Source organism: Tympanuchus pallidicinctus, unplaced genomic scaffold (assembly GCF_026119805.1).
Source record: "Tympanuchus pallidicinctus isolate F22 unplaced genomic scaffold, pur_lepc_1.0 scaffold3, whole genome shotgun sequence".
Classification (NCBI taxonomy): Eukaryota; Metazoa; Chordata; class Aves; order Galliformes; family Phasianidae; genus Tympanuchus; species Tympanuchus pallidicinctus.
Window position 1 is genome coordinate 23,540,688 of NW_026294747.1, and position 70,613 is coordinate 23,611,300.

Genomic DNA, 70,613 nt, shown 5'->3' on the forward strand with positions numbered 1-70,613 from the left:
GAACTGGTTCTCTTTCATATTTAGAAACTATCCCTGCTCACGCTGTAGAATTACACCCTGTCAACAAACCCTCCTTTCCTTCTTGCCCTCGTATTTTGGGAAAGGGGGAGGATTTTCTACCTTTCCCTAAAGCCCAAGTTAATCTGTTTAAAATGCACAACAAACGTGCCCAGGAACTGCCTCTTCCCTGCCATGCCTTCTGCTGTCTGGTCCATCACCACCCCCCTGCTGCTCAGCCGTACCATTTCCATGCTCCTTTCCCTCATCTCCGTGTTCACCTGCTGAGATGAATTGGAGACAGGATCTGCTCAGAGAATGGGCCTGCAGATAGAGGGAAGAGCTGGCACAACACATGTGCCCAATATCATTTTCTCCATCAATTTATACATGCATGTTGACAGCCGGCAAAAATTTATTTTCTTCCTTTTCTGGTGCATTCCTGTTGCACTGAGGCACACAAGGCTGTAAACCCCTTGACACCTGGCCATCAGGAAAATGAGTAAGCTTGCACACCACCCGTGAAGCCAGATGCTGCCTTTTGAATGCTAACAGAGGGAAACTTCCTCTGTTGGCCAACCCTGGGGCAGTGAGGTGAGGTCCAGACAGAAGCCCCAGCAGTGAAAAAATACCTATTTGTTTTCGCAGATATTTTTCACCTCTAGGCCCTTCTTTGCCCACAGATGGAAGGAGCAGACCTGAGAGAACTGAACAAAGTAATCCCCTGCTTTCTTTCTGCTAGAATCCCCCCCAACATACTGGCAGAATGCCTTCCACTTGTGAGGGACGCGTTTCCCACTAGTGGCGCTCCTTGTGCCAGCTCCTGGGGCGCTGGCTGAGCACAGGATGGCAGGAGACCTTCTGGGCTCCTGCAGAAACAGAAACCACAGTGTCTTTTGGGGCGGCTAACCCAGCTGGGGATGAGGGAGTGCTGCCCTGGACTGCCCTCGCCCAGCATTTCACATGGACCTGCAACCTCATGAAAGGCTCTTCTTTCCCGCACCTCCGGGCCCTCTGTAAATTGCCTCATCCCACTGCTGGGAAGAGGGGGCTTTCCCAGCTTTCATTTATTCCCCCGCTGTTGCATTGGGTTTATGCTAATTGTGGGTGATTAACTGACTGTGGGCTGGAAACTCTTCTTACAGCTCCCTGCAAGCAGGCTGCGAGGAAGGAGCCAGGGAGCAGTGGTGGTGAACAACACATATAAATCTGTAGGTTCCGCCTTGCAGCCAGGACTACAGCAGCAGAAGGCAGCTGGATGGGACAGCATGGGGCAAGGGCTCAAGCAGGATCTGTATTTAGGGCAAAAGGAGCTGCCTATCTTGTACAGCTGACATGAGTTGTTGAGATGAGGACTGCCCACCTGGGTGTACTTTGGGTCCTTGACTCAGGAGCAGTAACTGGGAAAAGAGGACAGTGGGGAGTACAGGGTGCTTGTTCTTCCCTGGAGGTCACTGTCCCACCAGCCTCCTTCCAAGAAATGCCTTTTCTACCGTAGAGCTCGGAGTGACTTTCCCTCTTGGGATGGCTGTGTTGGTGGAGGTGTTCAAGAAACATTTAGATGTTGTACTGAGGGACATGGTTCAGTGGGAGATATTGATGATAGGTGGATGGAGGATGATATTAGAGGTCTTTTCCAACCTTGGTGATTCTAATGAAACACGGAATGATTAAACTCAGCTTGCAGTTGCCTTTGCAGTCTGCTGCTTCTGCTCTGCAATAGAGAAGCCCAACTGCTTGCTTTTTGTTGAGTGTTGGCTCTTGTCACTGAGCTCTTGTGCTCTGCAGGGCTGGAGAAAGGCAGATGCTATGGGTACTGGGGTTGTTCCTTTCCATAAAGAGGGGAATGGAGGATAAGCTGTGATTATTTGTGAATATGCCTGGTCTCTTTCAGCAACCAGATGTACCTGTAGGTCAGAGATGACTGAACTCTCTTCTGTCACCATCCCACAGCCAGCTTCCTAAGCCTGGTAGGCAACATCACCCATAAACATTTGTTTCCTCTCCAGAGCCACCTGACACATGTGCCTTCAGCAAGGCTGTGGCCAACTGACATGCTCACTGCCATAGGCTCTGCAGGAATATCTCTTCTTGATCCCTTCTTGCCATGCTATGTTCCTCCTGCAGTGGGCAAGGCAGGGCTGCGGTCACATGGAGGGCAGGTAGAGCAGGTCCCTGCAACATGACAGGGCTTGCTCAAAGCCTGACTTCCTATTCCTTGTGCCTGTCCCCTTCCCCCCGCCACACTTTCCCATAAACTCTACCTTTGTTTGACTCTCAGTACTCCCTTCTTTTGTGCCTTTTTTTTTTTTTTTTTTTTTTTTTTTTTAACAGGTGGTTTCTGATATGCATTGCAGGGTGTCTGGAGCCATGTGGTACAACCCAAATATAACAGTACCAGGCAGCCAGACAGCATCGTTCTCTGGTCACACAGGAAGTTTGTCTCTCTGAACATCCTCCAGACCCTTTCTGCACAGGGCATTATGATGCCAGGAAAGGAAGAGGTAAGACATTTTTGAACCACCGAGGAGGTTTTGGCAGTGCCCAGTGTGGGACACTTTTGCCTTGCAGAAGGCATAATGGGAGCCCTCATGAATGAAGATGTGCCTTTGCTGTGAAAACAATGGTGCCTCTAATTGCAAGACAAGAATCTTCAGTCTTAGAGCCAAATTCTTGATAAGGAAATGTCCCTATTTAAGTGTATCTAATTGAGACCTGCACTCCAGCTCCTATACATGAGTGATGCTCTGCAGCTGTGGAAGTAGAAGTAAAAATGATCCAGCTGACTTCTCACCCAGCTCTACAGTGCTTTACAGGAAAGCTGATGAAGCCTAAAGGTGTCTCTCCTCACAAAACCTCCCTGCATTCCTCCATGTGTTATTGCTGCTCTGAGGCAGGGATGGCAGAAAGCACCGATGGGGATTTCTGCTTGATTTTGGTGGAATTTGATGTTGATTTGGGATTATGCTTGAGCCTGAATGTGGGAAATGAAGAAGGCAGCTGTAGGTGCTTGCTGAGCCATTATGTGGCTCTTGTTCTCTGCCTGCTGTCACAGGTTGCCCTGCCCTGCAGCTGCTCAGACCCACATGTAAACACCAAGCCACCAAATTGCTCTCCAAGTTACCTTTCATCTTCTGGAAGCAGAGAGTGAAACCAAAGTCTGTTTTGCTGTGTTCAAAGCTCAGCTGGCCACCTCTCTGTGATGAAAAATCCTGCTGCCTTCTTGTCATGGCTTTGGGGCTGTCTGCTGGGGTGCTGTACTCCCATCCCAGTGTTTAGGGCCAATTTTTGTGTTCTCTGACCCTAATGGGGGCGGAGTCCTTGTCTTAAACCTAGCAGTAAGGAAACTAGCTGTCTACTCAGCTTTTCCAGAAAAAAAGTGAAGTGATGGCTGGGAGGCCCAGTCCCTACTTAATGCTGTGATGTTGCCATGATGCTTCTTAAAACTGGAAGCTACCAATGAGACAAACTGTGTTTGGTTCCTGACCAAGTCTATGCTTGTCTGTGACGCAATTAGAGTGAAGTAATACACGTGGTCCAAATTTCTCGTAGAGATGAGTGTTATTGCTGGGCAAAGCTCAGGAACTGTCCCCAGCCTGGTGGTAATTGTAAGGTATGGCAGTCCTTTGAAACTATTTTTGTATTTTGGGCTGGAAAGGGCCTCCTCACTCATGTCCACTTACCTTCTATTTTCTTCAACTTTGTAGACTACTTGCATAGACATGACATACTTTGTCTTCAAGGGGAGAGGCTTGTCCTCATAGTATTCCAGCTGAAAACCTCTCCAAAACTTCCAGGATCTGTGACCAAGAAATCATCTTCTCCTTTCCAACCTGCCTTCCATTTTGTCTGGTCCATACCAATTTAATTTGCAAAAATTGTTGCTTTGCTTAAAAGCATTCCTCTTCTCCTTCAGCAAGAGAAAACACAGAACCCAGTGTAGAGGCTAACCAGTGGTTACCTCTCAAGATCCCCATGCAGTTTGCCCCAAACTGTAACAACCCACACATCTGATGGTTAGAGCACTGGATCTTATAGCCCCATAGGATTAGCAATAAGACATAAAAAGAGAGATTTCAGAAATTGCTAGGGTGTCCAGGGAGGCTGAGACTTGTTGGTTCACCTCGGGGCGCATCAAAAAAGATTGCCCTACTACCTGAGCATTCCTGTCCCTAACATGTGGGGATAGATGTCAAAGAGGATTTGCAATGGTCAGTGAGAGTTTCTAAGTCACTCGTCTGCCAGCAGTTCTCAGCCAAAGTTCAGAGAAGGTGAGAGGAAAGCAAACCTTTGTGTTTTCATGACAGCATGTATTTTAACCTACATAGATCTGTTTTCTCATTAAACTTAAAAGTCCCCTTGTTTTCAACCTCCTAAAATTAGCAGGAAATATTTCTCCATCTTTGCAACGCCTTTAGAGCCTGGCATGTTGTCCTTGCTGAATCTGGGCAGCTATCTAAATCAGTGATGGGAAATCCACTGATGCTGTCTGCTTCACAGAGACAAAAGCAAGAGATCATCCCAGCTCTGCAGGGCTGATGAGCTGACGCAAGCATGACCCCATGCCATCTCCACCTCTGGGAAGCCAGGCAGGTTGATGCTCTGCTGATAAACGTATCTGTGGCTGAGGAGCTGTCTGCAGCGCGGCTTCCATAATTACTAACTCTAGTTCAAAGACTTTTATGCAAAGGAACAATGGGGACCAAAACAGTGTTGCAGTGTGTTATGTACTACAGTGATCTGCCGTGATGGAAGGGCTTGCCCTGTCAGACAGACCTGCTTTTTGTGCCTCTGTCTTCTTCATAGCACAGTGGTAATTCCTACCGGTAAGGAGGCTATTGTCCATCTTTTGAGATGGATGTCTAAGAAGATGAAAACAAATTTTCTCAAAAAGGAAAATGCCAGCCAAATTGTCCTCAGTGAGTGTGCAGGAGACACATGTGCTTTCGCTTCATTTTCCTGCCTTCCCTTTGTATTGAGACTCGTGGCCTTTCTGCTCTCAGCAGGATGTAAACAACTCTGGGCCATGACCCACCACGTGGCCAGGCCCTGGCATCTCAGAGTGTTCACCATGCCGCTTCTGCTGCAGCCTGGCAGTCAGTGACCAACATTATGACTGGGCAGCCCCCTGCAGCCAGAGCCGTATCTACGTAGCAGAGAAATGCTTTGTTTAAACCAGTCATTCTCTATTCAGTCAGCACTGATGAGACAAGGTTCACCCCAGCTGTGGTCACCTGGAGAGGCCATAAAACTTTCTGAATTATATTATCCCTTAATGACTGCCATGTATTTGCTGAGACATGGTTTATTTTCAGTCAATTGCTTCCTTCCCAGCACAAACCCAGAATAGAAGCCCAGTGTATTTGCACCCTGAAGCCAAAGCTACAGGCAGCACCTTCAAATTATCACTAAATAACATAAATCTATCCTGGCTGGTGGACTGCTGGGAGGGGAAGAGGAAAAAGAGAGAAGCAGTGGCATCTAGGCTCAGAGTGGCATCTCCCTCAGAGGGAGGGGTGGCTCATTTCTTCTCATCAAGAACATGGGAATCCTGGAGATGTCCAAGTCAGAAGTGGTCAGTGTGGTTGGGTTGCTCCAGGGTTCATCCACACTGACTGCCAAGAATGGATCTGTGGTCCATCAGCTCTGTTTGCACTACATGAGATGCTCACCAAAACAGTACTGTTTCATCCTAAAATTCATTGGAAAAAGCACATCTAAAAAAAAAAAGTGAAACTGCCTGGCCAGAACCAGCTTGTAACCTTATTCTCAGTTTCATAAGGTGAGATGAAAAGACAGGGATGTGAAATACATGGACTGGGTAGTAGCTGGGGCTTGCTCCATGCCTAGACAGTTTCCCAAGTGCAGAATGACCAAAGGCGCTGAGGTCTTAGGGCAAAAGGGATGTTTGGAAGAACCTCACAGGGGGAAGTGATTTTGCTGTGAGTCACCCTCAGCTCAGGTCTGATATCCCTGCCTAAAGATGAAGAGGTAATCGTCTCTGATTAATGCTGGCAAATCTCTGTGAACTTCAGTGAGGATATGAAAGGACTGACATGTCTTTTTGAGATGGGGGTAAGATAGAGTACAGCCAAGTGTGGGAAGAAAATTAAGCTGAGATGTAGTTTTTAATTACCAATAAAGCCATGCTCTAGGACAGAGGGTTGAGAGCTGGACTTGGTCTCTTCCTACTGTTCCTACTTCCTACAGCTAATGCTTACTGTGGAGTTGAATTTGTAATATTGGAATGTTCATGCTGGCCCCTCTTCCCTTCTGTAATTATTTAGACCACAGCTGTGGCCAAAGACTTCCAGTGGGTGCCAGTAAAATGCTGAAGGGCAGCATAAGTGCAGAAGCAAGCTGTCCCTTCACCAGCTGATCACCCAGATGAGGAGCAAGGGAGGATGGGCTCTGGACTGTACTGTTCCCTGCTCAGAACATTTCCTGTTTTCCAGAACATGCAATTTCAGGTTTCCTTCACCACCTCTGAAGGTTGGAGATGTTTGCTTTAAATGAATTCTGTGTTTCCTCCTTGATTACCTGAACCCAAGAACTGGAGCTGTGATCACAGTGTTTGGTTTCCCAGATCTACTGAATTCATGAAAGACAATTATGGATGGTCAATGTCTGGACACATCTCAGGCCTCTAGTCTCATTTTGAGAAATGCGAGGAGAAATGCTGTGATCTTCCTGGCAATAACTCTTCATGTGCTTTGGCACCCCATTAGGCCAGTTAATAAACCTATCACATGCCATGGAGGGGAGGCAGCTCCCTTGTTCAACTGGAAGAGAGAAAGTTATTTGTCCAAAGCCATGGAAGGGAATGATGTTAAAGCCTGAGTTAGCACTTCCAAATTTCTGATGACTAAAAGCAGTTTTAGACTTTTCCTCTCTCCCAGCACTTACCACAGTGCTTTTATAATCTGAAAAGAGATGCTTGAAGACAGGGAACAGACCCATAGCAAGGAAAGACAGGAGCTCTGTTCCCCTGTTCTTACCGGTACTCTAGGGCAAATAACCAGATGTTTCAAGATGCTCCTTCCAGGCATAGGTGTATTTTACTGGTTAGCACATAATCCCTGTATTTCAGGCTTAGCATCTTTTGACAGGAGTCTTGCACATTTAAGATTTTTCAGTTACACACTGATAACTCGTTATTCTACAAATCTATTTGGCTTACAGAAAAGAAAAACCCTACAGAAGATATCACAGCATAACACATCCTCACTTCCCCTCCCTTCAAGATTACACGCTGCTGCCCAGATAATATTCCAGGGTGGATGGCATCTTTCATCTGCTCCATCTTATTAAAACCCCCTAGCACAGGGCATGAATATTCACGGGCACTATATATAGCACTGTGCATGTTAGTACCCACGGCTGGGAGCACAGCTTGGGTACCCACACTACGATCTGGACGTTTGGGTGTTTGTAGGGCCTTTTTCTCTGTGGCCACCCAGGCTCTCGCTGGTGGTGGCCCCAGCGCGGTGCGAGGACTCTGCTGCTGTGCTCTCCTGGCAGGGATTGCACAGGGTTTCAAAGCTTCGCTCCAGTGTGGTTATTAAAGGCTTTTGTTTATCTTGTGAAATCTGCTCTGTGAATGCTGACACCGGCTGAAGTGCTGGGAGAGTTTCCCCGGCTCTTCCTCTCGCTGTCTCTCACGGGTCTATTCCCATGAAAACGATCTCAGGTGTGCGGTGCGTCATCATCCTACCCCGGGCGCTTTCTGCCTTACTGGCAGGGAAGATGAATGCGCACTTTCTGAAGCTCTGCCCATGCCCCGGTGCTCCTCCTGCTTCCAGCCCGCTGCAGGGACCCGGGGCTCCCAGCAGGAGAACAGCCCATGCTGGGCAATACTGCCTCGAGCTCATCTGTGCTGCTCAAGCAGCATTTTCCCAGCCTCTCTCCTGTCTCACCCCGCAGGGACCCAACCTCTGCCAGGTGAGCAGAGTCCTCTCACGACGGGCCCTGCTGCAGCATATGCTGCCAGATAGGAAAGCAACACAGGCTCCAGGGGTGGGGGTCTCAACATGGCAAAGCTCACACAGTGACAACACCATGGTGGTAGTCCTTAGCCCACAGCTTCCTTCTGCCCAGCCTGGTTCTGCTCACGGCTGAGGAGCGGATCCACCATGCCAGCAGCCACATGACCTGCAAGACACCCACATGAGGGGCATGCTGCAAGAATGGGATTCAGCAGCCCCACTTGCCCCATCCCTCCTCCTCTGCAGGGCCACAGAGGTGCCTCCACAGCAGGCTGTGCTGTCCCAGCAATGGCCCTGGCCTTGCAGGATGCCTCCTGCCACCAGCCACTCACTGGAGGGGCAGTGGGCATACAGCCTCAGCCTGGCTCCTCCGTGCAGTGCTGCCCTCCACGCCGCAGGCCTGTGGGAGGTTGCAGCAGAACCTGGCTCGCTTTCTGAGAAAACAAGGAAAGAGAGATTTACCCTAAGCCCTGGGAAGCCCATGTATTTTCATTGTATTTTAATTTAAAGCGATTGTCTGCCCCGCCCAAGATTATCTCATGGGAAAGAAAAGCCTGGCTCAGTGACTCGTGGTGAAACTTGTCCCCGAGCCAGATTTCCCACACCTGATGTTCCTCTGCAGCAGCAGAAACCGGTGTATTTCAGTTCACAACACAGCCCCAGGGGCAGTGCTGGGGGTGAGGGGACGGAGGGGGAGGATGGGACCCACATCTCCTCCTGCTCTCCCAGAACAAGTCAGGCAAGTTTGGGTGCTGAGTGGCTGGGTCCCAGAGCTGGAAAGGGCACGGTGTCACCCTGGGAATGGGCATCACGTGGTACCGCAGCCAAGGGAACCTGTCTCAGGGATACGTTGAAACATACCCTGCTCTCTTGTGCAATAGGTCTTTGCAAGTACAATGCCGTATTTATATGGTGGGAACGGAGAGCCCAGGGCTGGACTCAGCAGATGCGTGAGTAAGCAGCTTCCAGGAGGCCCAGGTGCCGGCTGGGCCAGCCCTGTGATTCCTCCTTAGGGAGCAGATGCATGCAGAGAGCTGGGGCTTGAGCAGCGTTTCCCAGCACAGGGGGGGTTCAGCTTAGGAGCTGTCTGATCAAAAATGAGCTGTTTCTTTGTGTATAAACACTCTATCACCTGGATGCACCAAAGCTTGGCTCTGAGAGAGGCAACAACGCAAAGGAGAGCCAAGATCTGTAAGCAGCACAAGCAGACCAAAGACAGGTGGAAAAAGTCAAATTGGCCCCTGCTTTCAAAATGGAAATGATTGCTTCAAGTGTAATCCATCAGACAACTTGATGAAAAAGCTAGTTAGCACCTGAAGTACATTTAAAAAGGTGGTAAAGCTGTTAACACAGTCATACCCCTCTCAGGAAAGGGGGAGGGTGTAATGTTCTTGTGATTGCATTTCAGCAGGGCTCCTGGCCCTGACTGCCCCCACAACTGGGCTCATTTCAGCTCCTGATCAGAAATCAGCCTGTTCTTTCATAGTAAGTAGGGTGTAACCTAGAGGGCTTCAAGCTCTCCTGAAGGGACCTTTGAGACTTGCCCTTCTGGCTCTGGGAAGGAGGCTGTGTTGAGTCAGATGAAACTTGGTATTATTTTGGGGATTAATTCCCTGTCAGGGTTTAGTGGAAGCTCGGGAAAGCATTGCCAGCTGGGATCTTGGCACAGCTGGGCCTGTTTAGGGTGTGCTCATACAGAGGAAAGAGAAGAAAGGCCCCAGTCTTCTTCACATCTCTCCCATCACTAGTACCAGAGCTCTATTGGAGCTTCGTGCAGAATTACATGACGTAGTGTTTGCCTGTGCTGAAGTTGTGTTGGCTACACCAGTAGGAACTCTCTGATGAGTTACTCTGTTGGATGCCGAAGCTTGCAGATCAGGATCTGAGTCAGAAACCAAAGTAAGAAGGATACTAAGAACTTCTACTCTACATGCACTATTTTGGCACTTGATGCTGATCACAGTTCAATCAGATTGAATAAAAGTCCCTTCTTGTCTCAGGTAAGTGACACTTGTATGGAATCACACTTGTCTATCAATGGGCTTGGCTAGCTTAATTCAGCCTGGTGGGGTGGTTTTGTATTAGCAACCGTCTCCCAGGAACTATGCTGTGCTCTCAGCATCATCTGAAAATACAAGTTGGTCAAGCAAGCACTGCGACACAGAAACAAGCCTGAGCCTTACCAGAGCTCTCTTTGTCCCAGCAAAGCCACCTGGGGCTCCATTTAATGAGATAGCCCAGCTCCTGGGAGGGGTGATGGTGAGGCTGAGTTCACAGGTTTCAGCGAGTTTTAGTGTGCTTATTGTGCACATGACAGGATATGGCTCAGTGGAGTGACTCATTCCGTGAGAAGTTAATTCACACTTCCCTGCTGTTTCCATTCGCAGGTCTTTCTGGGAGCTTGAGTGCTGGGAAGCTGCAAAGCTGGCTCTTCTTATCAGCAGTAATTCCCTGTTCCCTTCCAGTTTCTGCATTTGGTGTGCTCATTGCCTGTGCTCCACCATGTTTTGTTGTTTTGTTTTTTTTTTTTAATCTGAGCCCCAAATGCAGACAGATAAAAGCCCTCCATAGTCCTGTGTGTGAACTTTTAGGATAGAGTTTTGATGTTGTAGAAGCAAACTTTTCAGCATTTCATTAAGCACTTGCTAGTGTTTAACTACCAAATTTAAGTGAGTTCAGTGGCAAAATTACCTACCAGCCTAATGACAGAGCAGCAAGCTGTTATTAGGTCTCCAAACACAAGTTCCATTTGGGCTTGTCTGAGGCCCTCCAGACCAGTCCCTGGCTGATGGCTTAAGGAGGGGCACCAGGAGCATTGCAAACTCATTGTTTGTCCTTTCAGCAGCCTCCATCCTGAGCAGCTGCTGAGGGAGGGGAACATTATCTGAGGCCACAGGAGGATCTTCAAGGCTTTCAGTGATTGGAGGGGGAGGGATTTTTACTCCTGTTGAGTCCTAACTTTACAAGGGAGAAATGAGGCAATTCCCCTCTTACCTTACTGTCAGTAAAATGGAATACCTCCTCCACTATCTATAATCCAAGCTTACTTTGCTCTGACAAAATGATGAATGCCAACTGCAGACATTTAAAAAAAAAAAAAAAATTTATTTGAACAAATATTTGACACAATCACAGAGGAAGAAAGCAGCTCTCAGTACAGTTTCTTTTCCAGAATGAAAGAATCCCTGTTTATACCAAGCTACTGCAGGACAATGTTTGCTCTCCCCAGCATGGGGCAAGGCTACTGTTCTTTGTACCTGTGGATTTGCTCTGTACAAGGACAGTGCAGCAGGTCACATCTGAATCCTTGCTTTCACAGGTTAAAGAAATGCATAAAGACCCAACAGACAAACTGAAGTCATAATATAACAAAGGTGCCTGTACAGGTAAGAAACACTGGGATATATGGTGAGAGCTTTGTTCAATACATGGTATGCTGTCTAGAGATGTGTAGCATGCCTCACTTCTAGCGACTGCCTTTTTACTCTCCATCTCTGTGGATCCCTCACTGGACCTGGACAGCATTTTGGTTGGGGGAGTCCTGTCAACTCACAACTCATTCTGGCACACTAGTCTGTTGAGGTCTCAAAGCCCTACCCAACAAGCAGCTCTATGGCTGAAAGAAGACTTGCCCATCTCATTCAGACCACTGATAATAGCATCCTCATGTCATGTCCTGGGGACTACGTGAGCTGTACCACAAAGAGAGATGTTTGCAGGCATTTGGATCTAGAGCCACACTGGATTGTATGTACTTATTTTTGTACAAGCCCACTGGCCCAATTACACATTCTTTCAGCACAAGGCAAACATTCCCAGCTATATCCCCAAACATCACATTATTTCAGAGCATTCCCAAAGTGATGGATAATGTCTAGATGCAGAGAACCCCAAGTATTGAAAGCATTGCTTGACAGATCTGTCATACTTTGCTATACAAGCCAGAATAAAATGTCTGTGAGAAAAGTTTTAGAAGTTAATGCAAGTTCTGCAATAAAGTATGAGTAGACTCACTAGTAAATGAATCCCCCGAGAAACAGGGGAGTGGGCAACGAAGCAAACATAGCAAATATCTGTCTCTGACAGGAACTTCATGAGTTTCCTTTGCTTTTAGTTTCAGCAGATCAAGCTGTGATCCTTGAGAAAGGAAAGCACAACAGAAAGAAGCCCTGAGCCCTCCATTCCTGTTCAGCAACCTCAGGAAGGACAGCATGAGGTAATTGCTATTCTCCTGTCTAGGTTTGAAACAGAGGATTTTACTGGCCAAGAGGAACTCTCTCTCTACAGACCCTTCCTTTTTGATTCAGAATTTAAAGTATGGACAACATTACGCTCAAATTGACGTCACTAGTCCCTAAATGACTCACCGATTAAGTAGAATCACAACTTTCATTTAACGCTGTTCCTTCTTTCCTTATTCATTTTCCCTTCTTTCACCTCTTCTTCCCTTTTATTCCCTTGCTTTTCTACCTTCTCTCCTTTTCTTTTCTAACGTACGCTGACTTTCCATCCACATTTCACCTCTTGGCAGCGTTACAAACCTTTCACTGACACAGTTTGCCCTCTGCTAGGCAGACAGAGCCACCCTTGGCTGCTCCTCACCTATTCTTTCTCTCTGATCACTACACAAAGGCCTTTCATAACAGGTCCCCAAGTTCATGACCCCCTCTTCAGATGGGGCTACAGCACTGGCACTCAGTGGAGTCCAGTTCTTTTCAAAGAACATTTTGCTTAAAGAATCAATGCAGCTTCCAATGCATGTTCTCTTCAGCTGGCTAATGGCCTTTATTTAGGAAAAACCTTCTCAAGGGCACTCTGAATACAGGGCTTTTAAGAAAGAGTGCAGCTTTTTTTCCCAGCCAAGTGGCATCTAGCTATTTGGAAAAGCAGAATCAGAGGAGAAACACAAGCCTTGCTTTACAGTCTCAGCAGCCTGTGTTTGACCACACTGCAGTCACCCATAGCTGTCCCTGCCCTCCTCATTCTGTCAGGACTCTGGAAGCCTGTTAGTTTCAGACAGAAAAATGGCCATTTTGATCAATGTAAGGAACATGCCTGTTCTGCAGTACTAAGTTTTGATATAGGCTCCTATATTAGCCTGGGACACAACAGGCGTGTCCATCAGGTACTTAGAGCTGCCTGGACCGTTCCAAATCCCAGCACAACAGTTCACGTTTCCCAGGCATCAGATGCTGTAACCCAGCAAGAGCCAGGTTTCCAAGCCCAGCAGCTTATCATACCCTCCTCACTGGGGCCACAGGAGCAGTCACTCCAAGAAGGTGTGGAGCAATACTGGCATCACGTGTTTCTTTTGTCTCCTCTTCCCAAGCACAATTTCAGACAAAGCAGAAGAACTTCTTCCAGCGGCACTTGGAGAGAGTTTTGATGCCTTTGGCTGTCATCTTCTTTTCCTGACGTGCTTTATGCTCAACACCGCTGACAATGGCCATGTCAAACACTTCTTTGAGGTTCTTCTGGGTCAGTGCTGAGCACTCCAGGTAGGCTTCAGCCCGGATTTTGTCTGCTAGACCTTCTGCCTGAGGCCGGGGCACGGGCTTCACATGGTAGCGATCCAGGCTGATGAGGACATTGACATCATCCCGCAAGTCTGCCTGTGTCCCCACTAGGAGCACTGGAGCCCGGGGGTTGTGAGTTCGTATCTCAGGGATCCATTTCTCTGTAATGTTTTGGAAGGAGCTTGGATTTACCACACTGAAGCAGACAAGGAAGACGTCAGTGTCTGGGTAGCAAAGTGAGCGCAAACAGTCAAAATCCTCCTGTAGAGAATGGAGAGGGGGAAAAAAAAAATCTTCACTGGACTGAACATGAGAGTTCTAAGAGCACGATGCTGCAGTGACATTTTCACACGTTAACTAGGACATTCACCAGTCTGTGTCTGCCATGTCAGCGAATGGCTGACACTGTGCTAGCAAATCTCCTTCCTTTCCAGTTAAATACTGCCTTCCACAAAAACCTGCAAATGGACCCTGTCCCACAGGACCGGAGCTGATCGTTCCTTTGACAGAGCTTACCTGGCCAGCAGTGTCCCACAGCTGGATCCGCACTGGAGCTCCATCCACCAGGACCTGCACTGTAACAGAAAGAGAATAAGGATGAGACCACAGAAGTCTTCAGCACATGCGCATACTTTTTTTCTTTTTTCCCCTTGGAGTACTTCGTTTTGTATCCTGCTAAAGAGACCTCTGAAGTCACTGAAGTCACTTCAGCCTGTCCTTGCTGTTGAGCATCCCCACAGACCTCACTAAAACAGCTGAAGTTTGCATTGGAAACAGTATGAGACATGCTATGGATGTCCTGATTTGGTTATCCCTCAGGTGCTTTGAACTGTTTTCCAGTATTCTCAAAGAATCGTTCCATATTACTGAAGAAGTCTTTCTTAGGAAGAAGAGACCTTAAACAAACAGTGCCCTGAAAACAATCTGTTGTTCTTCCACTCTCCAAGTGGAACAAACAGAACTTCAGCAACTTGTTCCCAGCTTCTTGGCTTAGGCAAGAAGCCCAAATCAGTCTTCGTTAAACGAACTATTGGTGATTTTCCCCATTTATTAAAAAACATATCTATTTCAGGAAGTGTCCCAGATAAGAAAAAGCAAATACCTAAAACCAACTTGGAAATAAAGAAGCTATGAAGGAAGCAGTGACGAGTGAAATCCCTTTCAGAGGCTATCCACACACTGAAAACTGCTGAGTTACAAATGTGAGGTCTGCTCCCATTTCACTCCCTAATCACAGTAAGCCTTCATGTGGTATCAGCTGACTCAGACTGAGGGCTGGCAGGACCTCTAATGGAAATCTGGAATGAAACTGTTAGATGTTTAAGTGCACAGACACCGCAGAGTCTGGCTGGGAACTGAGGAAAAGGAGAGAAAGATGCCAGAGGAACACGCAACCAATTAAAAGTCTTGACAATGTGGATGGGGATGTGCTCTGCTGAATGGAGGCAGACATCCTGTGCTAAAGTGACAATGGCTGGCACTTCACACTAGCTAGCTAAACCACTTCTTTGGGCCCAGGAGGAGGCTTTATTGTTGTTTTTTTTTTTCTGTTTTTTTTTTTGTTTTGTTTTCTTTTTTTCCCCTTTAATTAGAAAAAAAAAGACAAAAGACAGGAATAAAAAAAGATCGATCCTATTTCTAAGGTAATTAGCCAGGTGGCAAAAAGTGACAGAAACAACTGACCTGGAGAGCCTAATAGAATCTCTTGGAGAAGACCTCTCCTCCCTGGGAGCAGACTGGGGAGAAGGAGGGAGGCACAAAGCGTGAACTGAAACCGGGTGGGAGACAGCGAGTGAAAGAAAAATGAAGGGGTGGGTGAGTACACCACAGTGCCACTCCTCGCGGGATAGCTGAAAGTCATAGCTTCCTTGTGACTGGGAATCGGTTGGATCGTTACCATATCTTTGCCCCAGAGGAGGAAGAGAAACCTGTTCTTGATCAAAGAACCTGCTAGATGCTGACTTGATCTTCAAGGCACTGGGCATTTGCCTTTCTAGTATCTGGTTTCTTCTGCCTCCAAAGTGCGCTAAGAGAACAAATTAGCATCTCTGAAGGTTTTACAGCCTTCAGAAAAAAAAAAAAAAGAAAGAAAAAAAAAAAAGGCACCATGTATATTACCTGCTGCTCCAGTGCTTGCACAAGGATTTTTCGTACCTGCTGCAAGCTAAGCTACTCTAGCAACTCTGTGACAAGTCTCTACCTACCGCCCGCACCGGGTCCACACCCCGGGGATCACGGCACAACAGCAGAGGGGCCTGCAGAACAGGATAGCCTGGTGGGGAAAGGTCAGCGGGTATGTGCTGCACTCAGCACTGCTGTGCCTGGCAGTGCACCCAGCCGCAGGCAGTGCCCGGGTGGTGGAGCTGCATCCCGCTCCTGGTGCTATTTCCCCTGATAATGCAGCACTTTCTCCTATCTCATTGACTTCTTTAGCTCCTACTGGCCTTACTGTCCATTGGCCAGAAGTTGGGTTAGGATGTGCCACTCACCTCTGCTGGAAGTTTCAGGTGCAAGCATTCCCAAAGATGAGGAAATCGGGCTGAAATTTCTGATTTGGGTCCTAAACTGTCCTTTGTGAACCCAGGAAGGTACTTTTTTCAAGCTTATCCAACTTAACAGTGGGAAGGGAAATTCCTCAATTCTCCCTGTTTGGCTTTGCCCTTCTCCCAAGATGAAACCAGACTTTAAAGAAAAATCTTTAATGATATTTTGGGTTTATATGGTGCTATGCACCTCTGGAAGGCAGGCTTGGTAGCTTGACGTTCAGAGTGGGGCTAACCCTCTGCCCAGCTCTCCTCAAACTACTTGCTGCTAGGAAAGAAGTCTTGGAATCCACACTCATCTCCACCTTTCTTGATCATTTTCCTATGAACTTGCCCTTTCAGAAAGTTCAGTTCAGTTGGAGGCTCCTGACCCTCACAACTTAGCACAAACCGAACAGATGAGCTTGAGGAGAGCGGAGAGAGCAGGAACCTTCTCATGGAGGACTTGAGGGCTCTTGCAACTGTTCCCAAGGGACTGCAGGACCCCAAACAGCAACAGCGTTGTTGCTCAAATTGGCAATTCTTAGTGCAACTGAGAAGATAGTCAGACAAAGAAAACGATCCCTGTGAGAGCCCATGAGACTATGACACACCAAAAGTCTAATTCCTGGTCTGACCTGAGCCCATCTCTGATCTACCTATCTGCACCATCACATACTGCTGTGTTTCTTCAGATCTGATGACAATCAGCAATCTTTCCAAGGGTTTTTTTTTTTATTTTTATTTTTCTGGGCTTTGTACAAGAAGTTGGAGCCCAAAAAAAGGAGCGGTGGAAACAAGCACCAAGACAGCATTTACAAAAGTAGGAAAACTAATGAGAGCTCATCAGATGACAGAGAAGGCTTTTTAGACAGACTTATACAGCCCTTCAATTTTTTTGCGACCTCTGCTCCAGGCTCACTTCAACGACCGTGAGGGGAAAGGCGTGGTTTTGCTGAACATCAGTTGAAGACAGCAAGCCTGCAGTTCAATGCTGTGATACCCCTGAAGCTAACAAACCAAACAGGAACGAAAGCCCCTTCTCCTTCCCCATACAGCCACCCCGCAAGGCCGTGTGGGTGGGCACGTACCTGAGAAGGTGTCGAGGGCGGTGGGCTGGTACTCGTCGGGGTACCCGTTGGTGGTGTAGCTGACGACGAGGCTGGTCTTGCCCACGGCCCCATCGCCCACCAGCACGCACTTGATGCCCAGCTCGGGGCCGCTGCCCCGGGGCGGGCTGTGTCTGCGCAGGGCCGGCGCGTAGTCCAGCAGCTCCTGAGGAGGCATGGCTGCAGCGCGGGCTCAGCGGGGGTTGCGGCACTGCGGGGCCGCTGCCATGCCCGGCCGGCTGCGCTGCTACCGAACGGGGCCACCCTTCCCGGCCCGCCTCAGCCCGATCCTCATGGATACACCTGCCGCCCGCAGCCCAAAACCGGCCCTCATTTCCATAGGCCCGCCCCGGACCGCCCCGATCCGCCTCTCCGGGCCGGGCCGGCCGCCCCGCGCTGCTGCCTGCGCTCCCTGGGCCGGTGGAGATGGAGCTGCGGTGCTGGTGGTCAGCGTGGAGAAGTCAGCGGAAGGGAATGGCAGAAACACGTCGCCACGTCGCGAACAGAAGTGGCCGCACCATCAGAGCGACGGCTGCACCGCCGTGTTACATCGCTAAGCAACAGAAAGCACTGCGAGGGAAGCGCTGCTGCATGCACTGCTTGTATTGCGACATCAGCCCTGAAAGTGGAGCTGTCTCCTGGTGGAGGAGCAAAACTCGAGCTGGCAATAGATGCCGCCATGTCCTTACACGATGTCCTTCACCACATGCACAAGGGGAGAGCTGCCTGCACCCGGCAAGGAACCGCAGATGAGCAGCTCCCCAGCTTGAGTCTCACTGCACTGTGCACCACAGCGAGCAGCTACCCAGGTATTACATGTCTTAATGCTGGGCTTGATAAGGGGTTCTTAAACTAGGCACAGTCTAACATGCTTTTTCCTTCCCGTGGTTGGTAGAGGAGCTCAGCAGCTCCTCCAGTTGAAGAGACCTGGCTGATGCCACCCTCCAAATGTGCACCTTTTGCAGACAATCCACAACTCCCTGAAATAGCACTGAGCAGGAGGCTCTCTCTGCAGTTTCCTTCAGCAGTTTCTTCCATCTCCCTGCTATGCATTTTTACCAGCACATCCTTGAATTTCTATAGGTACAACAACAGGGGCAGTATTGCAAGCAAGGCAGCTGCTAAAATATGTGCCCAGGTCGTGCTGCAGCGGGCAGCTGCTTATTCTAGTGACTGGATTGCAGAAGAGCCTCTCCCAGTGCCGAGCTCTTTGGTGTCAGTTCAGTGGGTGAACGCAGAATGTCCTCAACAGCCTCATAAGGCACAGGGCCAGGCTGTATTCCCTGCATAACACACAGATAGGGCAAGCAGGAGGACACGCAGCCCTGCAGCCAGGACAGGCAGCACAGCACACGAAGGTCACGCAGCGCATGTGCCAAACACGGGTGACATTATGTGAACTATGGCATTTCCATTCAATCGGAATAAACAAATGTAAATGAGGGATTATGCACCAAGTTATTCACGGCTAGCAAGTGCCAGCAGTAGCAGAGGGGTGAGATGAAAAGATGTCAGCAGCTTCAGATTCTTACTGGGTTTTCACTTGGGAATAGATATCTGCTGGTATGACGCACATATTGCCCTGCTCCAGTGACTGAATCCCTTTTTCTTTTGCTCCCTTCCTAAAAGATCTTACTGTGTTTTCTCTCCTTTGCTGTTTCTGACAGCCGTTGGTTAACATGCACTTAACTTGTGGATGAGCTTAAGTGATTTTTAATCTATATTTAAACTAAGCGATTAAGTAACAGGGCAGCTCCCACGGGTTCCTTTCTCAGGACTTGCCTTGCTCCTGACGTCTAACAGAAGACACAGATTTAGTTTCACAACGCAGCAAGGAATCACGCAGTAGGAGTCACACATTCTGATTCTGCAAGATTTGGGTACAAACTAGTTTTGCAGTGAAAGTCTATCCCATTCCTCGAGCTGCTGGAGGGCCAAAAGTAGAGATGGGCTGTGCACAGAAAGCAGCACGCCATCAGTTTTTGCCTGAATGCAACACATACAGTCTCCAAGGCTACGTTTGGCCTCTCTCCCAGGAATTATAATTAGTACCAATTATGATGGTATTCCTCATGATGGGAATACCCGTCTAAGGGAATGAGGTGTAGAAAATCACATTTTTCTAGGCAGACCAAGTACAGAGTTCATATATTGTTGGTATTCAGCCTCTGTTCAACTGGGCTGCGCTACCACTGGTAGCTTCTGCTTAACTCAAACAGAAAAGCAATGGGAACTCCATTAGAGTACACAAAAATGATTTACAGTGGAAATTCAACTTATATAGGCAGTGTGGTTGTCACCACTGAAGAAAGTTTATACAGCTGCACAAAGTCTTATTATTAAAAAACAAAAAACCCTCAAAACACAATGGAGTTATTTGGAGGAAGGCACTTGCTTCTCTGCACATTGTTGTTCATACAGAGGATCACAGAATCATTAAGGTTGGAAAAGACTCTTAAAATCATCAAGTCCAACTGTCAACACAACCCCACTAATCACGTCCCTCAGTGTCACATCTACCTGCTTCTGGAATACCTCCAGAGATGGTGACACCACCACCTTACTGGGCAATCCATTCCAGTGCCTCACCACTCTTTCTGACAAGAAGTTCTTCCTAATATCCAACCTGAACTTCCTCTGGCACAACTTAAGACCATTACCCCCCATCCTATCAAATTACAGCCACCTTGCTCACTTGAAGCTGTGGCAGGAAAGGTCTGACTATGGGCTGAGTTAAAAAAAACCAAACTGAACCACTTTGGATGAAAAGGGGAATAGGAAATGAGGGCTCATCTCTCATGGTGGGGGTAAACCTATAGGACAGCACAAACTATTCCATGTAATTTCCCCTCTAAAGTGCAGGGTTACCATCCTGGGAATTTTGTGGTCTCGACTTTCACTGGGGAGCAGTGAGCCTCAGATATCATGGTATTCTGCCTCCCTTGTGTTCATCTCATTTGTAACTTTGCAATTATGTGTGGCCACAGAACAGCACAGACAGGGAGCCTTCTGCACACCCTGCTCAGATTGCCTCAGAAATAACACTACATGTTGTGGGAAATGTCAGACCTCTGTTTTAAAAACAAAGGGGGTTTTAAAAACAGCAGGGCTTCCTCCTTACCAAGAGAGAGAAATGTATGCTGGTCGATCTTGGCATGGCCACTGGGTGCTGAGCAAACCTGCTGCTTTACCTGCATTTGTACAACTGTATATCAACACACTCCCTTTGCAAACGATGCACTTGGATCGCATTTCTGAATCCTTTCATAGTACTGTGTGTGTGGGGAAGCACCAAACAATAAGGAAGGGGAGGTGATGAAAACAGGGAAACAACACGGGCATGCAGCAGGGCAGGGTGGGTGTGGATCTGGATTAGGAGAGGGGCTAGAGGGGAGTGCAGGTGCCAGAGCAAACAGGATCATGGGACGCCATGGGAAATGCTGAAGAAGTCAAACATAGCCACTGCCAGCAAGCCGCTTTCATAATCCTGAACAGGGAGACAGCTAATGCTGAGTCACAGGGCATTTTGTCATGCACCTGAGTTACATCCTCCCTGGGAAAAATAAAGTGTAATTACAACTTAAAAGCAGTGACAGACAAAAAGGTAGAGAAGAGCCTGCTCTGGTTTTCCCTAGCATGCACCTTGTCTAGCCACTGCAACCTGCAGGAAGTGATGTCAAATGCATTTTCCATATCATTTTCTTACAGCCTTACAGAGCCACAAAGCACAACCCAGGAGCACACAGGGCTTCTGTTATTCACAGAAAAATTACCACATCTGAAGTAAAAGGAAGAAAGGTCATAATATTTGCTTTCCCATACAGATTTCTTGACTGATAGTAACTCCTTAGTTTCTGAATCCACAGCAATAAAAATACTTCACAATTTTACGGCAGTCAATGCGTATTTCTGGTGTACATCAGAGATGTGTGATTTTGAAATGACTTTTAATAATAAAAAATTATGTGGAGAAGCAATGCAAGAACGCAGGTCCCTCTGCCCTGGCCTCTGAATGTCTTTCTTCCTCTTTGAAATTAAAAGCAATGCCATGGGAGATGCAGAAGGATGTTCTGGCTCATCTGTTCACTGCCATACTTGCTAAATGTGAGGGCAGACAGCTGCACCAATGGTATTATATTAGATTTTAAGATTACTGAATAATAAATTAAAACAAAATGGCAGTGCCACTAGGTTCAAAAGTATTAAGTGTTCCAAGGAAAGATTAAGCACCTGTATCTGTACTCAGCCCTTTCTCAAAGACAAATTATCTTCTATGCGACTTGCACAGAAAGGAGTGCTGCCTCTGTGATGTTCTATAAATAATTCAGAAGTATGTTGCCATCTGCTGGAGAAAGTACATCTTTCATTACACCAACTGATAAATGTGGGAAAGTGAGGGAGGTTTGAGACATCAAAAACCCTTTCTTGAAATCTGAAAAGAAACAGAATACTTCTGATTAAGGGTAAATTGGTAAATTAATCCAAGCTTATTTTAATTATGCCAATCAGTTAGACACCTTAAGAGAAAACACTTAACTGGAAGAAGTGAGGGAATTAGCATGTTTGTACTCTTTCTTCCTTGTATTTGTACGCTCATTTTTGCACTTAATGGGTTACACCTGTGGAGTTTCCATGAGGGCACTTGTTGTTGCTTTGGGAGAAGAACATGTGTTTGCTTATGGCTTTTATAAATGAGATTTATTTTTATGTTGACAACAGTTATGCAGTGTTCTATAGATAGTGAGATTAAGTGACGCCCAGTACCATATCCGCAGTGAAAATCAGTAGGGAAGTCCAGGGTTTAATTAAGATCATAATTGTGTTGCTAGGTAATCTCTGGGTCAATTCAAGTCATTTAGATCTCAGATGCATTTGTTACGCCCTTCCATCTTCCCAAAGCCACATCCTCCTGCCCTCTCTTCTGCACCAGCACATCATGGATCACATGGTCATCAGGTATGGGGCACTGAATGGCTCAATCTGCGAGCATACATGCATTAGTGCACATAGCATGGGCTGGGCAGGGCAGCCAGAAATGGCAGAGGTGGTGTCATGGGAGCACAAATTTAGACAAGCTCCCAGGAATCTGTTCCTCTCATATAGTACATTTATCCATGCCATTATCTAAAATTGGTCCTGAAAGGCAGTTGAAGAGGTTAGATGTTATACAGCATCTAAATGGTGACAGCTGTGTCCATAGCTTGGAGAAAATGTTAACCATTTGAGCTGGATCTGCTGTGAGTGTGAGCACAGCCATAGAAATAAGACCAGGGTTCGGTCTTCCAGTTGAAATGCATCATCAGAATTGCTTACTGAAATCTCTCCCACAAGTTCCCCTTATCAAGTTAATGCTACTACTACTACACACAAAACATAATCACTGTGATTCTCCACATACTCTTAGAGAATCAAAGAGCTGATAAATCCTTTGCCTGCAACCCTTGTTTCCCTACTCTTTTCAGAATGCAGTGCTAGGATACAGTTACTGAACATGTTTGTAAATTCATTAATTACAAATGATAGTGCAGAAGGATGGAGCAGACTTGTGGGACTGGATTAGCTTTGTGCTGAAGATTCATTTCCAAATAAGGTGAGGATCTGACTTCCAGTTTAACCACACCAAAATAGGACAAAGGTTTCTCATGAGGTATCAGTCCTAACTGAGGCTGGTATCTGCCAAAATGGGAAAGAAAATCTCTTCTACTTCTGGACCTGATCAAGAAAAAAAAGATTACAAAAATATGACCTGATGTACGCTTTGAATGGAAATACTCATTATAGCTGAATGCTGAGAAATTTGTGCACAAGTTTCAGTTAAGCCTAGTGACCAGTTACATTTTGAGATGGTTCATTTTCCCCTTATGTAAAAAACTTTTAGTTTCCTACTGCCAGAAGTGACTAAAAAGGGAAAATTATAAGCATCATTGTTTAAGGCAAGAGAGAAGACCTCACCTGAAATGAGATGTCAAACTGTATTCTACAGGAAAGGATGACTAGTGTGCTCCAGGAAACTGGAGGAGAAAGTCAACAAGATGTCGGTCTGGTAAATCTTGGGTTAGGTAAATCAGAGTGAAATCAAAGCTTTGACTTGACTTTTGCAATGGAAGTTAATGCCAAATGGGAGGATTATTTACTCTACAAGACAATGTTTGAGCAAGGACAAATGGAGTCAGACTAGCCATGGCTTCCATTAGACTGGAAATCAGAGTTCAAAATCATGCACACAGTCTGTATTTGAGGCAGGTATGGGCTGGAGCAGTTGCAGAAGGATACCCACGCTTTCAGACAAAGCTTGATAGGAATAGAGAAAAAGCTGTATGATGTGGTATCTGCCAGAGTGGGATAATGGATCTGATACTCCACCGTATCTCTTCCTAGCTCATTTTCCTAAACCTAATGCAATTTGTGTGTACTTTCAGAGAAGGAGAATGAGAACGCTTGCTGTTTAAGATGATAAGGATGATTGGAGAGCAAAGGAATGTGGTTTTGTTGTTTTGGTTCAGAGCTGCCACACAAAGATGGTAAACAGCAGAGGCTGGAGCTAGGTGTGGGCTCCTGCTGGTGCTTGCAAGCTGGCGGTTAGGAAGAGGCACCGTGTGCTTGAACAGAGCAAGGCAGAGGTGACCTCACAGAACTGTGCCACAGGAGCATCTGGGAGCCAAGCAAGTGTGGGAACTGTGTGTCTGCCTCTGTACCATGCAGGAGGCCTGAGGCAGAGTGCTCTGGTTAGGAGTTCTGGTTTTTGTGAGTGGGATTTGCAGAAGAAAGGCAGAGGAGGGGGAGACAGAACTGTGTTAGCATGTGCAAAGAGCAACCACGTACCATTGCTGCTGGTGGTGCCAGTCAGTGCCAGCTGACATGCGAGTGGAGGAGTGGAGCGTGGCTACTGCCTGTCCTGCAGCAGCTGTGTGTCACAAGCTGTCCTGTAATGCGGTACAAGGTTTCTCTCTTTCTGCCAGGGAGCACTGTGAATACTACACTTTAATTCAGAGTATATAGCTTACATATCATATCTACACATACGTGTTGTCATTTTATTTAAGATGAAGCCCAAAAGCGTCCTATAAGAATTGAATTTTTTGTTGATGCCGTTGTTACAAATGCTGCCACCTTAAGCTACAGGGTAAATACCAATTGCCGGCATAACCAGAGCAAAACTCGATCTCTGAAGCATTATTCAGTGACGCAGCATGTGGGACCAATGTGCTTGTGATAAACTCGCAGAGCAAATCCAGCTCAACTCAGGGACAGCCCCACCACACGCTTTGCTGCAGCCACTGCTCAGCTAGAAGGAAAAACCGCGCTAGAGAAAAGTCACGAGGTGTCTGTAGAGCAGCGCTTATACACAGCCACTAGATGCATTTGCAGCTGAAGTAAAATAGGTTGGTACATTCATGATTTAGGAAGCGCACAGCCTGCAAACAGCTCCCAGCCGCGGGCACAAACTCATTAGCAGTAACGGCCCCGCGGCCGCCATGTTACGGCAGCATTCGCCCGCCCCTCACGGCAGCCTCCACCTCGCGCCCCGGCAGGGGCGGGGCCCACGGCCGCGGAGCAGGCGCGGTGCGCCACCCTACGGTCACGTGACGCGGGTCAGGTGAGCGTTGGCGGAAGCGATCGGCGCGGGGTTCGGGTGCCGGGAGCGGCTGGGCGCCATGGCTTCCATTCTGGATGAGTACGAGGACTCCCTGTACCGTTCCGCCTCCGTGCAGCAGAGCCGCGCCAGCGTGGGCATCCCGCACTCCGGTGAGCGCCGGCAGCGTCCCTAGGCTCCTCCCCGGGTGACGGGCAGGCCCCAGTCCCGGCTGAGGAGCGGGGAGTCAGAGGCCTGCTCCCACCGTGTGCTGTGCGGGGTGCTACGGTGGGGAGAGGGGGAGACGAGGTGGCAGGCTGGGGCAGGGAGTGGGGCATGGCAGGCTGCGGGAGTGCTTTCAGTGATTGTGCTTTCAGGTACGTTGCTAACTTTGTGGTGCAGCGTTTGGCTGCCCCTTCTTCTGTCACTTGCTGTATGAAATGTTTCAGCACGAGGGATGCTGGCTTTCTGATGAAGCTCGAGGGTGATACGTGTAGTCTCAGCAAAACTTAGGGGCTGCTTGACTACGGTAGGGCTTTGTAAGGCCTTACACATGTGTGCCAGGAAGCAGTGTGTGGTGAAAACGTGTGTGTGGCATGCCATGCCTTTGTAGATGTAATCATGACCACTCCTCAGCACTACTCAGTTCAAGGCTGTGGTAGCTGACAGGGATCATTTAGCTTTCATTTTGGTTCTCATCTAGGAACCTTGCTGTTACAGCCACAATATTCTGGCTGTATGCTCTTCAAGAAGGTGTGCACCCCACGTAAAGATGTGATCACCAATGAGTTATTTCTTTCATACACAAAAAAGCAAGTATTTGTCTTGCTAGATTTGAGGTGTGTTCATCAGGTTCAATAACAATTCTCCGTCAGATACCACCTCACAATGCCACACTGAGTACTGAGTGAGAAATGTTGACTGTGAGGGGATTTTGGTCTACCTGGTATTGTCATTGTGGCAGCAGCTGCTGTGCAGCACTGGCATACGAGAGGTATGTGTTTACAGATGCAGGCACATTCTTTTAAGCTTTTTCCTCATGCAGTGTAGCTCACTGTTAGCCTTTGGGGAAGCTGAGTTGTAAGGTTTGTGTATGTGTTGAGAATTGATAAACTGCCATGTTCTTTATACTATATAGAATAACTGCACAGATAGAATTACTCCGAGTCTACATGCTGAAGTAGGCTTGTTCCTCCTGTTTGTTTTAACATGCGTTACGTTACTTTGCTCTGTAGTATTACACAAAGAATGACTGTCCCCAAAAGGTGTTAAGCAAAGTAGTGCTGGGACAAGCTGCCAACAGAAAATACATTTGCAAGGACTCAGCTTTTCTTCTTGCTGCAATACTCTCTTTGGTCATGACTGTCTCACAGTTGAGAAATCTGCCTGCTTGCTGACATATGATTTTGACAAAGGAAGTTCTAGAAACGGCTAAATTGCAAAGGTGCAATCCAATAAGGATGTTAGTCATTCTTAGATTACTGTGCTGATTTGGAACAAAACATGGACAGGTAGAAGCTGTGGGCATTTATTCCCTTGTTTCAGTTAGTTGTTCCCAGTGCTTGGAAACAGCTACTGTTTCTCAAAGCTGTACATTCTGTTGCAGACCTCAAGTACAGCCTGCGGTGTAAACTTTAGGTAGTCCAGTTTCAGCGTGGAAAGAACTATTTTGATCTGCTGGATATGACTGAAGTTGGTGAACTTAAATCTTTGAACAGATTCAAAACTCTCAGGGAAAGTGCAAGTTTTCCCAGAAGTCAGAATGGGAAATACTGCAGTAGAATTTCACCTGAACACAGAAGGGACTTTGGGGTCAGGATGGAGGAAGGGGACCTTCTGAATTGAATGTATGTTACACAACAGATATTTCCTCCATGTAGAAAATTGTAAGCTGGAGAAGTGTCCTTGTCCTGTTATAGACAGTAGTTAAAATTATGATGGTGATGATGATGATGATGCTATGGTTGTTGTTCCTGTAATGGGTATAGCCTTGAAATCAGTGCATTCATAATGACAAGTTTAAGCCATGACATTGCAGCTCCTTAATCTGAATTAAAGAACATATGTTTTACTTTTGTTTGGCTAAAAATAGAGGAATGCATGTTTGTGTAATTGGATGATGTTTAAGCAAGGATCGATGTGTGGGAAAATCTGTGCTGAGCGAAAGGCTGCCTACTTGGATTGTGGTTGCTTTGTTCCTGCATGTCTGTCTTGCATTTAAAGCAAGAAGCCTTCAATGATCCACAGCTGGCCTGCTATTGAGGCAGAGGTGAGGAGAAGCCATTCCAAACAAAGGAATCATGATATTAGCAAGTGGCTTTCAACTACTATGCTAACCTTTTCAACAAAGCTGAAATTAGAGTTTTTCAGGATAATCTGGGTGAGGCTGTAGGTATTGGATATGCTTTAGAGAAGTGTCTTCGAGTTTATTGGGCCTGTGCTCTTCAGAATGAGGGAAGTCGATTTCCCCTGAGAATTCCCCTTAAGTTCCTCAAATTCAGATTTATTTTCTTGGCTTACATCTTTCTGGGTAGCTAATTTCATGAATGGCTTTAACTTGCCATAGCTCTTTTTTATTTTATTTTCTTTCTTTTAATCTTCCTGTCCAAACTAACTGCTGCATGGATCTGCTTGCTTTAGAAATCCTTCACTTGCTCATGGAGCAAGGCAGAAGAGCTAACCTCAATATATCAAGTCTGTCTGGCTTTCTAGCTTGAGGTAGTGTGATCGAACAGATCCTGTGCTGTTTTCTTTGTCGGAGGGTTATGTAAGACTTTGTGCGTATGGGAAATGTCAGTCAGTGGGAAAACTTGTCTCAAGGGACAGATATGGATGCAGCTTTGTGATAAAATCTGTTTGTGAATGTACAGATGTTCCAGGATTCTGTGATGATTATCATCACTTGGCTTCAGTTTTATATGAACGCCTTCATATTTTACAGTTCACTGCCGTATCTGAGATCTTTGTAGTGTTTCACTTCATCGTAGGAGGCTGATAAAGGGCATTTGCACAGGCCATGTCATTCTATTTCTGAAGAAGGACAAGTACCATGTTTTTGGGTTCAGAGGTCTATGTGTCTTCAATGAAAATTAAATCTGTTGTACTACTTCTCGGTACCCCTTTGTTGTGACAGTTCACCTGTCTTTAAACATTCTGTTTGTTACCTGCTATTCCTATGGCTAAGCCTTTGCCTTTGTTGTAGCCAAAGGAGCCAGTCTTGCCCATCTACACTGAAGACCATAAGAATTTATTATTATTTTTTTTAAACAATAGGTTTTTGAGTAGTTTATTTAATAATTTAACATATTTCTCCACAAGTACGTCAGTTTCTTCAGGTCAGACCTTCACCTATCTTTGCCTCTCCCAGCTAGGTCTCCTCCATAAGGAACTCCTTAATGTGCCTCATGCTGGATATTACGTTTCCCAAGCTAGTTGGGACTCAGCTGACTAGCTGAATTCTTAATCAGTTACACAGGTTCTCTCGTGCTGGTTGTATTCCTAATTTCAGTTCATTGATTTGGAAGTTTTGCTTCATCAGGCTGAAAATGCAGTGTGTATCCTGCAAAGTAGCCATGTCTGAGCAAACTTCAACCCTCAACTCTAAACTTCATCAGGCATTTCTTAGAATTTGGATATGGTCCTCAGATCCTTTGGAAAACCAGGTAAACCTGGCTGTATTGTAGGATTTGGTTTGAAAAAGTAAACAGTCTGAATATGTTTTGACTCATCAAGCAGTTGATGCTAGGGCTGGAATTCTTTGTGATGAGCTTTCAGTTCTGTGACAAGACCATGGAGTGTATTACTACTTTCCAGTTACACATCTGTGTGAGGGCTGCTCTCAGTGTTGATGCTCCATGGAGCAAACTCCCTTTATACTAAAACATAGAGAAGGCAATGGTCACACTGTCTTTCTAGACTAGAATCTGATGTAGGTTGTCATGGTTTTTTTTTGGTTTTGTTTTTTTGGTCTTGTTCAAGTACTCATGTTTGTTGTTTTTTTTTTTTTCTTCTCCAGGATATGTGAATGCACGACTGGAAAAGGAAACACCAATATTTAACAAGCAAAGGATTGATTTTGCTCCTCCAGAGAAAATTAACAGCTTGGTGGTCTCCTCTAACCAGCTCTGTATGAGCCTTGGCAAAGACACCCTTCTCAGGTAATGCTGTTGGTGACCTGAAGTTATTGCTTGTTTTCATCTTTTTTTTTTTTTTGTGTTAAAGTTTCTTGAGATCTGTTAATTAGAAGAAACGGTAAGCCATGAACCTGCATATATTGAAAACAATAAGTTAAGCTCATATGAACTTTGATTGGCAGCACACATTCATGTTTTGTCTTTGCAGGATTGATCTTGGGAAGCCAGATGAACCTAATCAAGTGGAGTTGGGACGCAAAGATGAAGCCAAGGTCTACAAGATGTTTTTGGACCACACAGGTGAGACAATGGGCTGCATATATTTACAGATGATGGCTGGCAGCAGAGGCAATTGAACATATTGGTTCTGTGAATATGGCAAACAGGTGGTTCTCATGGAACTCATTGCTTTGTGCTATGTGTGTACACATAAGAATTTTTTTAAATGAACCGTAAAACATCTGTAGCTCATTGTAGCCTTGAATGATTGAAAAAACTAACAAAGCACAAGCTTGAAAAGTGATTCGCATAAGTATCGCTAGCTGCCAGGGATAGGAGAGAACTCTGAGAAATGTTTGTCCTTAGAACGGTTACTAAATTGGAAGAATACCTTTCAACTGAAACATCTGAGATTAGCAACTCTAGTTTGCAATGGATAGACTACTGTTTCCATTATGGAAATCCCCCACGTTTTCATGAATGGGGGAAAATTCCTGGATTAGTATGTTGATACTAGTGCTTATCTAATGTAAGGCTGAGAAGCCTCAGGAATTTGGCTTGCTTAGGCACAGTGTAAATTTGTTCTCTCCTTGTGCCCCTCTCCTTTTGACAGGCTCTCATCTCCTGATTGCTTTGAACACTAGTGAATGCCTTTACCTGAACAGAAGTGTTCAGAAAGTACGAGCACTCTCCCGCTGGAAAGGCCACTTGATTGAAAGCGTGGGCTGGAACAAATTTCTTGGTACAGAGACCAACACTGGGCCTATCCTGGTGGGAACAGCCCAGGGGCAAATTTATGAAGCTGAAATATCTGTCAGCGAGGGAAGCCTCTTCAGCACTAATCCTGACCAGTACTTCCGACTCGTCTACACTCTGGAGGAGGAATCGGGATCTGCGCCTGTCTGCTGCTTGGAGATTGAACGAGGGATAGAAGGGAAATTTTTTATTATAGCAACCACTCGAAAGAGACTTTTCCAGTTTGTTGGCAAAGTGCCTGAAGGTGCAGAGCAGCAAGGCTTCGGCTCCATATTTGCTATGCACGCTGACCACTTGCCCAGCTTCAGAGAGTTTCCAGCCAGCTTTGGATTCAGTGAGATAGCCTTTTATACTTCAAAACTGCGCTCCAACCCACGCTCCTTTGCCTGGATGATGGGAAATGGTGTTTTATATGGTACGTTGGATTATAGCCGTCCCGATTCGATTCTGAGTGATGAACGGGTCTGGGTTTATCCTTCTGATATTGATGCAACTGTGAACAAGCCAATATCCATTGTGCTCACCCAGTTCCACTTTCTGTTGCTGCTGCCTGATCGGGTGATGGCTGTATGCACGCTGAATGAGCAAGTGGTTTTTCAAGATCTGTTCTTGGAGAAGTTTGGCACGTTGACACGCATGATCAAAGATCCTATGGTCCAGCAGATCTGGATCCACACTGAGAAAGTTGTGTTCCGCTATCATGTCCAGCGGGAATCTAGAGATGTGTGGAAAATGTATATGAATATGAACAAATTTGATTTAGCCAAAGAATACTGTAAAGACCGTCCAGAGTGCCTAGATATTGTGCTGGCAAAAGAAGCAGAACATTGCTTCCAAAACAAGAGGTATCTAGACAGTGCCAAGTGTTATGCACTGACCCAGAACTATTTTGAGGAAATTGCCCTTAAGTTCATTGAAGCCAAGCAAGAAGAGGCCCTGATGGAGTTTCTAATTAAGAAGTTAAATAACCTAAAGCATTCTGAGAAGACACAGACCACTCTGCTGACCACGTGGCTAACAGAGCTGTATCTGAACTGGCTAGGTATACTGGAAGGAGATCCCTCACAGCGGAATCTCTATTTGGATACCCGGGAGAAGTTTCGCACCTTCCTGAGCAGCCCGAAGAACAAAGACTGTTTATTTAATAACCGGGCATCTATTTATGAGCTTTTGGCAAGCCATGGGGACACAGAGCACATGGTCTATTTTGCAGTCATCATGCAGGACTATGAGCGAGTAGTAGCTCACCACTGCCAGCACGATGAGTACGATGAAGCTCTAAATGTGCTGTCCAGGCACAGAGATGAGAAGCTGTTCTACAAGTTCTCTCCGGTCCTCATCCAGCATATTCCCAAGAAAGTGGTTGATGCTTGGATTTCTATGGGCTCCAGACTGGATGCCAGGAACCTTATTCCAGCTCTTGTTAACTATAGCCAGAGTGCCAGTACTCAGCAGATCAATGAAGCCATTAGATACATGGAGTTCTGTGTATATCAGTTGGAGGAAACCCAGCAAGCTATTCACAACTACCTGCTGTCTCTCTATGCTTTGTGTCGGCCAGATTCATTGCTGTCATACCTGGAACAAGCAGGAACCAACCCAAACAGAATCCACTATGACCTGAAGTATGCACTGCGCCTATGTGCAGAGCATGGGCACCATCATGCATGTGTCCATATTTATAAAGTGATGGAATTATATGAGGAAGCTGTGGATCTTGCGTTACAGGTACGTGTGTCTATGCATGCATGCTGTGAGATACAGGAACTTACTTCAAGTTATCATGAAGAACCAAGCATTGAGAAGTGAATACCCATCAATACTGGAGCTGTGCAGATAAGTATAGGAGGGAAGACTTTCAACTTCTGAGCTTTCGTGATTGTTTTAGGTAGACAACTGACTTTAACAAGTTGCAATTGAGAGCAGGAGCATGGGAGATACAAACAAGAATATGATCTGTCTTAACCCTAGTCTCTAACACAAAGTAAAGTGTCTGCGTTTATTCAAGGTGTGCATAGAAACTCTTCAGGATTCTATTAACTTCCTATTCGTAGCTGTAGTAATTATCAGAGGAATGCCTTTGTTAGCTTAGGCTGACCTTTAGGGAGGTGTTTGAGTTCACTCCAGAGACATAGCTATATCTTCATTGAAATGTGTGGTCAGCAAAGACAACATATCATAGATTAGACCCTTATTGTAGTTCTGGGCTTTGTTCTCTGCTGGGTAGTGAGGAAATTTTCCAACTGGAGGAATACTGGATGAGTGGAGAGAAGGTGTATGACATGTAAATAGCAGGCCAGTATTGCTGCCCTAGGCAGCAATAGCAATAGGGGTTTTTTTTTGGTTGTTTTTTTTTTTTTTTTTTTTTTTTGTAAGTACCTGCTGTAATGGAAGCATTGAATGGTAGATAAACAAAGAAGACTGCTTGCTTGACTCAATTTCCTTGTCTGTTCACCTTCTAGGTGGATGTTGATCTTGCCAAGTCCTGTGCAGATCTCCCTGAAGATGATGAGGAACTCCGGAAGAAGCTCTGGTTGAAGATTGCTCGCCATGTTGTTCAGGAAGAGAAGGATGTCAAGAAGGCAATGGCCTGCCTCTCCAGCTGTGCCCTGCTGAAGATTGAAGATGTCCTGCCATTTTTTCCAGACTTTGTCACTATTGACCATTTCAAGGAGGCTATCTGTAACTCCCTGGAGGACTACAACAAGCACATTGAGGAGCTGAAGAGGGAGATGGAGGAAGCCACGCAGAGTGCCAAGAGAATCCGAGAGGACATCCAGGAAATGAGAAATAAGTATGGCTCTGTTGAGCCTCAGGAAAAATGTGCTGCTTGTGACTTTCCTCTTCTAAACCGCCCATTTTACCTTTTCCTTTGTGGCCACATGTTTCATTATGACTGTCTTCTTCAAGCAGTTTTTCCAAACCTTCCTGCCTATAAGCAGGCAAAGCTGGAAGATCTTCAGAAGAAGCTGGCAGCTAGCAGTCAGCCTTCCAAGGGCCACCATCGTCCCAAGGATGCAGACACTGCTAGTCTGGGGAAGGGGCAGCAGAGCCGAGAACAGATCAAAGCTGACATTGATGATATTGTGGCAGCTGAATGTGTGTACTGTGGTGAGCTGATGATCCGCTCCATTGACAAACCTTTTATTGATCCTCAGAAGTACGAAGAGGAGATGCAAAGCTGGCTGTAGTTCTCCAAATCTGCAACTGTCATTATACCAGAGAGGTTTTGTTCACAACTTGTAAAGCTTCTGTGGTGGAAGTAAAATCTCCGGAAATGGGAACAGAGTGGCTTCTGTGGAACTCTTAAGGAAAGAGAAATGGGGTCTTGTCATCAGGATTATAGTAAACTAATCTCGAAAAAAGTGGAGATACAGCTATTGCTGTCTTAAGAACTCAAAAAGCAATTAGAGCTAATCTATTGGATTTTTGTTTTAGCAGATGTTTGCTGTTTGCAATTTTGAGGTTCTCAGTGTGAAACTAATGGTGTGCCTTGTTGCCCAGAAGGAACTGGGGACAGCCTGTGGTTTCTCTTCACTGTTGTGCTGTATCTGTTTTGACGAAAACACACTTAAATTGAAGGCAGTGAGGAACACTAAACAGTGTAGTCTTCATTCATCACTTCCAATGCTAGAATTGCCTTTGGTTTTCTTTTTTTGCTGAGTCTATAGCCACTTATGCTGAGGGAACATGAAAGGAGAAGTGCTCTTGCACAGATATTTTGTAAACGTTGTGCTACACAAATACATGTTTCTACACAACGTAGTATAAGAGTGTGTATAATTTTCAAGCAGATGTCTCAGCGTACAGTTTAGTCATTTGACTGCAGTTCTCTTTCCCACAAGCTTTGTGATCAAGCCCATGCATTTTAATTTTCTCTGGGGGCTTTATTGCTTTTTCTAATAATGGTTCTTAGTCTGTTTACACCTTCATCCCACTTCCACTTTGACTTCCTTTGTATAGTGGATCTTGTTTTCATCTCCACCCCAAACCAGTGTTCCAGACAAGTAAGAACACTGCCCAGTTGTATTGCTGTGCTCTGGTCCTCTTCAGGCAGCCCTTGAGCACTGGAATAGAGATGCAGTCATAGATCAAGGACAGACTACAGAAAACTCTTAACTGGTAAAAAAAAATTTGCTCTCCTTGCTAGATAGCCTGCAATCTTCTGCCTTCTTGGCAGCATTTGATACTTTCTGGGAATGGCTGCAAGTTGGTGTTTCTGTCTATTGCTTTAATTTGGAAAATTCTTCCCAGAATTGTCCACTGCATTGTGGGCAAGGGAACAAAAAGAAAATTCTCCAGCAGTTAGTCTGGGTTCCTTGTTTCACTACTGGAGAAACTGAAGTTTTAATGAAGTTCTGCTGGTTGTGGCTGAATTGCAAAATTAGCAGAATTGATCTAAGTTAAAAGTGATGATTCTTTTAAGTCAAGCAATAATATTGTCCTCTGAAAACCTCTTCTGTTCTTTCACAAGCCTGTGCTTGTCTTGAGAACTTGCCTCAATCTGCAAGTCCTATTCATAGGATTGTAGAACTAGGTCTTTTGCTTCATTACAAGGGAATATAGATTGGTTTTCTTGAGGAGTTGACTTAAGAATTTTGATAACCATTCATAGCTTCAGAAGACCATTCATGCATTTGTTGTTGGGAGCTTCAGCCTGTAATGAGTGTGTTTTGACTGTGCAAAGTAAGTAATAAAAAGCAGAGCCGAAGTGGGAAGACCTGAGGTGGCTATTTTTCTGCTTTTCAGAGAAACATCAGTTGCAGCTTATTCTGGTGGAGAGAGTAATTTAGAGTTACCTATTTTCTTTAGGACATTCTTTATGTTTGTTCTGTCTCTTTACTTTTTGGTGTTACAGCATGCTTGCCTGGTATATTAAAAGTATTATCCTTACATTCCTTTCCTATTAGTGCAGCAGATTTGTTACAATGTTAGGTAAATGTTTCTGTTTTTCTCTAAAGAGGAAAAATATTTTTTGCTTACAGACCATTCCAAGGGAATCTGGTCTGTAGGATTAAAAGTCACAAGTCTCTGCCTAAGATGGGTTTGTAGGGGAAAGTACCTCAAAAACCCACTCATTTCAGTCTTAGATATTCATACATCTCAGTTAACAAAACTAAAACTACATTATTTTTTTTAATGGCCAGTATGCTGTATTCTCTGAGGGCTCTAGGCTTCTTCAGTAGGTACACATACCACAAATGTAATGCTTCCTCACCACTGTTAATTGAAAATCTTCTAAGTTATTTTCTATTGAGGCTGTGGAAATTGTTACTGCCTGAAAAGACTCCAGCAGTGGTTAAATGACCAGTGTCAGTAGTGTAGGAAGCTCTATAAAGATACCTTCTGAGCTTTCCTTAAATTGTCACATAATTCCAAAGTTTTGGTAAGTTCTCACTTGTGTTTCGTGGCAACTTTGCAGTACATCTCCCTGAAAATGAGGTGTTTTTTGGGGAGGGCAGATGGAAGCAAACTGTTTACTGTTCTCCAATAAATCCAGTCTGCAAGATCTCTTCCTCTGTGCTTTCAGAACAGCGTTTTGATCTTTTCTCCTTGTAGTTTCAGCACAGTTGTGGTTTTTGAAGTCCTTTGTATTTATTTATTTTTGTTCAACTGTGAATGAACCATATACCAGCTGTTACAAACAACATGTTTTTGAGCCTTATTCTTGTCTGCGTAAGTAATCTCTGTCATTTAATTTAATGCAGGTAGAGAAGAGAGTAACCAAAAGGGTGGATGGGAGCCCAAGCCCTGTTCAATATGAGTAAACTTCTGTAGATAGATTCGTGCTGAAGAAATGTAGGCCTTACCTGCACAGCTAAAGTAAACGTGCCCGTTATCTCGCCTCAACATCAAGCAAGTAACTGAAGAAATGCTGCAATCATAGGAGACAGCAGTGAATGTGTATTATGGGAAAACTTGTGAAGAATTTCAGATGCGCTTGCTGTTGACCTATCAAGTCAGGAGCACATCAATAAAATTCGGAGCTGTGTGGGTTGTCTCATTACTAAAAGTAAGTGATTGGGCTGGAAATATAGTAAGGCAGGTTCTTAGCAAGCCACTAGATGTCATTGCTGTCCATTTAAATGCTTAGGCTTGCTGCAGACAAGCTAAAGCTTGAAAAGTATGTTACACAACAGAGAGGAAACAATTCAGATTCTCAGTGCCTTCTATGTCAGAAAGGAGAAGCCAGATCTGTAAGGTAGTTTCTGGAGGCAAAGATGCTGTGAAGAATTATCTCTGGCTAAAAGGAAACTTTATTTCACAGGTCACTTTCAGGTATCAAAAGCTTTTTTACTCATTTAAGTGGCATTTTTTTTACACTCTTGTTTAATTGCATTCCCATGTAAGTTCCTCCGGAGACTATCTCACTTTGTCTCTTGAAGTGGCATTTGGTGGCCTAGGATCTGGCCATTACCTCTGCTACTTGTCCTAGTGGCAGAGACAGTAGAAGTAAATGTGAGGCAGCTCTTTCATTGCTAGAGTTTACACGTGGTCTTTATTAAAAGCACCATTACAGCTGGATGTGTTAGTGTTTGGGTGAGACACTGAGCAGTGTGACCAGAGATGTTAGTGTTTCTCAGTGTGTCTCTGAGTTACAGGGTCATCATCTCAATATAGGAGTAGGAACATCCTGTATGCCATCAAAATTAGATGTCATTTTATTCAGAAATCATCTAACATTTACTTCTTTGAAAGGCAGGTTCAAATGAAGTATAATGACCTGCTTCTGTCAGTGTATAGACTATGTTTACAAATGCAAATACTTACTTCTAGTGAGAGTTCGTGGGAAATCTTTCCATTAGGTCCTTGTACCACTTAATTCAACAATCCTGTACTGATCTCTGGAAAGATAGACTGCGAGTGGGCTTCTTCCTTGCATTGAGTGTGATGAGTTGAAATTTGAGGTTTGAAATATCCAGGGCTTATGGACTTAGGGGTTTTGTTTTTTCAGTTGGACTCAATCTTTTTTTTCAGAATAGATGGAGAGCCATGCAATTCACTATGGTAAGTCTGGTGTTTGTGACAGAACCTTAAGGCATCCTCAAAGCAGGGAGATGCTGGCTAGAATTTTCTGTTCCACCTCTTGTACACCAAGGTGGGAGGAATGTCCTGGAAGTTAGAGGGAATAGAGATACGGTTTGGTTAAGCTTTATGTATTTGCCTGACTTCAGAGAAGACTTCTAATTGGAACTGTGGGAGTTAATGGATCTGTAATTTTCATTCTGAGGTCTTGAAGAAAAAGCTTGTCTTCTATTCAAAAGAAACATCAACATTTTAGTAAATTTGTAGAGCTTGAGACTTTAAAAGGAAATATTACAGGAATGCTTTTTATTTGCTGTGAGTTTAGGACTCGTGCCCCATGTAGACTTCATACCCTCAGAAGCCTTCTAGAAGTTAAGGTTTGTGCCCTTATTGTGATGTTGGAGACTCATAATGTTCCTCCCTCAAGCAAACTGACCTGCAGGTGCTTTCAGGTGGAAAAAGAGAGAAGAGATTAAACAAATTTTAGAGATCTATCAGTTGAAACTGGTTGGGATGGAGAGAAAGAAGCACTGAACTGAGTGTTTTTTGTGATGCCTGGAGGTGCTCGAGAAAGGTTGTTCTGATAACATTCCTTGCTTAGGAGCAAGGAAGATACAGGAGCACTCTAAGATTGTACATTTAGCTGACTAGAAATCCTAACTATCAAATCCTCTTCCTCCTAAAGAGGATTTGCTACAGCCTTTTGTTTGTTAAACTGTTTGTTTGCTTCATTTATAATAGAATAGTACTGTGGAGGCATCTGCAGTGAAAATGCCCAGGAGGATGTGAGCAGTCGCAGCCTACTCCTTATTTTGTGTGTTATATTGTTCTTTGTAGGTAGCAGCTAATATGAAAAAGATTGACAAATGGTTTGGTATCCAAAAGCAGGTATTCTCCACTTTGTGCAGTTGAAGTCCAAGTGCCAGTCACTTGACCTGGATGTGCTTTTTGGATCGCAGCATGAGCTTGATGGCTGTTGGACTTTGCTTAAGCAGGTATCTCTGTTTTCTGGTTAGTTACTCAGCAGTCTTTTTTTCATTTCTGCATGTACATACTGAATAGATTTTCTAATAAATGTTTACTACAGATCTGGGGTCAAAAAGCTTTTCTTATCTGTAGTTTTTTGTTTTTGTTGTTGCTTTTGTTTCTTCTATGGCACACAAGGTGCACAATGTGGTTTTCTTAGAGAGTAGATCTAACATTTTTTGAACTCTAATGTTTCACCTTTTTCCCTTTTCTCACAGAGGTGTGTTTTCATTGGGCCAGGACTTCTGGGTTAATTAGGAACGTTACGAAGAGGAATGTGATGGTTGCTGCATTAGTTTTTTAGGACTTCTCCTTATAGACCAGGTTGTAACCTTTATTAGAAGCTGCTGGTTTTTGATGGCTGCTGTTTTTCATTCAGATGAACGATTCTGGTAAGAGCCAACAAAAGCCTATGAAGATGCAGGTAGTCAGAATTTTTTTGTGTTTGGCTAATTAACACGGTCCTTGCAAAATATTCTTCTAGTTTTCTTCATATTGCAGAGCTATCATTTAGCTCTGCATCAATATGTATAACTGGTCTATTGGTAAAATAAAATAATCCTCCCAAGCACAGCTGAACAGTATGTTGCCATCCTTGATAAAGGGCCACTAACAGCTCGTGCTGTTTGGGAAGACCACACAGAATGTTGCTGGACAAGGAGGAAACTGGTAGTCAAGGCTTGCTCTCCTCAGTATCCCAATTCTTTGTTTAATACTTGCCTGTGTGACACAGCATGGCTGTCTCAGAGTGACATCTGCATTTGTGTTACGGTGGTACATTCTGCTGAGCAGCCCTTTTTGGGAGAAAAGCACTTCCTTATGTTCTACAGTCTGTTTCAAACACTTGCCTGCTTTCCTGGTTAATGAGACTGCAGTGACTGGAACTATGACATCTTTCTGCTATGTCCCTCTGGAAGATGGTTTGTGGTAATCCTGTGTACGTGCTTCAAGGACTTGCAGTGGTAGGGATTCCAAAGCTAAAACAACAACAACAAAAAAGGATCACAGGAAATATCTAATGAAAGTGGAAAATTCAGAAACTTGTTCCATAATAGGCAGCGTTTGTTTTCATTCTGTTGTTTTCATTCAGTACTTAGCAAGAAAGTAAGAATAAGGTGTAAAGTAACTTTTCATTCATCTCAGACTTCTCTGAGATGATGACAATTCCCCGTGTATCCTTATGGAGAAGGGACCTGAAAGGTGGAAATCCATGGAATCGAGGGAATTCAATATTATGTTTCAGCAGCTTAGAGTTACAGGAATTTTCTCAGTTGGCACCTGTGCCAAAAATAAAGGTGTGGATTATTTGCCAGGCATCTTGTCCTGCCTGGATTGTGCTCCTAAGAAAACCAACCACTTGGGAAGTTCATGCTAAACTTAAGGTGAAATAAGGAAGAGGGAAGAATTTCTGAACACAACACAGGCATTATTGTCAGTCTCCGTTCAGCATGTGCATAATGCCAGGCCAGAACAAGCTTTCTGGATGTCCTCCATGAGTCATAAACAATTTGTAGGTATGGCTTTGGGCAGAAGTTCAAAGTGCTTCCTTTTAAAGTTTTTCTTCAGAAGTTAGAATGCTTTCAGAGCTGACTGCCTTCTTATGAGGCCTTAAATCAGGAGCAATGGCAGAGCCATTTCTTCTCAATGCCTGACATGTCATATGTTTTTTATTCATTCTTCCCTCACTGGGGCAGACACCAGCTCAGCAACCACCTCTTTCTCCAGCTCGTTTCCTTCACCTCTGCTCGCTGCTGTTGCAAATCACTTCTTGATTCTGGCATAAATACAGGATGGGTTAGCAGGAAGTTGACAGTGAAAACTCCCTGATGTGCAGGTTGAAAAGTAAAGGAAGGGAGTTGCAGTGAGAAGGTATCCAGAGCCCTGCTGGCTTTCAGGTTTCAGAAGGATGAAATGTGCAAGGATAGTAGTTACTGCCTAACTGTTAAGGAGTCAGCAGGACAATTAAGCATTGTGTCTTTTAATTCCACTTCTCTCTTGCCCCACATGGCTGTTCTGAGTGAAGCAGTGCAGTAGTAGGATGGACATTTAAATAAAGTTTGATACTAAAATCTCAGCCCATTTCCAGTACCACAAATGACAGCCAGAAAGGATTTGGCTTTTCACCATTACCCCGTCTTTCTGACTAATACCATTTAATGAGTATGGGAGGCTCAAGATGGCCGGAGAAAGTAATCCTTCCATTGAGAAACAACTATCTGATCTTATACAGGAGGGACTGAGTTCTGCTTCCCCCTTTCCAGATGGGGCTACACAATACCCCCACCTCAAAACAAATTACAGACATATGCATGCACAAAAAAAGCAGCATGCCAAGTCTGTCTCTTTACCAGCTCTGTTTCTGTTGACTCCCTGACGTTTTTAGGGCACAAAAGTAGGTTTCTAATATATACCGAATTCTTGGTTTTTGATGGCAGTTCAGATAGATAATCTACAAGGTTATTGCATATGAATCCCTGCTCTCTGTGGCAAGTGAACCAGTATGTTGCAAGCTGCACCTGTTACGTGGAGTCTGCACAACATCCTTGGAGTGCTGAATTTATACAGAAAAGGTAAAAAGAAAAAAGTTGTTGCATTTGACTAAGTGAGGATGTTACTCTCTGCTGTAAGTTGTAAATCAAATATAACAAGGCACCCCTTTCCTTTAAGAGAAGTAAGAGAATAAGATCTATATACCTTGGGAGCATGTATTTAAAAGCAGCTTTCTTTTGCAGTTCTCCCTCCATTTACTTGCTTTGCATAGTAAAGTTTCACTTTTTAGTCACATCAGCCTGGGTACTGCATTGCTGTAGGATGTTGTTTTTCTGTCATAGCCTAATTAACATCTTAGGTTGGGTGTTGGTGTTCCTCTCCCATGTTCAGGTGCTTAATACAGTTCTTATCACCCTAGCACAGTTACTTTGGATCCTAGCCCAGCATGCGTGGGCACTGGCAGCATTTGGATATTTATAGGGATTTCTACTTCCTTCTTTTCTTTGGACCACTTTCTTACTACAAGAATTTGTTGTTCCTTCATGCTGCAATGGATGTGACCCTCCCAGGGTGGTGTCTGGGCAATAGATGTTGTGTGTGCACCTAACCAGCTGCTGGGGCAAGTGCAAGCAGGAGGGTAGGACACAGCAATGGCACACAAGGCATAGTTGGAAAAACAAATAAAAATAAAAAAAATTGCCTCTTTTGCCTCCTTCCACTTTGGCAGATGACTTGGGCTTGTCGGTTTATCACTGTTGGACTGGAACATCTTGAGAACTGTTACAATGTGATTTTCAGCATTTAGCTGTCTCTAATCTTTCCAGTTGAAACTGTTCTCTCTGTCTATATGGAGTGGTAGAAGAGCAGATGTTATAGGACAGCTCTTTCAAATGGTATGGTGCTGATTTTACATTGATTCATTCTTTGAAATGTGAATTTATAAAGTTTAATTCTTCCTGAGGTCTTTACACTTATTGCTTAAGCTTTCATCTCTAAGTGATCCCAGTGGAGAAGGGGCAGCAGCTGTGGTATTGATGGCTCCCATGTTTGGAGACCTGCTCAGCGTTTGCTGAAGGAGCAGCCAGTTGATGAAAGGAAAGCAAGCAGCAAATTCTTCTGTGCTCTCCTTTGGATGAGGTGCTGGCTGGGTTTCTGTGTTCCGCCAGCAGAATTTCCCCTCAAAGTTTTCAGGATTCTGGTAATTTTGAAGCCTAGAACAGAAATTCAGAATGAGACAAATCTGTCAACAGGTCTCTGTTGAGAGCTCAGTACCAGTAAGTGTGATTTTAGAAAGCTTTATTTTGGAAGGTGGGTGATAATGAGAATATCGTGTCTGAGCTGCTGTGATCAAGATGGGAAGGACCACATGGAATGGAGCTGGACCCTGAATGCCTGACTGGGGAAGACAGCTTGCAGAGGCTCTATTTTGAGCCGTTCTTATCAGAAGGTACTAAGAGAGAGAACTGGGAACCATTACTTGAAAGCGTCTGTAGCATCCTCGGCTTCTCATTAACAGATGGTTCAAAGGGGCACGCATGGCAATGCAAACTCATGCATGTTTGTGCTTGCTGTGCTCTGTGCCTCTCCTGGCAGTGCTCACTGGCATAATCTGTTGGAAATTAACCTTTTGCTTAAGGTATCATTACAGAGGCTGGTGTAATTTGTCCTGCTGCTGTGATAAATCTTTCTCACTCCACGTTCTTCCAAAAGGAAGGTATTCTGTCAGAGTGGCAGAGTAATGCTGGGTATAGGATGTCACGCTTGTGACAAGCAAACTTTCTTCTCATGCTATAAGTTTGTATGTGCTTTCATTGCCAGGATTGTCCTCACAATCCTCTACCCCAATTACCCATTGATTAGGGCTCCTCTGGTAATCTGCCAGATGCAGGTTTGTTACCAACAGATGGCAGAAAGCATCTGAGGTAATGAGAGAAAGGATAACGATTGCTGATCTGCATAATAATCAGCTTGTGAACAGGTTTCATAGTTGTTTTTTTTTTTTTTCCTTCTGTATTTCCACTGGCTTAAAGATCTCACTGATGGACAACCAGGCACCTTCCCTTCAGTTGAAGAAATATTAATGAGAGAACCTGTTTCTGCCTGGCCACAGTAAGTGTTTCTGAAGATGCACATACCACCAAAGACAGATTGAGGTTATACCCAGAGACTGAGATTGTACTCAGAGTGAGTGCTAGGAATGAACATCCAGTCCTTTTATGATCAAGACCACTGATGTGGGCAAAAATACTTTTTATTCTGCTCTTTTCTTCTTTGCTTTTTTTTTTTTTTTTTTTTTTTATTATTATTTTTAATTTCCCTACAAGCTTGAGAAAATTCTTGATACCTCCTCCTTGGACCAGTTTTACCTTTGCACTGTCCAATGCTTAGTCTGAATAATGACTTTCCATTTGCACATGCTTTGAGGTTCTGCAGTGCAGTTCTGCTGCTTTGCATGTTGAGAGAAGCACCATTGCCCCTTACAAGTCTGAATCTGAATGACTGTGGAATTCTTGCAGGAACAATTCTTCTCTGATGAACTCCAGAGCAATGTTACTGGGGCTGTCTACCTCATAACCCACTGATTTCCTATGCTACACAAAACATGTAGTATGAATTTCTGTTGTTTGTCTGAAAGCTGCATGCATGTGGACTCCTTCCATTAGTAATTCCCCGTATATGAAGTAAGCCATCTTGTCTTTGTGCCATTCACTGTGATTTTTGCTGTAGGATTTGAGGTAATAAATTCAGTGCTGTGCTATCTTCCATTTATTCCCCAGCTGGGCTGGTAGACACAAGTTCCTATCCAGCTCTCTCACTTTGATGAAGTCCCTTCTATGGATCAAGATCTAGATGGATTTATTTGAAATTTGGACTTGATTTCACTGAATAGTAAATGAAAATAGTAAATGAAAATACTCTCCCTGAGAATCTTTTTTACCCTGCATGCTGCCAGTGCATCAGCCAGTTCTCTGTGATAAACAGTGTTGCTTATCAGAGGCTCAACTGTATGATGCACAGCCATGCACTGGTGGCTAGTAACTTGAGTGTTTAAGCCCTGCAAGGCAATCAGTGTTTACTCCTGTGTGTTGCAGCTGTATAATGTGAGGGAAAAGGAGGACTTTTATTTTTGAGCTTATTCAGTGAGAAATACGCACAAGGATTTGCTATTCAGTCTTGATGCTGAGCTATAAACATTGCTGTTGGTTGCCAGATTTTCTTGTCCTTAGCCTGGTTTCTAGGGAAACGGGGCCAAGGCATCTGAGCTTGTGTATGTTTGTTGTAACAAGTTCCTTGTCTTTTTCATATAAGGCCTAGGTCTATGCTCCTAACGTAGTATCAGAACAGCATTATAAGCTACCCTTTCAGATGCTGAGATACTTGTGTTTATTTTCTGGTAAGAGAATGGCTTAACCATTTTCTACGTTATATAGATGTTTTCTAAGGAAAGCTGGGAGCATTTAGCTGTTCTGTTGAATAGGTGAGCCCTGATTAAGTTGGGTCTTGCCTGGAAGCCTTGCAAGGAAAGAGAGCCTGAGGCAGAGATTTCAGGTGCATCTGAGTTGGCATTTGTTTCTTCTGGCTTATGGACAGTACCAGTGGGCAACAGAGCTGAGAAAGAACGTGTAAAGAGAGAAGAGATAGGGGTAAAAGGAGGATGAATTCCATCTCTTGGTACTGGTGAGCTTTTAGTTTACTGTATCTCAGGCTACTGACAGTTTGAATATGTAAAGATGATGTGTATTCCAAAAGCATGATCTCTTTTGGTGGAAACAAAAATCATGACAAATGGGAGTCAGCTGTGAGACTGTGTGTATCCTGACAGCAGCATGCTGGGTGGAGAGCAGACTTCTTGGAAGTGATTGAAGTGTAAGTAAAAACAAGTGGTTGGATTTTTTTCTTTTTAAGTTTTGTTTAATTTTTTCCTGAGGAGCACTGCCTGTTACTGTTCATACTTTCTTTGCTGTTACCTCGAGACTTACCTGGAGTGAAGTGAAAAGCAGAAAGGTGGTGCAGTATTACAGTGGGGCTTATGATCCTTCACAGTGGGAATTTGAACGTAGGTGGCTGCCATTTCTATGTTTGCATGTCTGTCTGACCCTTATCTGCACGTGGAGTGCTGCTGAACTCTTGTCCACTGCTGATGCTGTGGCAAGGCACTGGTGCTTTGCACTCTGCAGAAATAAGCCCTGTGTTGTTTGGGTTTGCTTGTCCAGAACACCTGCTTCTACTTTTCTTCTTTTCCTTCTTCTGTGGATTCTCTCAGCAACACCCCTTTCAAGGCTTCAGAGTCAAACTGCAGCAAAGCATTGCCAGTGACTTCACAGAAAACAGTGGCTGGCACATGGCATCTCATTCCTTGTAGTGCTTAACTCATCAGAGAGCTCTGAGCCTATTCATTAGCACACACAACACTAGCACTGTGTGGTACTTCAAAGAGGGAATTGAAACTCTGACAGTCCTACTGAGATATTTCATTGCCTTCGGCTTGAGGCCCTTTCTTCCTGGTGAAGATGCCTGGTTTCATAGGGGCAGGTTGCTTTATTTACAGATGGCGTGCTTTTAATTTGTCTTTGAAGAGACTCTTTCATAGCAACCCCAGCTCTAGAGTGCATCTGAATGTTTTCTGTGTAACGTGTGGGTAATTCTGAGGGGGTAGGTACTTCTGTAGGCTAATCCTGCCCTATCAGAGTCATTTTGATTTGCAAGGGACCCTTAAAGGCCATCTCGTCCAACTCTCCTGCAAAGAATAGGGACACCTACAGCTAGATCAGGTGATCAGAGTCCCGTCCAGTCTGACCTTGAGTGTCTGCAAGGATAGGTTGTCCACCATCTCTGTGGGCAACCTGGTCCAGTGCCTCACCATCCTTATTGTAAAAAACTGCTTCCTCATATCCAGCGTAGGTTTAATAAGAAAGCTATGCAAGGGAGTACTGCAGCCTCAAGCAGTACAAGTTTTTGGGTACCCTACAAAGCATTCCACCCCTGGCATATCTGAGCTGTGTGTGGGCAGTGGGGAAGCAGGACACATGACAAGACTCTCTATACTTGGGATCTCTAGATAATTACTAAGAACTGTGGAACAGGATGATGCTTGTGCATAGGCAACAGATTACTCTGAGGCGGCTGAACAGATTACTGTCCCCAGCTGTTCTATCCCTCCCCAGAGTTGTTGCCCTGCAGCAGTGTTGGCTGGGAGGATCTGAGGAGATGAGAAAATCAATGCTTGGATTCTAAGAGGACAATTTTTAATCACTTCTTGTGCCTGTCTGAACTGTGCTAAGTAGGGAAAGAGGATCTGGTCGTGAGCAGTACTTCATCTTGATAGTTTACAGCAGATATCCCAGCACACACTGTGAAGTTAACTTTCATACATGAGGGTGGTGGAGGAGCTGCCCTGTCACTTCACCAGCTGATCCTGCAGTGGGGATGCTGCTCCCTACTCACTGCTTTATAACTAGCACAGTCTGATCTGCATAGGAGAAGTGCCACAATTCTTGTTCAGTGATGCTCTGCTTCCTGCTGCCAATTACAGCTCTGACCAAAGGAAAGTTTAGGAGTATATTTTTAGCTGAGTATTAATGTTTGCACACAGCCAACACCCTTTTTTCAAAACTGATGAAAACAAAACCCAAATAAATTATCCCATGATTATTGATCTTTGCTTAATGCTTTATTCTTTGAAGATGGAGAAAATGTAGCTCATCTTCCTGGTTCTGGTGCTTGTCTGCTCTGTGACCTCGGAGTCGCGTAACGCACTGACAACATGGGAAGTGCGGTACCTGTGGCAGATGGCAGTGTGGCTATTTCAGGAGCTCAGAGGAAGTGCGAATGTAAGACTTGCTTATTTCTGATACAGAAAAAGCTTTGTCACTGTGCATAGGAAAGGAAAGGGGAAAGGAAGTCTCCAAAAAGAGCGTGTTGGAGGTTTTCTGTCCTCTGCCTGGATTGATGCCAGAGCTTGTGATGGGATGAGTGTTCTGACAGACTGAAGTTCATAGACTCATAGAAACACTAAGGTTGTAAGGGACTGCTAAGGTCCTCTTGTCCAACCAGAAAGTCAGCTAATCCAGGTACACGAGACACTCAGTTGTTCATGAGGAAGGCAGGAAATCAGACTTGCCACAAAGTACTCTTTCCTGATTGTTTCATTGAGCCTATCTTATTTCAGTCCTTCTACCTTGCTGTGAGCAGATGTGTCCCTGGTGGTTTCCTGCTGCCCACTGCCCTCACTTCCAGGAACTGAGGAATGCTTTACAAGCTGCAATCTGGGGGGCAGTTCACCTGTTCAGTTTTTAATAGTTTAATGTTACTGCTGTGCTCTTACATGTATGTCATTCTTGCACCTTGATCAAGATGTACTGTGCTCTCTAAAAATTGTTACTTATGAAAGAAGCACTGCAATTGTTACCTAAAGCTGTGAGAGATAGTAGCAGTGAAACCACATCTTGCTTTTTCTGTACAGCCGGAGTGTGAGGAGATGCAGCTGTGCATGGAGGAATGCTGCGTAGCCACAGCTCATGATAGCACATACAACACGTTGCAGCATGCAGCTCTCTCAAATTCCACTGAGCTGGTACATGGGGTCTGCTGTCCTCCTAAACTCGTGCCTAAGTCTGTTCTCTGCCTGCTGCAAGAGGAAAAATTAATGCTGTTCCTTAATGAAAGCAGTGCCATTTTTTTTTTCCTAATGTGTTCTTGCCAAATGTTGTATCTGAAAAGAATCTTTATTGTGTGCAAATTTTCTTCTGCAACTTGCAAGCTAATTGATCCCCTGTGGGTCAAAGCAAAGAGTGCCAGGAAAGGGAAGAATTAAGTTCTGCCTCCTCAAGACTAATCCTGAAACACAAGTGATCGCATGCTGGAAAGCATTTCTGTACATTTCTGAGAATTATGAATATAATCCAATGCAGCTGTTGTGCTAGCATGCCCATTCCTCTCCTCAGGCACTGGATTTGGCCTCTGTTTGGGATGCTGTGTGTTCTGAAGACCTGTACAGGAAACCTCTGCACCTGATTGTACAAAATGTTTCAGCTTGCAATGATATCCCACGTGGCCCAGCACTCAGCAATAGTAATCACTGCCTCTTGTGCTGCAGGGAGCTATGTTAAAACCAGCCAAGATGGAGGCAGTTGGGCATGAGTGCTTGGCTAGGCTGGGGGCTGGTCACCACACCACCAGAGCATCACCCTGTCTCACTGGGGTCAGCCTGAAGTCAAGTGGTGCTCTGCCTGCTATAGGCTTTGCCCTGAATGAGATCAATTTGCAAAAAGCAGTAAGTGTGTGGGAGGAGAGGACAAAAAAACAATCTGGCACAAGCAGAAATAATCTGTATGTTACTGGGCTAGGATGCATTTGCCACAGTACTTTGGGAATTTATTATCCCTTTCCTAAAAGAGAGGAAAGGAGAGAAATGTCAGCTCTTTAGTTTAGTCATGTTTTATAAATTAACTGCTTTTCCAACCCCCTCTGTAACAGTTTAAGCTGCTCACAAAGCTTACATGCGCCTCTACCTCCCCAGCCCTGATTTTTCAGCAATGGAGAAATCTATAGTTCTGGCCCCATGGCACTTTTATAGGCGGTGGGGATGTTAATGCCAGAATCTTGGCGCCTTTCCAACCAGTGTAATTACATTCTGCCGACCTGAAATTCTTCCTGCTTGCACACAAGGTCACTTTAGGCCCCGACAGAGCTGGGGCTTCAGCCCTGTGCCCCATTCTGCCCTCCCCACTGGATTCCGTGCTCACTGTGAGATGCCCAAGGCTCTGTAAAAACAGAGCAAAGGAAATGGATCTGAGCAAATTCCCTGAACTGCTGTCATCAGGTTTTGAAGTGTGACCCACTGTCCTGCATCCCTTGATAACTTAAGCCTGGCATATTTTTAGCAGACAGTGGATCTTTTCTTGTTCTCCCTCAGATCCCTTTTGGAGCCAGTGTGGCACAGCTAATTCATGGAGGAAATTGCATTTATTACTTTTCCTAGCAAACGCGCTCCCTCCACAGTGCCGTTTTGTGCAGTGTATGGCAGATGCAAGTCAGGCAGCCCATTTTCCTAATTTCATTTGGAAGGATCAAGAGACATCATGCTGCTCTCACAGGCTGGGAGCTCGTCGAAAAAGAAAAGGCGCAGCAGGCTCCCACATCGATGGAATCTGTGGCATTGCCCCAAATGTTGGTCGTCCAAAAAAAAAAAAAACCAACAGACCTCAAGGACAAATTGTATCCTTCCAAAACCAAAACAAACTGCCCCAGCAAACCCAACCCAGCCCTTGTGACAGCCACGGCCAGGAGGAAGGGAGCTGGTGTTGGGGCAGTAATGCAGTTGTTGTTCTGATGTAGATCTGCTTGTGCTGCCTTTGCTTTCCTGTACTGCAGGGCAGAGCTGACAAACCCTCATCCAGGGAATCCTGATACTCAGGCAGCTCTTTTTGCATGCAGTGTCTGCTCAGCCACTCTGACTGTGTCCAAACCTACGTTTCCACGCCGTTAAACCCTGGGTCTTTGAGCATTCATTCTTTACAGTGCCTCTGTACTATAGCCTTCCTCCTGTGCTCAATCTCTCTTTGATGTCCTAGGTTGTAGATTTTTAAAATGGCACAACCTAGAGAGGATCTGGGGGAATAAAGCACGTAGGAGAGACCTGCTGGTTCTGGGACTGTTTTTCTTGTTAAAGCTGCAGTGGCCCTCAGCTAAGCCCTCTGTTTTCCTTTTCTTCTTCCTTTCATCTTTGTTTGATTGTTTTCCTTAGGGAAGAGGTGCTAGGAGGAGGCACAGCAATAATACCTGACATACACCTTACAAACCAAGGTGATGTAGACATCCATCAGCACTGTTTTTCAAGCTGTCTGAATCCAGCCATGTTATCCAAACAAGTGTTACAGGACTTGGACTTAGACTTGACATTCTCTTTTGAAAGCGATAGAAAGTGAACCCTTGTTCAGAACTAAGAGTTCCTTTCCCGCACCCTGTCTCCACCTCAGGTGAATTCAGTGCTTATATGTGGACAGCCATGAAAAGAAGATGCAATTATGTTTCTAGTTTAAACAGACCTATTTAGAACTCTGTGAAGATTTAGTCTTTGCAGAGAATGAGGTTAGACTGAGTGCTGTCTCTTGAAATGTAGAAGTGTGGGGACGCAGTCAGGTCTGGGAGTGCCAGTGAAACTGCATGCAGGAGGAAGCATGTGTGTTCTGGGTGCCGAGGTGCCTCGTGTTTCTGCAGCTGTCTGCATAAAGAAAGGCCCACCGTTTCCAAAGTGATTCACCGTTCGGGGTGTGCTTCCATGCAGACTGCCTCATCAGAAAGAGCCCTGGGGGCACCAAATGGCAGTCACCTTGCAGACAGTTTGTGGGGCACCCATGGGCAGGCCCAGCCCCACTTGCTGCAGGGCCTCTGGCTTCTGGGAGCTGCCGAGCCGGCGCTGACACCCAGGCTGAATGTTAAGAGCAGCCTCCAGGCTGGGCCTGAGGCCAGATCTGCTGCTGGTCCACGCTTGGGCCTGGACTGAGGGTGAGGTGCGAGCGCATTCAGGAGAGCGCCTTGAATGAGCTCTGTGCGTTTGCTTGCTCTTGGGCTGAACCCTGCATGCCCGCCTGCCCATCTGCTCTCATGGCAGTGGTACATGACTGACAGGCTCACAGAGCACCCTGGGCTTCTGCCTCACTTGTCACCTGCCTCAGGGCAGCTGGGATTTGAGCTGCACCATACCAAGGATGTGCTTTTAAAGCATTCCTCAGTTCCTGGAAGTGAGGGCAGTGGGCAGCAGGAAACCACCAGGGACACATCTGCTCACAGCAAGGTAGAAGGACTGAAATAAGATAGGCTCAATGAAACAGTCAGGAAAGAGTACTTTGTGGCAAGTCTGATTTCCTGCCTTCCTCATGAACAACTGGGTGTCTCGTGTACCTGGATTAGCTGACTTTCTGGTTGGACAAGAGGACCTTAGCGGTCCCTTACAACCTTAGTGTTTCTATGAGTCTATGAACTTCAGTCTGTCAGAACACTCATCCCATCACAAGCTCTGGCATCAATCCAGGCAGAGGACAGAAAACCTCCAACACGCTCTTTTTGGAGACTTCCTTTCCCCTTTCTTTTCCTATGCTCCTCTCCTTGCCTGGCTCACTGTGCTCAGTTGCGCGGTTTGGCAGCTATGCCCTGTTGGAAATGCCTTTACTCCTTCCCAAGCCAAGTTCAGCCTCATCACCTTGGAAGGCCTGGATGGGACGGGCCCCGTTGTACTGAGTGGCATCCAGGTATGCATGTGGTGTAGTGCTAGGAAGGCTGTGTGCTCTGTGCATGCAAAGAAACCTTCAGACTCCATGTAAAGTTTCTCAGCTACCCTATAGAAAGTTTTCTTGTGCAGTGCTCAGCAGAGAAATTTAAAGAACATAAAATTTACCAACTAAATGCATGAACTAGAAAATCTGTCTGTCAGCCAACTGTGCTGTGGCATGAGCTTGAGGTACTGCATCAGCAAATTGTGAAATGAGAGTGCTTTTTCTGTAAAATTCAGTTTACTCTGAAGAAATAGGCAATGTGCATCTGGCCAAAATTAGATTAAGACAGCAACAAAACAGAGGTTTGGATTTTTTTTTTAAATTGTTTAGGCTCAGGCATGATCACATTTAGATTCCTTGTCTCTCTTTTATTATTATTTTATTTTGAACTTCTAAATACAGTAGAAACAGCCCAAACCTGCAGAGCTATCAGTGTTCAATAGTAAACTGGCACAGCATAGCATCACACTGCAGCGGGATAGGTCCAGAAGCAGGTTGCTGTGCTATGATTTAAAGCCCTCCTCTAACACAAGTGCATTGGTGCTTGGGGCTGTTTGGTTTTAAGACCCTGTCCTGCAGGTATCCCCAGGCTTTTCTGAGTGATGGATTTGCTGTGGGAAAAGGGAAACCATGGAGGCTGCAGTGAGAGCAGGTGAAGTTCAGACCTGAGCAGCGCAGGGCTTAAAGGAACTCTAAGGGTGGTTAATCTCCCCTGCAAGGCAAATAGCACCAGGCAGGTTGGCAGGGGCTGGTGGATGACTGCCTGAAATAGTCCTCTGCAGCCCTGGGTTGCAATGTCACCCCTGTCTCATGCCTAAGCTGAAGATTTGTCCCTTGCAGATGAGGATCCAAGGAACTCCTGCACCCTGCGGAGTTCTTCTGAAGGACTGTAAATGAGGGGGTGTGGCAGAAAGAACTGCAGATGTTAGGACACATCTCCTGTAATACTACATGAAGTACATAGCATCATTTGAAAACAAAACATAATTACAGCTTTTGTGTTTTCTGTGCCACGCTTGGATAAAATTCACTGACATTCTGGATCACTCTGGTGCAAAGGAGTGAAGGCGTTAAAGCAGCATCAGAGTAACTCACAGGATCCAGGTGGTACAGCAGATTCCAGTCCCACCGTACTGGAAGTGCTGCAGAAGCTGTGGGGAAGATTGCCACCCACCCAGCAGTGGGGAGGCCAGCAGTGCTCCTGCACCTGGCACAACCTGACAGATGCTTTGGACAGGCTGCTTCCTTCTCCCCAGACATCTCTTGGGCTGCTGGTGGGCCCCAGCAGGCAGCTCTGCAGACTTGGTGCGTTTTTGGCAGGCCTGCTTCCCAGCAAAGTGTGGATTAGGGCATCAGAGCCAAGAAAGTGTACCAAATGGTGCTGCTGTGGGTTGGGCAAATTCTTCACGTGAAAAAGTGATTTATAAGAAAAAAGAAATGGAAATATCTCAAACTGTTAAAAAACAGTGAGCAAAAACACTGTGGCTGTATTTAAACAGGGTTCTCCCAGGTCAGAAGCCTGGCCTAACCCGGCAAAAGAAGATACCAAACTTGCAGGAAGCAATCTTAAGCAAGACACTTAAGCTCCAGCAGGCTACAATCCCTGTTACAAGAGACAACCACAAGCTGGTGGACAGGTCTCAGACATAGTTCCTACCACAGCAGCTGTTGATTGAGCTGGCCACCAGCAAAGAATGGGCTGAGAGCTTCCGCACACACCAAAAAACTAGACACTTCCATTCTGTGCAGCTCATCTTGTGCCAAACCAGAGGAATGAGGGGAAATTTTAATATGCCAAAACACAGTAAGTCCACAATTCTGCATGACACCCTTCTGCCACAATGTGTTTGTAAACTCTTTCCAGATTACAAACAGAGCTGCTTAATGGTGTTCATTAATTGTTTAGTCTAAAGAGTTGGGACACGGAGTTCGGCAGAATTCGGGAAGCTGAATTCAGGGTGCAAACCCAGAAATTTCCTGTCACACAGTGTACATCTGGAACAAGCTGTGTTTCTTCTCAGATGCATTGCCAGGAGAGCAAGGTACAGATCTGCCTACCTGTCTGCTTTCCCTGGACCAATATGCCCCCTCTTAGCTGTTAGCTGTGGCCTGAACAATTTTGCTGGAGCCTTGTGTCACTCTTAGCCTATATATAATCTATAATTTGAACTATACTATGTTCATGTGGCATGGGAGCATCACTGTGCACACACCTGTTGCGTTTGTCATTGTGCTTAAGGGTGCAGACCAGCATTTCACAGCACCTGGATGAGAACTCAAGACCACTTGGGAAGTAAATAGCGATGGCATATGAGAAGTGATTCTAAGTTCTTGCAAACAACTATATCTTTTGTGAACCATGATCCTTCCTTTTGCTATCCCAGCACTGTGGCAATGACAACCTGGGAGTCTGAAATCGGTTTTTAAACTCTTGATCTCTTAGTTAAAAAGGAGAAGCAGTAGGAGGTGGTGGCTTTGCTGAGGGAAAAGCTCTTATCCATAAACTCTTTCTCTTCTAATATCACTCACAGAGATTGCCATAAATCCATGAGAAGCACCTATATTCTGTGACCATTCAACTACCAAGTGGAATGCATGCCTGGAGGGTCGACTGTGAGGAGGCTGAGCTCTGAGAAGTTTGCCATAAATTTACACATATTACAAGTAGACGGCCATTAGGTTATTTGAGCAAGCTCTTTTGCATTCATATTTGTCTGGATTAAAGAGATCCAGAGAGCAGGGACCTCTTGCTCCTGGGTAGGAGGTGGTGTAATTATGGTATTGCAACACTAACATATTGCTGCTCCTACACCCTGCTTTCCATAAGGAGCTTTGAGAGTCAGAAGAACAAAGTAAGTATTTTCAAATGTCAGTAGTTGACAGCTGATCATAGCAAGGGCTCTGGGAATCATCTTCTTCAGTGCATGAAAGAGACAAGCCTCTGCAGCTATGTGGCAGTGAACATGCTGGGTTTGGTTGGAAGCCATCAGAGTCCTTGCAGCCTGCCCTTCCCTTCCTCAGTCTCTTTTTCTTTTCTTTTCCATTTCTTTCCCTCCTCCCCCTCAATTAAGTATTTCAGTATATGACCGGGCAAAAATAGCTGAACAAGGTAGGTCCCAGTGATCTGAGCTATGACAGGGCCATTTCTGCCTCTGACTTTGGTGCTGGGCAGGATGATGCTATGGCAGCACGGATATCTGCTTTGACCTGTCATAGAATCATCAAATGGTCTGGGTTGAAAAGGACCACAATAATCATCTAGTTTCAATCTCCATGCTATGTGCAGGGTTGCCAACCTCAAGACTAGGCTGCCCAGAGCCACATCCAGCCTGGCCTTGAATGCCTCCGGGGATGGGGCATCCACATCTTCCTTGGGTATCTGTTCCACTGCTTCACCGGAGGCAGAGAGCTGTCTGTTTTGTAGTGCTCTAGACTATAGAGAAGGACATGCTGACCATCCAAGGAGAGGTCATGACTTCCTAACACTGCATCCTGGAGGGTGCCAGAACCCTCCAGCTCTTCTATGACACTGCAGCAGCATGGTCACCTGCTAGCCTGCCTGCAGCTCCTACTGCCAAACCTTGTATGTCCTCAGCCTGCTCCACTTGCTGCCAAATACATCCCATCACCAAATGCACCATCAGAACTGTGATCTGCATCCAGCTGCATCTGTCTAGCTTTCCATGGGGCCCATGGGCTCTTTCCTCATTTTGGCTTCTCCCAGCAGCAGCAAGGGTTCTTCAAACTTAAATTGCCTGACTGTTGTTCTTCCTTATCCTTTCCCTCCAGGTCTTCAAATGACCTCAAACATCTGGAGCACCTGGCACACTCAGGTCAGTGAAGGAGCACAGTGCTTGGCTATCTGTCTCTGGCTTCATGCTGCTCAGGGAGCATGGGGCCAAGCTGCTGAATGGCTCCGGACTGCCATGCAGGCAGCATCTCCCCCTCCCTACCCCCAGGCAGCCCCAGATGCCAGGGTCGGCAAGCGAGGGCACCACGAGGGGACCCGCCAGCTCTGCCACTGCAGCTGCTCCCTCTGTTGCTGGCAGCTGGGCTTGAATATTCATGGCAACAAAAGATTAGTGCTGTGTGCGCTTGGCACTGGAGGCAGATAAACTTTCTTGAGGTGCCGGTGGCTCTGTTCTCATCCCATTCAAAGAGCTTGCCCCCTCTCCCTCACTCCTCTTGTCTGCTTCATCGACCAGCTGATTCCCTCGCTGTATAAATGGCCTCTGTTGGGAGAGAGGGGCGAGCAGCTTGATTAAGCATTCAGCAAAGTGGTTCAGACTCCAGACAAGCTAACACAGATCTTGCCAACACTTGCACGCGGTTGGCACTGAGGAAAGCCAGGAAAAAAGCTCATTTGTAAGTGGCTGAAATTGAGTAAGGCATCAGTGTGGACTTATAAGCTGCTGTCCCCAGTTCAAGTGATTTAAGTGCTTAAGAGCACTGTCCCCCTAACTTCAGTTTTTGAATGTTTAAAGAACATTTGAGAAGGAGACTTAGACCTTACAGTTATTAGGAACTTTTCAGTTTCACCTCACACCATTGCTGACTGGTCTAAAATACTATCTGGCACTTCTCCTCCCCTGCTCTGACCTGGCCTTGAAATCACAGAACCAAAACGAAAAAGTGGAATTGAGGATTATTATCTAAGTATTGCTGCTGTCAGAAGTGGAAGAGTAGAAGTCTGTTGCTCTCCTACTTTTGCCACTGTCATTGTTTGGGGAAATGGCATGGAGTCATGGCAGATTTGTAATGCTGGCGCAGGGGCAGCATGAGATGGCTGATAGTAGTGAAAACTGCCTCAGATGAAGGGATGGCAGTAGACAGATAAAATGCCTGAAGTGCGTCCCCCAGGGCAGCCAGGATATCAGCAACCCAAGGAGCATCTCTAGCAGGATTCTGAGGAATGGCTCCAGCAATGAAGCCAGAGAGCTCCAGTGGATGAGCTGTGTTCGCACTCCGAAGAACTGGCTTGGCACCACAAAATGCAGTCATGTGCTGTTAGTGAGGATGGAGGAGTTTTCTAGATCTTCCCCAGGACAACACATAATGAGTCTTTGGAGGCTCAGGAGTAAATGAATGCCACAAAAGGCTGCCTGATGGGGTCTGCTCAGAATAGCCAAATAATTATCTTGCTTTGGCAAACCACACAGGTCTTCAAGTCAGGATCATATTAATGGTTTATTATTTGCTGCTGTGTGGGAAATGGGAATAATCGTGAGTTTTCTATAATTTGCGAGCAAATCACTTTCTGATGCCAAAAGAAAGGTTGCTGCATTACTAACCATTCTCCAAGGATGACACTGTGGGAAGAAAAGAGCTTAGGGGCATGGCCACCTGCTCCTTCTCCATCTGACACTGCCGCACTCACAGGCTGCCCATATTTGGCTTGACAGGTCTCTTGTGAGGGCAACTGAAACAACCTCATTAGAAAAGTAGAACTATTCAGAAAACGAAATGTAAAATTTGCTTCTGCCATATTCATGAGTCTGTTGGGAAAATGGATCCCCACTGGACACGAAGCTGTGTCATCAGGCTGGTGCCATCCAGAAGCCCCCAGTGTCTTGCTGTGATGTGGAATGGCCACTTAAAGCTAATATTTTCCTCGGAAGCCCTGGCAAAGGAAGTCCCTCTGAGCTGCTCTGTGGCTGCCATGGGCAGGGAGGATGGATTGAGCTTCTCAGCTACCTGTCACTCTGCTGCTTTGAGAACTCACTTGAGAAGACAACATAACACTGTGCCATTGTCGTCACTTGTTCACCATCTGGGTGTGCACCGGGAATTATCCTCTGCTAGTTTCCCTGGAAGAACAGAAGCAAGAAGAAACATTCCCCTTGGCAACACAAGGCAGCTGCAGCTTTTCCCCAAAGAGCAGCCCCTGGGGCATCCCTGCCTTGTTCCTAGACATAAAGGCAATGATTCATGTGGAGAGCAAGGCCAGCTCAGCCTGACTCAGCCTGCAGGAAGACCTGGCCCGGGATGTTAGGCCTTCACCTGCTCTTCTTCTTATCAATCTAGCAGATAAATCCTTTCCTAATCTGGACCAAGCGTCCAGGAAGGTCCATAACTATTTATTCATCATCATGAGTGCCTATGTAGCAGCCAGGGACAAGTCTTCGTCCTGCACTGTGAAAGATATCTGATGGCCACAGGGACATCATCATAGGGCAGAGCCAAGATTTGGGACTGCTGGATCCTGAGCTTGTTCTTCAGCCTGCTGCTGGGCCCTTTATACAGTGGCCACCATTTTACAGTCCAGATGCTCTAAAGGACTGATGGCTAGCAGATGCTACAATCTGTGTGATGTTTTGTAGGACCCAAATCCAGGTCTCCTAGTGTTACCACTTGCTTCTCTCTCCATTTAGCACCTAGAGGCTGAGCCAAGGACTCTGCACTGTTACTCAAGGTGACTGCTGGCCAAGAGTCATGCTGGCAGCCACAGCCAGCACTCTGACCCCACTGCTGCCAGCTGCCTGGGCGGCAGCTGGAAAAGCTCCAGCACATCCTTGTGACATGGGGATCCTCACACCACAGGACAGACAAAGCAAAAATATCTTTTTTTAGCATTGGAGTCGAATTTTCCAAGAAAATGTACCACCTAAGTCAGCAACAGAGAAACCAGCTAGTCCATAGAAATGGTCTGGGTTGTAAAATAAATAAATGAATAAAAACAAATCTTCTTGCTATGTGCATGAAGATTGCAGAGATAAGAGTCTTTGAGTACAACAGGAAACTCTGAGCTGGCAACAAACCTCCTATAAGGAATCTTGGAAGAGCTTTAAAGAGTCAGAGTGTTGGGACGGGGAGGGGAAATGAGTAACAAACAGGAACCTTGCGCACAAACAACTGCCTTCTGTGGGCCTGTGACACTGGCTTTTCTCATGCAGCACAGGGGGGCAAGGATGCTTCATTCTTAAACTTTCACCTTTGACAACAAGCAGGCCAAGCAGCAGTGCTATGTACCAAACCTTGGAGTTTTACAGATGTTCTCCCATCGTCCTTCCTGTTTCTCTTGCATAAATCAATTACTATCTGTTGGCACACTGACATACACATACATCCATACTTGCTGACAGTGGGACTCAGCTTTCTCAAGGGCAAGCACAGAGCTTTCCTGGTGACACCGATGGGCAAATGTGCTTCTGTCTCTCTGGGACAGAGAGAGACCCCAAGGAACATGTATAGAGCATGTGACAGGATTGCAGTAAGGTTATCAGATGTCTCTTTGGTGGGAACATAGCTGGGGGAGGGAGAGAGGAGCTGTGCACTGGGATTTGCAATGCAGGAACAGGTTGGCAGAACTAAAGCCTCCCTTGACTGCAACTCCATGCCATGTGCTAGCCCTCATCATAAAACACGTTTACTCCCGAAGCTGAAGTTTAAGGAAAGGAAAATCCAGATGTAGTTGTCTTTCCTGGCTTCCTAATGACAACGGCAATGATTAAGCCTGAAAGAATTTCTAAAAATATAGAGAAGTAATGTGTTCACATGCTGCAGTTTAGTGCTGTGCATGCTTTTGGCTGAGTGTTTTTTTTTTTAAAAAAGAAAAGAATTCAAAAAGAAAAGCCAGGTGCTGTTGTCGGTCTCGTTGCACACCAGTTTTAAGCCTTAACACGAAGGCTGTCAGGGCTGGAGCTGCACAGCACAGGCAGATTTCCTCCAAGTGAAGAGGGGAGCAAGTGAACATAAGCAAACCTTACAGTTCGTCACAGAAGTGCGTGTGAACATCTCCCAAAGGCAGCATCTTGGGGCAATGCATCACCCCAGCCAGTCATCCAGGGTGCCAAGGCTGTGGTATGGAGTCAGGAACTGACATCTTCTTAGTGCTGTGAATACTTTGCAGCCACAGGAACAAGTTGGTAAGTGACTAAAGACTGAATGAGCGGAAGCAGGATGGGGAAAAATGAAGTCTTCATTAGTATCTTAGAGGAGAGCCTGTCATTGCAGGACCTCGGAGGAGCAGAACATGGGACATCTGTGTGTGTACCGCTTGGTGAGCTGTCGCCACACCATGCTAACACATTCGTAGCTGCCCTCAGATGAACCATTAGGAGGCCAAGTGATTAATAGGTTGATCCATCAAAACTGTTACATTTCCTAAAAGTGTGACAGAGAGGACTCATTGCTTACGGTACGAGGAGCATTCCAATAGCTGTTTTTCGTTAAAGACATCTGTGACTTAGAACTGTTTGGCTTTGCAGTTGTGCTTTAAATAAATGAAATGCTGCATTTGTATATGCAGCATGTTTCCTTGAAGGGGGTCGCTTTCAAAGCAAAACACATTGTCCTGTGGCAGATGTAGCTGATAGGTATCACTTTGCAGCCCAGGGCTTTCATCTCCACTGAGGACACTGTGACCTGTAGAGACATTGGCTTCCTTCATATGATGTTGCTTTTCCATGCCAAGATGTTACGCTGCTTTTAGAGCACATGTGGACCACAAGCACTTGGGAGCTTGCGTTTTGGCAGCCATACTTATAATGTACGAATACTGTGAAAGAATTTCTTTTTCCCCACTCACAGTGCCACATACACGCTTTGGGGTTGTGCCTCTTTGTCCAGCTGTTGGGAAAATCAAATCAAAACAGTAATTACCTGTAAATTCTGCCTCAGCAAAAGAATTGATTTTTTGAAACTTGTCAATAGAGTAGGAATTACATCTGGGGAATTACAACTAGGGCAAGGAAAACAGATGGGGCAGTGGTTAAAGCTGGTCTACCCTGAGCAACTTGAGTTCAGCAGCCTGCTGAGTGGCCTAGGGGCCTTTGGATGTGAGAGCTGCCTTTTGCATGGGCTGACTGAATGAAACCTTTTCTGCATCCCCACAGATAGGTTCTTGCAGCCTGATTCCTGCTGAAGGGGGGCAGGAGAGTTGTAGTTCAGAAAGGGCTGGCACTTACAAGAAGTTGTGTCACACTTCACTGTGTTCAGGGAAACTCTTGTTTGGGGCAGGAGGTTGGGACCCTCCAGGCTTTGTTGTAACGGGGCCTCTATGTACACACTTTGGGAGTATACAAACTGCACAGAAGAATGTTGATCCATTGCTCGGGTCAGAAGGGGAACAGTAGTAGCAGACAGAATAAATTCCTTTTATAACTGGGGCAGGACATGGATGGGAAGCTGTTCTCCAATATGGGAAGATGTTTTTACTGAAATATATGACGCTGCCTTGGATTTTCAATTACCAGCAAGCTAGACAATTTTCTCAGCAGATGGGATGTCTCAGCTCATGATCATTTTTGTTACACCAATATTCAAACCCCACTTAGTGCTCTTTTGGTGAATCATGTTTGTAAACTGTACAGTGCAGCTATTCAGATATTGGGCAAGGTCCCCGTTTTTTTTTTTATACTGGGAGTCTGGAATCTATTTAAACAAACTGAAATGTTCAAGAAGAGACTATTTTATAACATACAGATCCTGATAATATATTTCTGGGTCATCTGCCATGGTTTGTACCTCCCTGGAAGTGCCCTTAGGGCATGGAGTAAAAAGTTCCTGGTGTCAAGCGCAGATGGAGAGGTACCATGTGTGCTAGTTGCAGCATGTTTTCATGTTGTTATTCTGAGTCAGAAGGTGTTTATGCAGCTCTCTCCAAACACATGTGAGCAGTCCCTTTCTGTGTTTTCGGCTGACTGAAAACTGTGTAAATGAGATAGCCATGACATCAGGACTTCTTGAGATGAGGAAAGACTCCGTGATGGTTTGGCAATCCTATCCCACAGTCATTGCTGTGCTAACCAGGTTCCTGCTCTTTGCAACCTCATCAGGGGGTAAATAAAGCTAGTTTATGGCTGCTCACAAAGGGCCACGTCATGATGCTCTCATCCAACATCCTTCCCATGGATCTGCTCTGACCCAAGAGCTAGTTACTAAGCACGCACCTCACAAATGGAGCGGTGACTGTTTAAAATATAACGGCCTGATTCACAGCAGACAGAGGAGAAAACCCACCAGTCAAGGGCTCAGTGTAAACCAAGCAGGCTGTGCTTTCCTGAGTCGGCAGACAGCTTGGAACAATGGCTCTGAGAAGTGCGTCCTGCCTTCATTCATCGCACCAGGAGCCTTGCCACCCAGTTCCATGGAAACAATGTGAACGGCCATTTTCAGGGTCTCACTGCTGATTATTTTAGCAGACAGGATGGGGACAGGGTAGGAATGAGACCCATATGGGAAGTGGGAATTGCATGGTAGGAAGTAGGGAGACAACACAGAAAAAAATCAGAGAAGGGGGAAAGAAACAAAGACAGGAGGGGGTGAAAGAATAAAACCTCAAGGGCAGACATGATGGTGATAATAAGGTACTCGCTCTTTATCTTCAAGTGTCACTGGACGCAGTGTGGCGGGAACAGAGCTAACAGGATGAAGATAACTGGGCCACTTCTTCCTCACTGCATATCTCAATTGTCTACTGTGTAGCACTTTGGGGAATTGTTTTCTGGCTGGAGGAGCCAAGCTGTCCCTTTGGCATGTTGCTGTCCTTGGGCTGTGAGAAGATGGTTCCTTTCAACCAGGCCAATGCCAGCCACCAGTGTGGCCCTGGACTCTGCCAGAGACCATCACTGACAGAGGGGTTTGCCCACTGATGTTCTTTTGGGATGGAGGAACCACCTCCTGGAGGTGTCCCTGCATAGAGAGCCAGGCTCCATGCCAGTCTCTGGGGAGGCTGGTCTCATCTGATGGAAGGGTAGGAAAGAGTGTTGTGCTCCATGCTGGTTGTGCCTGCATCACTCAGGACCAGCAGGGTTTTCTCACCAGGCCTTCAGCTGTGTCTCCTGAGCATGCAATACAGGAGAGATGACTGAACTCAGCAGTGTGAGCTCCTGTGGATAGAAAGCAGAGAAGCCAGGCTGTGCCATAAGCAGTGGGGCTGACAGCCGCTGCTACTGCATAATGGGGAAACGTCCTTGGCACCACCAGCAGCAGGATGTTTACTACCAGGGATTTTGCATAAACTATCAGAAAGGGTCGCAGTAGGTAGATCTGGTACATTTTACAACTCTTGAGGGACTTCTCCTTACTTGGCCACGTGACTTATACAGCTGTTATTGTCCTCTACTGCTTTCCATATATTGATGGCACTGACCCTCAAAAGCCCAGGGCCTAACGTGTTGAATGATATCATTATGTGTGGAAAGGCAGCAGAATCCTAGGTCAAGGGCACAAGGGGGGTACATGTGAATGTGGTGAGAGCTCAGGCTGCAGACCATGTCCAGGTAGCTATTGGTGTAGACCAGGTCTGCAGAGGGATTCATGGGGCACTTCTGCTGCAGCTGTTGCATGCCTGGAGAAGCAGATGCTTTGCATTTCTCTGAGCCACATGAGGACAAGCTCCTGCCGAATCCTACAGCACAACAAAAGCCATACCTCATTCAGTCACACTGCAGTCTTGCAAAATACGGAGCTATCGTCTCTGCTTTAGAGTGGAAAATGGGAAGGATCTTAATAAATAAGATTGCCGATAATCTTAATGAATAAGTTCACACAGTACACCAATGGCAGAAGGAAACACAGCAGTCTCCTAAACCCCTGCTCTTCCCATTTGAGGTGAGACACCATCCTGTGATCTTCTTTACAGAGTTTTCCTTTGGTTTCTCAGCACCACTGCAATAAACACTGACCTCAGAGGCTCTTCCCCTCCCACTCTCAATCATATACAGCTGAGGATGTTTCATTGTACAGGAAAATGTGACATGGAAGTGGTTAATGTGCCAGTCCTGCTGCAGCTGCTGCATGAAATGCAAACAATGGTCAGGTCAGCAGCCATTCTCCATGCACTTCCAGCAAGACATCCAGTTTCCCTTCTGACTCAAGCAATTCTATGATTCTATTCCCTGTCCATTGCAGGGGAGTTGGTCTAGATGACATACAAGGGTCCCTTCCAACTTAACTGGTTCTATGATTCTATGCACCCTTCATATTAAGGCCAAATGTGGACTGGATTCATCAAACCCAGAAGATGCCAGCCAGAAACCCCAGACAGAGAGGCATCGAGCCTGGGCTCCCACAGCTGGAGAAGTTCTCTCCAGAACCGTGGAGCCAGGAGTTGGTTTGTATTGCTTGTGCACGGGGCACTGTGAACCTGAGATTTCGAACAGGTCATAAATTGAAACGAGCACTGTGTTTACTCCAGATAGAATGCAAAGTAAACACCGACACCGATCTGTTTCAGACACACCCGGTTCCAACCAGCCGCACAGCCCTACTCTCTTCTTTCGATCTCCTCGGCGACGATGCCACACGCCAACGGCGCGGGAGGCTCCAGCGTTGAGCGGAAGACGATGAATGCTAGCTGGAAGCAAAACGCGTCCAAAGGCAACCCCGAGCCGCTCCCGCTCCCCGCCGCTAGGCGGGGGCCGAGGGCCGAGGCCAGGGCCAGGCGGTACCCCGGCCCCTGAGGGCGGGGCGGCTGCGGGGCTGGGAGCTGCGAGGGAGCGCCGGGGCCGTGCCGAAGCCCGGCTGGGCGGTGGGTGCCGGGTGTCCCCCGCGGAGGCATCGGCTGTCCTGGTGCGGAGGCAGCGCGGGGCCAAACGTGACTGAGCGCTTCCTCAGGAAGCGGTGGGAACCTGCGGGCGGCCGGCAGCCAGCACCGTCCCCAGGTTTCAGCTTTTCCCTAGGAAATGGAGCCTGGGATTCCCTGGCTCCTCCCCAGGGAGTGCTGCTGGGGGTAATGGAGGGCTGGTGGTGCCCGGAGCCCGGCTGCCCGCAGAAGCCTCCAGAGCCGGGACAGGGCACTACTCCTTACCGCTTCCCAGTTGGGTTGTTGGGCTGCTGTGGCATCCGCAAGAGGATGGGAGCACCTGATGAAAGTTGGTTTGGCCGAAGCAGCTGCAGGGAAACAACCTTAAGCCACTGCTTCCCAAAGAGCAGCCCTCCGGCACCTGCCATTAGTGAGGGATGCGGAGTGAATGGATCCTCCCTAAATGAAAACAAATGGGACGGCATCCGAATGCAGTGTGGTCAGTGCTGTCTTGCAAAACTCTGACCACTGAGACACACAGCTCCACAGCTTCTGCCAAAGAGATCAAAGCTGATAAATCAGGAAGTGTCAGTTTTGGAAAAGGCGGCTTTGCAAAAGCTGTGTACAACCTAGTACACAGATAGTCCGGATCTGCTCAGCAGACAGCACACGTATCCCCCACAGCATCCAGGGGTGTGTGCTTGGTGGGGGGCTGGCCACGTTGAAGCAGGCCTCAGGCAGCAGCCCCAAACGTACCTTTCACAAGGCTTAGTGCCGGCACACCATCTGTGAGCTCTGCACATAGCAATGCTCATCCCGCTTCTGCCAGGTGCCCACAGGCTCACAAGGACAGATCTGAAGCAGCAATCCCACTGAGAAGGCTCTATTTTTACAGCGGTGATGTGACAGTGCCGCTTCTTCTGGGAGTGCCGGAGAAACTCCTCATCCACCTGTGTGTGACAATAATAGCTGATGAGTCAGGACAGCGGGGCTTTGCGACACTTCCATCCCTCATGTTGAGTCACCGGCCGGGATGGGATGGGTCCAGCTGGGAAAGCAACATGCAGGATGTGCCTCAAGCACAGAGCCAAACAGCAGGTCCTTTGGTACGCCTGCCTGTGTGATTGAAGGCAAATGGGGATGGTACATGCAAGCCAGGCTGGCTGCAGGCCCTCGGGCCATGTCTGGACCATCACACTGCCCTACGCAGGCTCAAGGTACTGCCATCAGAGTAACTGGAATCCTTGATCTCAAACTGAGTTTTCAGAAAAGTCTTAGGTGAATTTGTGTTTGCTCACTGACTTCTTGTTTTCCCTGTACAAGCATTGTTTTAGGGCAGTAGTAGGGGTGTACACATGTCCTAAGGGTGCACTTCTTTAACATAATGCATTTGGAGCACAGCTTTTTTAACTTCAGCATTCTTGGGCTTATAATGCATTATGAGGGTATTTTCTGCAGTTGTTTCGTATTTTTTTTGTGAGTTTGCACTTCAACTTTTTCCTCTAGAAATTTTACAGTGGAAAAATGCACTTCAGCATCATGTGATGCATGTGTAACAATTAATTCAGACATCCCCTCCACAAAGGAAAGCAGAAATTCTTCTTAGCATGTAGAAATCAAGTGCTCAAGTCTGTTTTCACTTATCCTGAAATCAGTCAGGAATGGCACCAATGAGTTTCATCTGGGGGGAATTAGTGATGGAGAACACGTACTGAATGTCCACATACATGAGTGGCTGTCTCAGAATGTCCTCAGATAACTCCCCTTGGACAACGGCTGCTATGCCAGCAGTGCAGTCAGTGAAAAGTTGGGTGAGGCTGTGGGCTGCTGCCGCGAACTACTTGCTCTAAGTAACTCTTGCTCTAAGTCACTTTCTGCTCAGTGAACCTGAGCAGAGCCACGGCAGTCACAGCAATGACTTTGCTGTAACCATCCTCATAGGCAGCACTGCGTGGTGTGTTACACTGACACGGGCTTTGGGGAGCATTTTGATTGTGTCAGGCTTCTCTGACTGTTACCTCACTTCCCACTCTGGGTCCTGAATCGAGGGACTGGAGTTCAAGTCTTGGCACTTCTGTCTTGCTCATCCAGCCTCCTGGAAAAGGCGTCACTGGGGATGCAACAGGAAGAGCTGCGGCAGCTGAGCCAAGGATGGCATTTATGAGCCCCTCTCACACAAAGCCCCGTCTGCCTCACTGCACGGGGAATAAAAACCATCTCCATCTTTAAGCGACAGGAAGTGGTTGGGGACCTCTTACGGTTCCTCGAGCAAATATGTGCTTTTTCTGCCTTTTTTGTTGTGGTGGTTGTCCTTTGTTTATATGATTACTTTTTTAAAGCAAATGGTTTCTATTCTGGTTTAATTTGCATTTTAGGCTGCATTTGGGATTGATTGTTATTTTGTTTGGATCTGACACAGACCTCCCATTCCAAGTGCCCCTGGGGTTAACAACTCGAGGCAGCTCCCATTTAGTCTGAATTGGGCTGAACTGCAATGTAAACTTTGGGCAGGCCAGCTTGCTTCCCAGATGTTTCTGACCGTGGTTTTTCAGACAGTCCCTCTTCCCAAAATCATCTGGGGGATGTTCTCTGTGTGGCAACAAGACCAGGAACTTGGCTGTAATCCCTTGCATCTGAAAGGGCAGCAAATGCCCTCCCAGCATTTTTTATCACCCGTAACCCAATCTCTGTGCGGTATCTATCCTAATTGCTCATAACTAACATACCACAAGCAAGGATCAGCTCTCTGCTTATAGGAGCAACATGTTTATGTTTCATTTCATGGCAGCAGCAAGAGAGGCTGACTGACTATGCAAATCTTCTCCTTGCTGGCAAATAGCCGCCCGTGGTTCTTAGAGCAATCCAAGGAGAAAAGCCCCTTTTCCCCAGCTTCTCTCAGAATTTTCCTTGAAATTACGAGGGACAGATTTTGTGTTGCCCTCTTCACAGGGTTGTGCTTCTGCATTGTGGAGTCCCAAGTAGCAGTTAGAAGTTAGCTTTACAATGGCTGTCCCTAAGCAGATTTATTATCTTTTTTTCCCCTGCCACAGCCCCTCGACACAGGCAGTCTTTCAGATGCCTTGTGCCTAGGGCCAGCTCAACCCACCATGCCACTTGCAGGAGCCAATTACAGCCCAGGTCTCAGGGAGTGGAGAGGAATTCACAGTTACAAACTGAAGGTAAGATGGATTTGGGAAGACAAGTTCTTGATTCCTGCCCCATTACCGCACACACAGTAAAGGACACAATTCAGATCATGAGCTGAAGGCATCTCAGTAACCTGTTTTGCTGGAGGTATCTCTGTGTCATCTCCTCTGGACAGAGGAGACCAGGCATCAGGAGTGCTGGGAGCCTTGTCCAGCTCCTTCCTAACGATGGGACTCTGGCTTTGTCTCTGCTCTGTCTTCAAAACACAGAGGAAGGGAGGAGATAATTCCCTCCCCCACCACTGTGACACAGAGCAGGGCTATTCTTCCTCCCCAGCCTTTTCACTCCCATCTAACCTTGTAGTAACTCCCCTGTGCCCTTCCATGTTATGTTACATTTTCTTCCCATCAGTTCCTCAGGAGAGCTCTCTAGCTCAGCACAGCCCCATCCTATGTCCCCAGCATGGGCAGTGGGGCCAGGGCAGGTTTAAGCCCTGACTTCTTTACAGGACTAGCAGATGCAAAACATTGGCAGCACTGCTTTTACAGCCACTTGCATCACTAGCGATGTGGAGCTTTGTCTCTATGGCTGCAAAAACAAAAGCCCTGGTATTAGGTGTGTTTTCATGCCTAAACCCTGCTTTCTCCAAACAAACAAAACATGAATTTGCTTCAAACTACTGTTTCTTATCTCTCAGCTTGCTTCAGCTTGCTTCAGCTTACCCACATCACTCAGTGTCCTACTGCCTCTTTGAGCCCAAGGCACAGGAGCAGAATGATCTGATGGGAGCTGCTTTAATACTCCCAGCCTGACTTGGAAATATCAGAAATCTCACAAAAGGCTTGTGATATTTCCAGTTCCTTTCCAAGCCAGAGTGGTTTGGAGAACTTCCTTTGAGCACTTTGAACAAACAGCGACCAGGCTCAGCAGCTCTCCTCGGCCAAGTCGCAGTTTGGCATGCTGCCAGTACAGATTGCACAGGAGCCCAGCCAGGATTGTCAAGATTTGGGTGCTGCAAGCAGAAACAAAGTTCACAAGCACACAGTGAGGGGAACAGGAGAGTTCATTAGAAACCTCAGCATAATGTCAGCTGATTTCATGATGATGGGCACAAAGGTCACCAACCTGCCAGTCACCAGAAGATGTCTGTTCTGCCTTTTGAAGGGTGGCACAGGTCCTGCTTCTTCCACCCAGCAGCTGTACCTGAGGCTAAAGTACACCAGGCAGATAGAGGCAGCAGAGGAGCAGCCTCCACTGGCTGAGCCTCCTTCCAGGAAGCAAATGCTTTTCCTTCAAATGTTCCTTCAAATGTTCAGGCCAGGTTTTTTTTCCTTCCTTTTTTTTAGTAATGGTGTTAAAGTGCAGCCATCCTCAGCAAAGTTCTTTTGTGTATAAATAGGCCTTGCCTGATGCTATCCTTGCATGCATTCAGAGCCAGTCCTGCTACCTGCAGTGGCAAAAACACAAACTGCTCTCTTGCTCCTCTGGTCTTTGCATGCACAACTATGTGGAGCCTGGGCTCTTTTTTTCTTGCTCTTCATGAGCAAGACCCAGGCACAGCATGAACTTCACAGATATCAACTCACATGAAATGTGGTTGGTCCCTGCCTCCCTTTAGTCAACTTGCTGGATGTCTTCAGATGTGGGAACATGCCTGGCTCCATCTGGACTTCATCTCTGGAGCTGTGCACTGTACAGATGCCCAGCAGTGCAGCACTTGAGGTGCTTGCCTGGCTGATGGCTGGTACCCTTCAAAATGCCAACCACTCAGATTGGGGATTCGCTTATTCAAAACTGGGGTGTGGAGAAAGAAGAAGAAAGGGGATGCTTGTACTACTGCACTCATAGCGGAGGTGCTGCCTTGAGGAGCATGCACTCCCACGCTTCTCTGCAGGCTGGAAGAGCAGCGGGTGCTTCCCGTCGTCTGTGTGGACAGGCATGTTTGTGTTTGTCCCCTCCGTGTCAGGATGAGCCGGAGGCACGCTCTGCTCCCCACCCCCTCCGCTCGTATCCTGTTTTCCCTGTGAAGGAAATCTGGGCAAGCGGGACGGAAGAGCAGTGGGGGTCCCAGCAACGGTGGCAGAGCTGGGGAGCGCAGAAGAGCACCAGGCCACACACCTGCACCACCAGGCAGGTGCCACCCCCGCAGTGCCCTCCGCTCTGACCCCACTGCACCAAGCACTCTATGGCTTCACCCCCAGGCTCCACATGAGTGGAGAGTGTGGGGACACTAGTGGTGGCCATGGGACATAGGAGGTGACACAGCCAGGAGAAGGTCCAAAGAGCAGGCTTTGCCACAGTTATGCGGACTTTCCTTAACCCTACCCTCCACGCGGCTGATCTCTTCCCTACACCAGGCAGCCATAAAAGTGATAAGTGCTGGGGCAGGAATCACAGAAATCTTATTGCTGTGTGACAAGAAGAGTTTGTGGAGATGAGCATTGCTGTGATTAGGGAGAAGATAACACACTAATTATTGTGTCTGTCATTGCATGGACTGGGAAGCTGACCTCATAGGGTGCAATGCAGGGGACAGAGGCAACATTGCCTTCCAGGGGAGGGATTGGAGTTCCCAGAACAAAGCAAATCAGGCAGGGTCAGGCCATGCCTTCCAGTGAGCCTTCCCAGTTCCTCCATGTCCCCAGTGGCCATGCCTGTTTGGGGTGAGCTTCCCTTAAGCCACAAATCTGACCCCGTGAGCCTGGTGCTGCAGCTCCTTGGAAGAGGTACAAGGCTGAGGCAACACTCCTGTGCACTTCCCAAGTCCCTGCACAGCACAGAGGCTCAGATCTTGCATCCACCATGGGTTGTAGTCAGATGCTGTGGGAACCCTCTGGAAATAAGAATTTAGGGGCATGTGCTGGGGAAGTTGTGAGGTGGACTGGCCTTTGAACATACGAACTGGGAGGTTAACAGAAACTAGCAAAGGAGACAGATTTAAAGAACCCCCTTCTCCATAAATACACCCTCCTTTAGAAGGACACTGATTGTTGTATGTTACATGCCAATAACCTTGCACTTGACCAAGCATGTAATTGAGATGCCCAGAAAAGAAAGTAGGGGGATGAGGCAGCAGGACATGTTGGCTAAGTGGTGACAGCAAACGTTGACTTCCAACATGGAACAGAGAAAAAATGATCCATCCAAGAGGGAAAGCAAAGCAGAACTGTGAGCCCAGGAGGACCTGTTGCAACCACTCAGCTCTCAGCATGGGCATCAGAGGCCTCAAGAAGACGGAAAGCAGAGGGAGTTTTTGAGGTGGAAAAGGGAGACAATCAGACTATGGGGGGAAGGTGAGATGGTGATTGGAGTCTTTCATAAGTCAGTTATTAAAAAAGTCTTGTCTAATAATTTCTGGAGTCTCATGTGGTCTAGGGATGCTGCAGTCATGGCAGAAGGAGGATCTGATCTGCTCACCACTGAGCTGCGCATAGGTGTGAGACGAGAGAGTGCCTGAGAGAAGAGTGGATAAACCCATCAGCCCCGATGATCTAAGCCAGGTCAGAAGAAAGAGCAGGAAAACCCACATTGAGGAAAATGAATGGAGACATCCAGTTCACTGCCTTTTGAGACCAGATTATTTTTTTAGCTTTACCACTTCATGTACACAGCTCAAATCCTCAGCTGCTGTGAACGTGTCAACCATGAGCCACAATTAAACACGAGAGCCGGATGCACTGTCTATAAGTTAGCTAAATAAGTTCATGGCAATCAGACAGCGGTTGTGGAAATTCACAGTTAGGTTTAGATATAAGCCAAGAAGATTAAGCTCTTCGTTTCAAAAGGATAACATCTTGGTCACAGTTTGGGAATGCCTGGGGTTCAAACAGCTTGATTTCCAGAGGTGGCAGAGGAGCAAGGTTAATTTATTTTGTTCTTCAGTATGATGAAATGTCTCTAATCACCATATCCCCACTCCCAGCCATTCTGCCTGTCTGCATAGAAACAGGTCTGGGATGCTGCACCAGACGAGCATGCAGGAAGAGGGCTCTTCCACTCAGGAAGGGTATTTTTATAAACAGGAAGTGTATTCTCCTATCAGATTTACTTCTACATCAAGTCCTGGTTTAGGTGGAACTGTCTGATCAAGGAGAAGAAAACAAGAAGCTCATTCACAGGATGGCCAAGCAAGACAGCGTATGAAAAATGCACGTTAGCTCATTTCTCTTCTCAGTTCTGACTTCAGAGGGGCAGTTGTTTTACCAGGTGAATTAAGCTGAGCATAGCAATAAAAATCAGAAGGGCCCTGCATTTTGTAAAGGATATAGCAATAATAATAGTAATAACATAATGATCCATTGATTTCCATGAGATTGTTCCTGGTAAGCATCTGAAGGAATTTGAAGTACTGAGGCCTGAGGAGCTAACAACCAA

General features: G+C 46.1%; 2 protein-coding genes and 1 long non-coding RNA gene across 4 annotated transcripts; 2 read left to right on the plus strand and 1 right to left on the minus strand.

The window, feature by feature from the left end:
- Nucleotides 1–9,625: 9,625 nt before the first annotated feature.
- LOC128086555 (uncharacterized) lies at nt 9,626–11,356 on the plus strand. The gene is made up of 3 exons (XR_008209413.1): nt 9,626–9,982; nt 10,370–10,425; nt 11,302–11,356. It is a non-coding gene; the product is annotated as an uncharacterized LOC128086555 (long non-coding RNA).
- Nucleotides 10,453–17,480, minus strand: RHOV (ras homolog family member V). Its single transcript, XM_052695339.1, has 3 exons — nt 17,112–17,480; nt 14,015–14,073; nt 10,453–13,759 (listed from the first exon to the last, which is right to left on the minus strand). Exons 1-3 carry the CDS (start codon nt 17,305–17,307, stop codon nt 13,319–13,321), a joined length of 696 nt encoding a protein of 231 aa, XP_052551299.1. The 5' UTR covers nt 17,308–17,480; the 3' UTR covers nt 10,453–13,318.
- Nucleotides 17,481–24,704: 7,224 nt separating this feature from the next.
- VPS18 (VPS18 core subunit of CORVET and HOPS complexes) lies at nt 24,705–38,433 on the plus strand. Of its 2 annotated transcripts, none has more exons than XM_052694391.1 (5): nt 24,705–24,726; nt 28,718–28,859; nt 29,044–29,135; nt 29,668–31,538; nt 32,273–38,433. In XM_052694391.1, the coding sequence occupies exons 2-5, from the start codon at nt 28,831–28,833 to the stop codon at nt 32,999–33,001; spliced, it is 2,721 nt and encodes a 906-aa protein (XP_052550351.1). In that variant the 5' UTR covers nt 24,705–24,726; nt 28,718–28,830; the 3' UTR covers nt 33,002–38,433. The 2 variants fall into 2 exon arrangements, with proteins under 2 accessions (XP_052550351.1, XP_052550350.1); XM_052694390.1 differs by lacking the exon at nt 24,705–24,726 and adding an exon at nt 24,733–24,875.
- Nucleotides 38,434–70,613: the final 32,180 nt, after the last annotated feature.

What these genes read in the sequence shown, in the direction of transcription:
- RHOV (XM_052695339.1), bottom strand. Translation starts at nt 17,307, where the DNA reads ATGCCTCCTCAGGAGCTGCTGGACTACGCGCCGGCCCTGCGCAGACAC. An exon ending in CGCCCTCGACACCTTCTCAG is followed by an intron (nt 14,074 to 17,111) that starts GTACGTGCCCAC and finishes TTTCTGTTACAG; the next exon opens with TGCAGGTCCTGGTGGATGGA. An exon ending in TGTGGGACACTGCTGGCCAG is followed by an intron (nt 13,760 to 14,014) that starts GTAAGCTCTGTC and finishes CATTCTCTACAG; the next exon opens with GAGGATTTTGACTGTTTGCG.
- VPS18 (XM_052694390.1), top strand. Translation starts at nt 24,785, where the DNA reads ATGGCTTCCATTCTGGATGAGTACGAGGACTCCCTGTACCGTTCCGCC. An exon ending in CGTGGGCATCCCGCACTCCG is followed by an intron (nt 24,876 to 28,717) that starts GTGAGCGCCGGC and finishes TTTCTTCTCCAG; the next exon opens with GATATGTGAATGCACGACTG. An exon ending in GATGTTTTTGGACCACACAG is followed by an intron (nt 29,136 to 29,667) that starts GTGAGACAATGG and finishes TCCTTTTGACAG; the next exon opens with GCTCTCATCTCCTGATTGCT.